General features: G+C 33.2%; 1 protein-coding gene across 3 annotated transcripts; it reads right to left on the reverse strand.

Moving 5' to 3' along the window:
- Window positions 1–9,338: 9,338 nt before the first annotated feature.
- Window positions 9,339–51,630, reverse strand: LOC134247153 (unconventional myosin-Id-like). Of its 3 annotated transcripts, XM_062729490.1 has the most exons (22): window positions 51,441–51,630; window positions 45,227–45,435; window positions 41,762–41,855; window positions 41,208–41,225; window positions 39,913–40,078; window positions 39,471–39,620; window positions 35,728–35,847; window positions 35,272–35,481; window positions 34,716–34,861; window positions 32,936–33,161; window positions 32,580–32,639; window positions 32,073–32,218; window positions 27,806–27,938; window positions 27,260–27,426; window positions 25,264–25,468; window positions 22,972–23,093; window positions 22,415–22,516; window positions 22,063–22,207; window positions 16,047–16,148; window positions 14,532–14,648; window positions 13,617–13,765; window positions 9,339–12,726 (listed from the first exon to the last, which is right to left on the reverse strand). In XM_062729490.1, exons 1-22 carry the CDS (start codon window positions 51,539–51,541, stop codon window positions 12,570–12,572), a joined length of 3,045 nt encoding a protein of 1,014 aa, XP_062585474.1. In that variant the 5' UTR covers window positions 51,542–51,630; the 3' UTR covers window positions 9,339–12,569. The 3 variants fall into 3 exon arrangements, with proteins under 3 accessions (XP_062585474.1, XP_062585475.1, XP_062585476.1); XM_062729491.1 differs by lacking the exon at window positions 41,208–41,225; XM_062729492.1 differs by lacking the exons at window positions 41,208–41,225; window positions 45,227–45,435; window positions 51,441–51,630 and having other exon boundaries at window positions 41,744–41,855.
- Between the last annotated feature and the right edge of the window lie 6,079 nt (window positions 51,631–57,709).

Raw genomic sequence — 57,709 nt, forward strand, 5'->3', positions numbered from 1 at the left:
GGGGTTAGGGTGGGGCCACAATGGGGAATCAAAGTTTTACATAGGAATATATAGGAAAAATAGGGGTAAAATTCTTGTCAAGAACCACTGGGGTAGGAACGTCGGGTGAAACTCATGTGGAAGCATAGGTAGTGTAGATTCAAGTTTGTTCAAATCATCCGGCGTTGTTGCCAAAATAGCAAAATTTTACATAGGAATATATAGGAAAAATCTTTAAAAATCTTCTTCTCAAGAACCACTTGAATGACTTGTGGATAATTATTGTTAAGCAAATAAAATTGAGAGTTAGTAAGAATATCTTATAATTCTAGAAAAAAATCTTTAAAAATTTTCTTTCACACTTTAGATGAAAGGTGTGACATGATTCAAATTTTTAAAATCAACTATGGGGCCAAAAACTAAAGTTTTACATAGGAATATCTAGAAAAAAATCTTTAAACTCAAGAACCACTGGGCCAGGAAAGATGAAACTCATGTGGAATCATCCTCAGGTAGTGTAGATTCAAGTTTGTTGAAATCATGACCCCCGGGGGTAAGATGGGGCCAAAATGGCTGATTAAAGTTTTACATAAATATATAAAAAATGTCAAGAACCATCGAGACAGGAAAGAGGAAATCCTTTTTTTCCCCATGGAGATTTTTTTCAATTCTGCTTTCAGGGGTATTTTTGCCAACTGAAGTACTAAAAGTTTTACATAGGAATATATAGGGAAACCTTTTAAAATCTTCTTTTAGTACTTCAAAGCCATGCTTAGTGATATTTATAGGGAATCATCCTCAGGTAGTGTAGATTCTATTTGTTCAAACATTTTTCAAGTGGGGGTAAAATTCACACCCCCCAAGTAAACTTTCAGTTCTGATCTGATATGTGCTTTTTTCTAGCCAATTGCTCAGGTGAGCGATGTGGCCCCTGGGCCTCTTGTCTTTCATTATTTTGCCCTGAAGTACTAGTAACTGGAGGAAATGTAAGGGCTATTTAAACATTTTCCTAGTTTCATTAATTAATTGCATGTATATTTATGTCCTGACAATTGATATAAAAGTTTTTACCCTTTCCTTAAGAGTTGAAAATGAAACTGAGATATCACTTTAAAATGCCAATACATGTAATTGATTAAACTTAAGTGACAGTGAGATTTGGTTTTTATTGTCGAGGGAATTATTTAAGCCTTTATTCTACTTCAACGTAAAACTTAATAAAAAATAACGCAAACTGGCACTGTAGGGCCGATCTGACAGTGATACCCCCTCGCCTCAATTATGATTATAATGGCAAAGCCCATTTCTTGTTCTTGAGGACCCGGAATAATAATAGAAGGTTCACAAGGGCAAATATGAAATAAAAAATCAATGAAAGAATCATTAAATTAAATAAATTTATACGGTGGTATAGGAGTTAAGGATAAAGAATGGATACCCTTCAATATTATAGATAGAATGGCGGTACCCATGATTTGCTATGGGAACCCCAAAATAATTTAAATTTGTAAAATCAAAGGTGCACAATGACAATATTTCAAAGATTCTGTGAAACTTGTGTTTTATTAGTTTCATTAAATTCCATTCAGTGGTATAATAGGAGTTGGAGATGAGAGATAGGTACCCAAAAGCCTAACTGACAGACGGACATCCCGATCACTATATACCCTCCCATTTTTCAGGCGGGTATTATTACAGGGAAAAGGACTAGTCTGAAATGAGACGAAAATAGACCATCTGTTTTTCAATGGTTCACGAAAATGAATTTTAAATCGTTCATAAAGAAAACAAACATTAATTTTATTGAATGACCTTACAATACCTTGTATAGATTGATTGTACATTGTTTTAACGTCCCTCGAGATTTTTCACTCATTTGGAGACGCCACCACTTGCCGGTGGAAAGCTGCAAATTTTGTCCCATACTCGGCACTTAGGGCCATTGAGCAGGGAGGGATCTTTTCGTGCCAACACCTATTGCGACACGGGACCTCGGTTTATACGGTCTCATCCGAAGGTCCAGTCTCCACGTCCTGAAGTAGGATTCGAAACCGAGAAATAAGGATCAATTACTTAGAGACTGTAACCACTGCACCTTATGTAGAAAATAATTTGAATTAAAAAATCAAAATGCTAATTTAAACAAAAAAATGTTTTCTGAGGTCTTCAATGAAGGAATTATTTAGATGGCAAAATTACAGATAAACTCTTTAAACATTTTTTTTTTTCTGAAATGTTTTCGCAACTGTTCTCCCTCCATAAAAACAAAGAAATATTGTTGATGTTCATATATTTTTGAAATTAACTTTATACTGTGATTTTTTTAGTGAACATAGACATTAATGGGTAACAAACAATGCACTGAGTACATGCATGCAGATATTTGAAGAAGTCATGATTTTGACTTCCATCTTTCTCTTGTCTCATTTGTGTAGCTCAAGAGTACATTCCACTTTTACCTCATCGTCGCAAACCACGGCCAAAATGTACGATCCTCTCCCATAGGAGAAAGCTATATGCGGACTCCGGACCGTGGCTTGAGACGATGCTTTTACCTGAACCTTCTTTTTTATCTTACTAATAAAGGATATGGAGATAACGAACAGTATTCAATATTAAGGACCATAAAACAATACAAAACAGGAGCAGAGCAAACACGGAACTCCAAAACATCGGAGGTGGGATCAGGTGTCATTTAATTAATTTTGATTTTGTATTGGCATGGACACGCTTAGAGGAATGACAAGTAAAGAGTAATATTTAAAAAAAACTGGAAAATGACTATCTTAAAATGCACACATATAGCTATTATGTGCACACAATGTTAAGGATCATTGCAATTTGTAAAGGTTTTTTGTTTGACAATGCATTTAACTTTTGCAACGAATGTCACACAAACGTATAGTTAATATGCATAGGGACAATTGCACTTTACCGGTACGTACTAATTACATGGAAATAGCACGTGCTATATGCTTTACTGTTTATATGTTATATATTATTATACAATTATTGACTCTTTTGGTGTTGAATATGGTATGTTATTCACCAGAAAAATATTCATATTGACCAAAAGAGTCCATAATTGTTTTATTATATAGTCCAAATTTGAATAAATAACACACTGAAGGCTGAATGACGACACCATTTTCATTAACGAACTTCCGTCGTTGAAAAAAAATAATGTGCAGATTACAGTTTGTCACCTCCGTGTTTTCCTTTCCGAGTTTCGCTGTGTAAGACGTCCAAATATTTTTAAAAAATCATCCTGCATTAGGTCTGTATAATATTTTTCCTACTCAGATACGAAGCTCGCTTCGGCCGTTGCAACCATTGTTTACAGCGTTGTTTGAGATGTTGATTGTGAAGTGACAATGCCGCTGCACGTGCATTTACCCTCCGGTGAATACGGCCTCAAATCCGGTGAATATGTAGTGTTATGAACTGTTTGCGCTTGAATTGCTTATATAGGGAATATAAATAAACCATATAATAATAATAAATTGAGCCCTCTTTGGTCTGTCCGTTACTCTCGATCTTGTATGTTTCACGCGCATTCAATCATTTTTTAAGTTACACTGTACTAATAATAGTTGGACGTTGGTTGTTGGAGACAAAATTTTCAAGATTTCAAGTCTAGTAAAAGAAGTTTCGAAAATTGTTTGTAATACATCTTATTCATTTATCAACAGTTCATATCATGTGCTAGTAATGACGTCAATTACATTAAAATATGAGGTCATGGTCCTTTTAGTTCTTTGGATTATATTTGTATACTGTAGAAGTACTTTTTTCCGCGTGGTATTAATTTACGCTATGTACGCGGTCACAAATTTTAATATAAAATTAATATTTTAATATTAAATGTAAGGCATATAGCGGATTTAGAAATCCATAAGAGATTTTCTTTCACGCGGATTAAAAGAAATTGAGATTTTTCGGAAAATATTTTTTGGAAAAAATACTTCACAGTATAACCATGCAACTGAAATGTAATTTAGGCAGCAATTGCAAAATGAGTTTAATAATATTAATTTCATGTTCTTAAAAAGTTATGAAATTGGCTTTTACAATAGTTGAGTAGATGAATATGATAAATCATAAAAGAATATGGCATGAAGGTGGACCATTCTGGAAATATGATGTCAATAATTTGGTACATTTATAAGTTTAATGCAGAAAAGCCTTAGAATGACTCATTTCTGTGCTTATTTTTCCTAAAAACATTGATTGATTTGATTGTTTGTTTGATATATTATGTAAACTGCTTTGAAAAAATCACAATTTTTATTCTGTAAATGGAGACGTGGCCACTTGCTGTTAAAAGGAAATTCGAGCTAAATGATAAACAATTTTTAGAAGCTATATAAATTATTCGTGCAGCTTTTTACGAAAAGTTGAGCAGTAAGGGATCTTTGCTTCAAAACTATTTATCAATTTTCAATTTTTAATAACATATTTAAATTCAACAATGTTAATGTTTTAACATTCAACGAAAAAAAACTGCTCAAAAAGCTACAAAGACGCAAGATTTATGAGGGATTATTTCTTGTGGTGGAAGGATATTTAGCAGATAATTCTGCAAATCTGCACATTTATTAAATTTAATGTCTTGTAACTTTAGCCTCACATACTTTTAATGTCATTATACAATTATAGCCTTTTGATGAGGGGATCCCTCGATATATCCATGGTACCTGATCCAACCTCTGATGCTTCGGAAGTCCGTGTTTGCTCTGCTCCTATTTTGTATTGTTTTATGGACTTTGATATTGAATACTGTTCGTTATCTCCATATCCTTCTAACGGATAAACTGGTTCCCGGCCCGCCACTGCGTTTTTCACTTCATTTTGGGGTCCCCTGGGCGAGGGTGGGAACAAAACTATCTAAGGTGATACAAGTGTACCAAAATCAGAGCCTGTCAAGTTCTCCATTTGTTTAGTGTTTATGTTGTTTGACCCTTGAGATTGTAACCTTGAAATAAAAACAAAAACATCTTCAAGGAGGGGGTGTACATGTTTAAATATCAATAGCTGTCAATATCTTAATATATATTCCTATGTCCAAATGGACTCTTGACCTTTGATCTCGTTATCTCAAAAAATTAATAGGGGTCATCTTATCCTTAAGGGTTATCTTGAACTTAGGCCGATGTCAGTCTAGAAAATGATTGTTAATTAAGATATTAGTCTGGCAAGATCTTTTTATGTCGTAATAGAAATAGTAGATTGACTGTGATCTTTTGACCAAAGATTTATTGGGATCTTCTTCAGAAAGTATCAGTGATCTAGTTTTGATGTTCGTCAGGCAATTGGTTCTCAAAATATTAAGCGGATAAAACTTGGTAAAGCAACATGCTTCTCTTTAAAGCTGAACACGATTCGTACATCGGCATGTGCCATTTTCGATATTACTGGTACTATATATGATATAAACACCGGGGTATACTCTTCTCATTCGTTACACTTGACTGATTTATTATCACGGGTATCGGAGCGTGGAATAGCGACCCGTGTTCGCACTGATTATCTTGCATTCCCTTTGATTCTAATCTATTGGAGTTACGTGTATTTGTGTTTGTTTGTATACAGTGGTGTACATGTACAGACCGGCCTATGCGACTGTTGTAAGACTCTTTGATATCTTTACTCTCTTGCATAAATAGAATAAGTAAACAATTATTTTTGTTGCTCCCAAGTGCTATTTATCACATGTCCGTCTACTCGTAACGATTGCTTATACTGAACACTGTCAAAGTGAGTAGCCCTATGCAGGGGTCCTAAGATATAGCTAGAGCCTAATCGAATATGGCAGATAAATATATTTTCTTAGTATGTAAAAAAGTAATTTAATTGAGTGTACATATACTTGCAAATCAAAAAAAAAAAAAAAACAACAAATTTATATGTTAGCCCAAGTAATATATTATTAGGTTTTAAGCACCCAGGAGGTAATTTGTTGCAGGAAAAATGTTGGAAAAAAATATCGATTCGTGAGGTGGCAGAAGCCATTTCAAACTTATTTTATAACTTTCTTAAAGCTCGATATATTTGATTTACCTTTGAGTCGCTACCAGTGATCATGGCTTTGTTATTGGCTACATCGTGAGAAATCAAATCTCCGCAAGAGATGCAAATGAAGTTAATTAACTCATCATCAATTAAGGTTCAGCAGGAAGAAAGCTGTGTGTTTCATAACAATTTGTTATAAATTAAATTATTATCTGCAAATAATTTTTTAAATATATATATATAATGTTTACTCTTGAGAACGATTCTAATTTGTCTCTTTTTTAATTGAATAATGATATACTACTATTTTGTCATCAATTACAAAACGTTAAAATCAAAAGACATTATCTTAAAAAAAAACAACAACATTATCTTCATTAATATAAGAATGGTGGATTCGTTGTCTCTTTTTGTTTGGTCTCCAAAGCGAAAAAGGTTTATTCCTTTAAGGTATCGCGGAGGGTTCCATATTTTGACCTACACTATGCAAATGGTCATTTAATAGTAAGTCATATTTCGTATTTCTTCAATATTTCAAACATATGACAAGGGGTCTAATTAGCCATACGTACAACAAAACGTAAATAAATTCATTACTGTATTTCATAATTTCATATAAAAAATATAAAGAAACAAGATATATTTGTGAAGCACTATGCGCCCAGGGGCAACAAAGTTCAAAAAAGCTATTTTTATCATATAGGTCTCAGACAAGGTCACAAGGTCATTGACCTTATTATGACGAAAGATCATAATAGCTATATTTAGCACATACACTGTAGGTCACAGTCAAGGCCATAAAGTCATTGACCTTGGTGCCCTTTGTAAGAGCTTAATTAGAGTACGCATAGGAAATTTGAAGTATCTAGTCTACCTCTCATGCTTCAAAAGTTAGGTGAAAGTTCGAAAAAGCTTTTTCTAGCATGTATAGGCCATAGACATTTGAAAGAGTTTAATTAGTGGAACCTTTATCTCTCATGGTTCAAAAGTTATGGCAAAGATCAAAGTTGACAACAGACAGACAAACGGTCAAGACAAAAACAATATACGCACCGGATCTATGAATCCAAGCGCATAAAAACTTAGTTCAATATTACTTGCAGGCTTAGGGGATCCAGACATCCTAATTATAATTAACATCTGCAGTTAATGAATAGAAACATAGTGGTATTCTAGAGGTTAAATTCTTCAATAAGAAAATTGACATTTAGATATTGATGTTATCTTTTTTATTAACAATAATTTCATTGATAAATGGATTTAATAAATTATATAAGAGTATGTCATAATAGAAAAATACATTTGGTTTTGGTATTACCTGGTGTCAGAGTATGGGGTCCTTTCCCTCTCTTAAATGAATATTTTTAAAATAAATTGTGCCGAAAGCCATGTATTTAACTTTTTTCAAGAAAAGTTTGATAGAGAGAAAGAGAGAGTACTGATAGCGCTATATACAAAACGGAAATGACGTAATGTTTGTATCGGGATATATAATTATGCTCTTTGAAAAATTTGTTCTCTTTCGGGATAAAAGAAACACCTTTTTATGTGTATTACTTTTAAAGATCGTTTTAAAAAGAAAACAACTGTATGAAATTGATTATTGAACACCCCCTTTATACACATAATATCAGTTCAGATTTTTGTACAACTTGATAGAGGAATGGTTAAGATTGATTGATTGTATGTTGTTTAACGTCCCTTTCCAATTTTTTTTTTACCCATATGGAGACGTCATCACTCGTCGGTGGAGAGCTGTAAATTTTGTCCTATACTCGACACTCAGGGCTTATTGAGCAGGGAGGGATATTTTTCGTGCCAGAACCTACTGCAAAAGCACTCGAAATGGTTTGGCACACTACTCTACAACACGGGTACTTTTAGTCTTTCTGTCTATTTACAACACATCGAAAAAGGCTTGTTCGCGAATATTAATCGTTGCCAACTAGTTTCCCCCTGGTAAATCGCAAAATAAAGTTGTCGCGAATAAAAGTTGGTTTACATATCTACAAATCAAGTTCAACTTTCATAACAAAAGACCTTTCCATTTGAGAGTTATTGTCCTTAGACTTAAATTTTTAAAATCAAATAATACACATGCACTGTATATTTTCCGGACTTCCTTAAAAACTAATTCAATATACTTGAAGATGAGCAGATGATTTTCGTTGAGTTCCCTTTTATTGATGACTAACAGATCAGGTTTAGATGCATGTTGATGGATTATTTCTCACTGCTAAGTTCTGACTTAATAACTTCGAAAGTTTCTATACCAAGATGTTCTCATATTTTTTCTGGTGTTTTTAGTAAAAGGACGTGGAGACATTCCTTCAGATGAGAACGTATAAACCGAGATCCCGTGTCCCACTAGGTGCTGGCACGAAAAAGATCCCTTGCTGCTCAATGGCCCCCGAGTGCTGAGCAAATGACAAAAATTTGCAGTTCTCCACCGCCGCAAGTGGTGGCGTATGTGAAAAATTCTCGAGAGGGACGTTAAACAACATAAAATCTATCAATCAATCACTTAGAAATTATAACATGTTTTTCAGTCTTGAGCAATATGATACATGTACATGTATTTTATTTCCGTTTCATGCGTTCTCATTGCCATTATCATTGGACATTCAAATACAAACATAAGAGCTTGAGTTTCTTCGAGGAGGCATTTGTGTTAATACTAATAAACGCACTTAATTTCACTTATAATTAGATACATTAGCATTAAAGATGTGGTTAATAATAACCAAATAAGGGAGGCTGTAGATATATTATGTAAACATCTAAGCAATGAAATAGCATGTATCCCTGCTTATATATCAAAAACAATTATCACATTGACATTTAATCGTATTTCTTGATTAACATTAAATTAGCAATAAGGTAACATATTTTTGATTTGTATTAATTTTCAGAAAATTCGGAATCACAAAACTTAAACAAAATCAAGGACATCAATATTTTTTAACGTCATAGACGACAGCTGCTTTTTCAATAAATATGAAACGTATAAAATATATTGACCTTGTCTTTCGTCATTTGCAAAATTATTTTGTTAAAAACATTCCGATGGTACACACAAGCACACAGGTGCATCATATTTATGTTTGTGACATTTTATTAAATATGAAGATAACAGACATTATTTAAGCTCAGACCGAGTAAATTTAAGCAAAACATATAGGAAGAAGAGCAAATACGAACACCACACAAAACCAGTCTGAAGTGGGATCAGGTGTCCTGGAGGAGTGAGCATCCCTGTCAATAAGCCAAACAAACCTTGTGTTCCTTCATGTATTCTATTCAATAACGTTTGGGCTATTCTTAAAAAAATATGAAAAATAAAAAAAGGAACTCTGATATTTTATTGTCATGTAATACAATGTACAATTACCAAGTAAAATCTGTCCAAGAGATAATAGATCATAATAAATAATTAATAAAAACCGTAAGCAGAACAGACCAATTTTTATGTATGATATATAGCAAAAAGAAATAGTATACTTACAAAGAAAAAGGCACATAGTAATTGATATGTGGTATTAAATATAATAAGTCATAGAAATATAATCAAATACACCATATTCATGTACATATTATAAACCCAGCTGTATAGCAACATATGAGTCATTTATATTGCAGAATATATTCTACCCGAGAATACTGAAAACAGAACCAAGTTTTTTTTTTACAATCAATAATTTCCTAACTGAAGATAACCTTGATTGATACATACACACAGATGTGTATCATCCAATATATTTTTTTTAGAACATATAAAGTATTTATCTATGAAAAATTATAAAAATAATATATTTTGCAAGGTTAATAAGGTATACTTCTTTTCTAATGGCATTTAAATAGGGAGAAAAAAAATAAATTCCTTGAAATATATCCCCTCTTTCCTTTTTCTAGTTTACTCTTTTCTACTGTGTTTGAACAGTTCTACTGTAGTACAATGCAATTCTGTTTTATTTTATTTTCCCTTCCATTCCTTGTAACATTTTGAATAAATATATCGTGGTTGAAAATAAAAAAAACACGTACACTACATATATCTAGCACTACTGTAACAATACAACAAATATTCAAACACAGGGGCATCTTATCCCTTCTGTTCTCTAAATGAGGAGTAGAGAACAGAGCGGATAAGCTGACCCCATGATTCATAGCTCAAAAGTTTATATGACACAATGGTTACACATATAGCAGTGGTTAAAGAAAACAGAATTCTATGCAGTGTCCTTCAATTAATTTTTCTTCAAACATGAACAAAAATAAACAAAAAAAAAAACAAAAAAAAAAAAACAATGAATAAATCTGAAAGCACAGTTTCTGATTTTCAGCATTTCCTTTTACTTTTTTTTTTTATCTCTGAGAAACAAAATATCTACAATTTTCATCTAAAAAAATAATTAAATCCCCATAAAATTACTTGGGAAACATTAAACTTCTGGAATTGAGGCAGATTAGGATATACTTCCACAATGCTGTAACACTATTGTTGAAGCAACAATTCTTTCTCTGGAATAATAATTTGAATCCTACACATGAAATCTCTTTTATGAATCAATGGTACATGTGCATGTGTATGCAAGTTTTTGTGATGGTAATTTTAGCAGTGCTAGTTACTAAAAATGTGTATCGATATATCATGTGGAATGTGCAATGTAACTGTATGCATAAATCTGAGACATTTTCCAAGCACTTTCTTGACAACACTTAGTAAAAGATACAGAAGTTATCTGCTAACAATTCAAGTGAAGGAAGGAGGGGGATGGTAAGATTTGAAAGACTTCCAAATACAATGAAAATATTACCTTAACTTTTTGCTCATAAAAGCTAGTTTACTACAAAAAGATATGGGAGAAAACAACTAAAAATATTGACTGAAGGACTTTAAAATGCAATTATGAAAAATCTTGTTACTTTTTTCAAACTCAAATGAACTGCATGTACATGTACTAATTCTATGCTTCTTGTGGGGGAGGGGGTGGGGTGGGGTGGTGGTTGAGGGGTGGGGGGAGGGGTTTTCTTATATGATTGATAGAGATTCCTAATATGATTTATAATCACAGTTAATCATGGAAATGAACAGGATGTAATCAATCTTCTCTCCCAAAAAGCTTGTTCAACAAGACAACAATGTAACAAAACAAATGCATCAAAAATGTCTGCATCAGCTGATCAAAGAGTGTATACATATATATAGACATATAATTGTATAATAGAATATATAAATATACATCAACAAGCAATAACAAATGTAAAGCCAAAAAAAAAACCATAGCAGCTGTACAATAAATGTATACAATATATAAGGATTTTCTACATTGGGCTTATCAATCTATACTGTTAGCACAGCACATAAAATATACAATAATTATGGAATAAATGGTTTTGTTTATTGTGATATCTAGCACCAGTTTTTTTTAAACCCAGTGCAAGTAAAATTCATAAGGTGCTTAGTACATGTATTAATCTATGAATCCTAGACTAAACCCACAAAATAATAAGCTTCAGGTTCATATGGAGACTCCATCCAAAAAAATAGTAAGGTGCATCTTCATTCTTTTCAATGTGAAATCTGTGATTTACAATGTAAAATGAGTAAATTAATTAAATTAATGATCAAATGTGAAACATCTTATATAGTTTATGGATTTCTTCTACCTGATTAAAATCTTATGTAAAATTACAAACAAAACAGATATTCAAGTAAATCAGTATGTAAGTGCCATATTTTTAATGACACAAAGCATTGAAAAAAAAAATCACTTGTATTTTTTTTGTTCAAAATAAAACAAAAGCCCATAGTCTCAATGCATTTTAGATATAAGTGAAAAAATACTGGTATGTATTGTTGGATATTCAGATTTTACAAAGTGACGAAGCCATGCATGATTATGACAAGTTTAAACAAAGGCCCTTTTCTTGCATGTGCAAGTTTATTACATTCCTTCATGCTCTTTTTGAATTTTCTATCACATGAATTAAGTGTAATTGTCCAGCTTTCATTCATTTCATAAATGCTGGAAAATTAAAGTTGGAAATGAATGAATGAATACATGCACAACTAATGAAGTATACAAACTACAAAATCACATTGCACATTTAATTTCACGATGAACATTACATTTAATATAGATTTATGGTAATATTTCTGGCATGCAAAAGAAATCCAAATTTTCTGTGGGCTAAATCTAAAACTTCACATAATTACGATCCAGTTTCTCTGATAACATAATCATTTTAGCTCTGAGATCATCAAGATACCACTATATTTATTCTCAGCACCTGAATGGTATATTATAAACCAAATACGAGATTTAAAGCAGTTCTTCCATGTAATTCAGACATAAATGCTCACGCAAAAAATGTAATTTATACACATTTTATTTAATTTTGCATGTCCATTATTAAAACCTATTAAAAAACTTTTTTTCCTTCTTCTCAAATATTTTTTAAAAAATCATTTTAATTTATAGTCTAAATTTGATCTTTTCCTCTTGTTCAATACAGGTTTTCTTTTAAAGTGAGTAAATGGTGATTTTAAAGGTATGTAAATGGTGATCTTCCTTTTAAGACTCTGGCCACATTAGAGCAATGTCTGTCCCTTCTTTCTTGAATGTGGCGCCACCATTCACAGCAGTGGGCCGGACCATGACGGTCCGCCGCTTACTTCCCAGCATGCAGTGCACCGGTTTATTGACTGTCACTTTTAATTCCTTGCCAACTCTATACACACACAAAGGAAAAAAAAAATACTGACTGTAAAACACAGAAGACAAAGCAGATTCAGATAATGACTTAATTTAATCACATAATCAATAGCTAGTTCCTTTTTTCAGCTTAACTACTGTAAAAATCAAATATTTTCTTGGAGTCAAAATTTTATGGTTTGAGGAAAAGCTTTTGGTTTCTGGGGATTTGATTTCGAAGAGGAAGAATTTTTGAGTAGTTATGTATCATTTTACATTTCGTGGTTGACGTAAACTTGTGGGCCTCAAAAACAGTGAAAATTAAATCCCCCCCAAAATTTTTGATTTCACAGTATTTTGAAATTGTGCGATCTGTCCAATACAGTGAAAACTGTCTAATCCAACTCCTGAATAAGCAGACAAACTGTGAATTCCAACGTTAAATTTCTTTCCCATTTAACTATTTTCCATGTTTTTGAAACTGTGCAATATTGCACACCCTGTCTATCACGACACAAAATTTGGCTCACAGTGCATGATGGAATAGACAGGTTCCACTGTATTACAAAGCTTTGCATTTGACTACACATGATGCCCATGAGTTCCCACATAATAACGTACCTTTGCAGTTGACTACACATGATGCCCACGAGTTCCCCCGTAATAACATACTTTTGCAGTTGATTACACATGAGGCCCATGAGTTCCCCTGTTATGACATACCTTTGCAGTTGACTAAACATGATGCCCACGAGTTCCCCCGTAATAATGTACCTTTGCAGTTGACTAAACATGATGCCCACGAGTTCCCCTGTAATAACGTACCTTTGCAGTTGACTACACATGATGCCCATGAGTTCCCCTGTAATAACGTACCTTTGCAGCTGACTGCACATGATGCCCATGAGTTCCCCTGTAATAACGTACCTTTGCAGTTGACTACACATGATGCCCACGAGTTCTCCAACTCTCTCTTCCTTAGTAAGGTTTTGGAGACAGAGGACCAGGTCATTTTCGTCAGGTAGATGTATGATGACCAGTTGATCGGAGCCAGGGGTCACAGACAAACCGGTCACCTGTAAAACACAACACAGACATTGTGGAATCTGAATATGCATGAGTTCGTAAGGAATCCCTTGGCTAGCAAAGAATTTGTTGATTTTGTAAACAATGAGATATATATACACTAAAACTGAGTAAAACTTGCATATAACAAAGTTACTGGGACCTATGAAATTACTTTACTATATCTGTAATTTGTTTAATCCATATAAGGCTTAGTTATTTTAACCTTCCATATAATCAAAATATATATATTCGTTTTTGTATAACAAAGTATAAAGAAGAGAATTTGCATGTTTTTTTTTTCAAATATGTAAACTATACAAAATATAAGCTTAGGTTTTGTTATGATTGAAATTTACATACAAAAGCTAAAAGAAAAGAAAATCAGTTCAATCTATCAAATTTTGATATTTGAAAGTTCGTTATGTAAATATATATATCAAAATAACTTTGTTATATCCGTAAATTCAGTTCGTTATAACCTGGGAAAAGGTACAGTGATAAATTTGCACTGTGTTTTAAACACATTTTACTGTATTGTCAAAATACTGATGATCAAATTAAAAGATAAATATTTAAATTTCCATTTCACATTGCTGCATTTTATTGAAACTGAATTCTTGAAAATTATGAAAGGCCTGTAAGTTCTAGCATATGTCCCTTTTTTGAGTGCTACTCCTTATTGACCAATCAAAAGTAACTTACTAAATTGATGAATAAGATCTTTTAATTTTAAATACTACCTAAAATATCTTTAAAAAAACCCCCAACATTTACCGTGTTGATGCCGATCCCTTTCTTCATTGGTTTATATTTCTTCTTTGGGTCCAACTTGTAGATGAATTTATCTGTGACGACAATTGCTCGGTCAGCTGGTTTGTTGTTTTTGTTAAACTAAAAGAAAAAATTTTAAATCCATTGAAAAATTTTCTTATTCCTAAAGATTAACACACTTTTCAAAAACCAAAGTGTATTTTTATTAAGTGCACTAGCTTGAACACTAAGAAAACAACCCATTAGGTCTTAAAATTAATATACTGGGTAAAACATTAAAATTAAGTACCTTTTCATTTACATTTTAACACATCAATGTACATGCTTTGTTTAAAAACATTTTATTTTGCAATTGATAACAAATGTACATGAATTTAAGCAATCTCAAAGCAATTACAGCATGGAAAAGTCACTGAATTCCATGTCTCTATATTTTGAAATAGTATGCAATAAAACATAAATGTCAGGGTAAAATATTATCCTTCTATTGAAATACCAATGCCTTATCAGCTTTATGACTTCACCTTCTCTGAAAGAATGGCAAAAAGTGTTTAGTAAGGATTAGCGAGACAAAATTTTCACGAATTGTGGTTATGTATATAATTAAGGAATACTATATTTACATTTTCCACTGAATAGTTTTTTTTTTACATGTACATTAATAGTTATCCAGGTTCAATCAAGGGTAAAGAAAACCCTTTGCGTTAATGACTGCATCAAATCTTGTGTTACATTAAGCATGTCGCACATTGCTCACCTGAGCAATTTAAGAAAAAGCACACATCTCAGAACTGAAAGTTTCAGTGGCTGTTCCATCAATGAAACATACAAAGACTTTCGCATCATTAATACAATAATTAAACTGTTTAATCCTTCTTTAAATGATTATTTAAACAGATATAAATATAAACAACAAATTGTCTTTCATTGTTTGTTATTACTGGAATTAACGGTCGCAGCTATTGCAGAAAAAATTTACATAACCCACTTACGCATTTTATTGTTTAAATATGGTACAAATGTACATGACTTTAAGCAATCCCAAAGCAATTACACATAGAAAAGTCACTGAATTGCATGATTGATTTTTCCTATATATTTTGTAAAATGGTTGGAAGTATGAACAAATTTGAATCTACAATAAAACATAACTGTCTTGAGAAGAAGATTTATAAAGTTTTTTCCTATATATTGCTATGTAAAAATATTATCATGATTTAAATAAACTTTCTACACTGAAATACCAATGTCTTGAGAAGAAGATTTTTAAAGATCAGCTTTATGTAAAAATTACACCTTCTCTGAAAGAATGAAATGGCAAAAAGACTTACATACATGTATATTAATAATTATCCCCTTGGAAAAGGGCCAAAGGTTACCCAAGGAACTTTGTAAAGTTTGGTTGAAATTGGCCCAGATTTTGAAAATGTGAAAATCACTCTGACGGCTGACTCCAACGACCAATTAAAACTTATGTTATAAGCTAAATAGGAAATAAAAGTTTATACATGTATATACCTTTTTAACATGGCAGGAGAACAAGATCTTGGAGAAATTGTCATGTGACTTCAGATGGTTCATCTTGGTGACAAAATCTGCTGTATTACTGTTGTCTTTTGACTGAAAATGAAGAAAAAAAATTGATGCTGATTAATTTGAACAATTCATGATACAATGCAGCTCAGTTATATCCATATTTCATAAAAGAAAAAAAATTAAGAAGCAATGGCAAGTAGAAAATTTGCCTTATTAATACAGCTCTTGATCCTTAAAGTATAATTAACACAAAGATAATAATTACGGAACTTATATAATTTTTCTCTCATGTATGTACATGAAATCAAACATGAATGCCTTATTAGATGGTATGTGCATGAAGCCTGGGATTTTCATTTTCAAGAACTTTATGATTCACCAGTCTTTTTTAAATGTCATGTTTGTTAAAATCAAAGAGCGGTCTAACCTCATGGACTTTCATAAATTTCATAAATAAGCTAGGTCAAATAAAACAGTTTTAAATTAAAGTTCATAAATATCATTAAATAAGGTCAAATAATAAACAATTTTAAAGAATTGTGGCAATAAACTCATTCTTAAAATTCTAGTCTGAAATTTGTAAAATGTGATGATAATTAACATTACTATAAACAAAGTAGCAATAAAAAAAAGAAATGTTAATAGGAAACTTTTCTAATTCAAAACACAAATTTTTGCCTACAATGGAGTCAATTTTAAGTCCCAGGCAATAAACTCAATTGCTTAAAATGGATCTGGAAGATTTGTAAAATGTGGTGATAATTAAGTGATAGATTTAAAAAAAAAAAAAACAAATTATGATAAGAGGGCATAAAACACAGACGCCTGGAAATCTCAGAGGTGGGATCAGGTGCCTTGGAGGAGAGTCATGTTATATACATGTCTTATATAGATTAGACAAGTTTTCTCTTTATCAAATAAAACATGTCTTACAAAATTTTTCTGCTAGTGACCTTGAACTTGACCTTATGGCCTTGGGTAAATGTATCAAGGTCAAAACTTAAGACCAGAGTCAATTTTTTGTGCTTCTAATGGTTTTATGTTAAACCTATACACTGTTTGAAGATGTGTAGAGATATAACCTAATTCCCATCTCATGGGTACATGTAAGATATCATTATATACATGATTGTATAGTTATATGGGTCCATAGCCTACTAATAAATACAGTAAAACACATTTATAGCTTACAAAATTACAAGAACTAATGCTTACAATGAAGTGATTTTCATTTCCCCAGACTTTAAAGTATATTGTGAACCTGACATACATTAACAATTTTGGATTTTAACTACCGGTGAGCAGTAAGCAAAACTCAAATGTTCCAGGCACTTTGTTATATAAGTGTGTTTTACTTTATAACTATAGATACCATGCATTGTTTTACATGTTCACTGTGTACTGAGACATTGACATCCTTCATATTGTAGATAACAATGAAGAAATCAATCAATATCTCGCAATAATACTATGATTTCTTATAAATGACTTGCCGATAAAAGCTGATTTACAAATATAATTGTGTCATAATTATACATTATATATATAAGCAAAGGAATTTTGTACCATATTATCTGCATGTACATACAATAATAACAGTTTCATATTTGTAAACAGCACTAGTTCTTAGCTTAGCAACTAAAATATATCTAAATTGACTAAATACAGCTGCTTATCCTGCTAAAAATTCTCAAAATAACATCCAGTTTTCCCAGATTTCTCATATCCATATCCAAACTGTTTGCTTTACATTGTATAAATAATGAGTCCATCCCAGTCAGTAATACATTGTCAAGTACTTAACATGTAGCTAGTTAGTTAAAACCTCTATCCATAGTCCCAACTACAAGAGTTGTTTTCAGTAACCAGTTATACATCTTTACAATTGATGACTTCTTGATGGTTTACTGTTTATTCATCAAATGCTTATCTATACATTGCATTCTCTGTGAAAGTTCTTACCCTGACATTGCTCCCACTCTCTTTTTGAGAAACTTTTTTTCCCATAATTTTTTTTTTTGTTCTTCATTTTAAAAGGGATGAAATGGATCTTTTTAAAATTTTTCTTCACTGTTACTTGCATTTATTACTGGAAAGAAACACGTGGCTTTGAAACTGCATGGTGTTTCTCAAAATAACACTGATTTTTACCAAGAGATTAAATATCTGTTTGTTTTATACTTATCATGTTTACAAAATTGTTTTAACTTTTACATTCATTTATCAACTTAATGCCACTTCATCACTTTGAAGACTTTCAAGGCCCCCATTAAATTATCATTAAAGGAGTACACAGTATCATTTCAAAATCAATTAAACTTAGTTGATATGAAAAACCAGTTGAGACAATATATAGTTTCAAAAAGAGAAATGGTCAATTTCAATAGTCTTTTAAAAATGCCCTATAGGCTTTATTAAAATGTACACCAATAATTATACCAGTTAAAAGGAAGTGAACATTTTAAATCTTTCTTTAAGGAACAGTGATTGCTTACATTACAATGACACATCACATGTGAATTAATTAGAAGTAGATCAAAATACTAGTCTGTGCAAAATGTTGAAAGAGAGTCATTAAAAGAAGACTTTTATAACTGTATCAAAATTTCTTTAATAAAAAGTTTCCAAGAAAATCTTCTATCAGAAGGTGATTGGTCACCATCATTGGGTGACCTAGATTCTCTACCTCAAAACATAGAAGAGTTCTTGCAGATTACTTGTAACATTGTAACATTTCACATTAACTTTATGTTTAAAGATGACTTCATTAAAGATGTTTCATGTGCTTGGAATTTCAAAGAAGAATGTTTCTATTAAAGGTTCAAGGTAAATCTAAAATATGGGTGTACACTTGAAATCTAACAACAACTGCCTTAACTCACCATAAACAACAATCTTAAGGACCATCACATCAAAATATTAAGGGCCCTCACATTTTAATTTTTCTAAATTTTACAGTGTGTAAACCTGAAACTGATGACTTTGTAAAAAGGGGGGCATAAATTTGTGCATCTTTTCATACCACAGAGAAAAAATCATGTTGTCATTTTGAAGTAAAAAATTTATGTCTGGGCCAAGATCTTATCTTTACCAATGCTCATTCTTGAAATTAAAAAAAAATTTAAATATGTTACTACCTAATTGTGGACAGCTGTTACTGCTTTATGCATATAACTCTTCATTATACTTCATTATATTCATGCATGATTAAGACTTATTTACATTGTATGAATAATCAAGGACTTAACCCTGAACCTTGCAGCAGCCCAGTTTGTATACATATTATTTCTTCATGTTATATATAGTGAAAACAGGCAGTTGTTGGGGCTTTTTTTGTGAGGTACACAGCACCCAGCCTCTAGCCATGCTCAGTCCGTGCCTACAATTTCTATACAGTACCTCAGATCTCTCCTAAAGAAAACAAACTTAATCATAAAGTTGGTAAACGCTTTTTTCATATTCCCTGAAATATCATACAATTATTGCTGTTTTTGATTGGTACAATATTCACAAGAACGAAAGGGCAAAGTAAATATGATAATTGTTCTTTGAGGGTAGCTAAATCATTGTTTTAATTGAAAAATAACCGTAATTAATAACATTTCATTCTATGATTAAATGATAAATTTTCAGTATACCAAAAAGCTTTGAATAATAGAATCATACAATAAAGACTAACAAATGATTTCAATATGCAGTCTAGCTGCAGATCTGTAGCATTATGGTTTTTTAAAATATATATATTTTTTTACCATAACGCTACAGTTCCTGTAATGCAAAAAAGGTGCAATTTACGGCACAATATTTTTTGCGCACTTATGGGGAGAATTTCTCCACTTTCCAGCATCCGTCAATTAACTACCTTTTACTCCCTAATTCTAGGCACATTATTTAACTAATCTGTATAATTTTACCCATCTCCCAACCCTTTATAGTCGTCTCTACAAGTGAAAAACTCGCTTGATTAAAATTATTTGTTAGATTTTCCTAAAAATTCACTTGAAGTGAGTGTACTGCCTGTAGAGACAACTATAAATGGTTGGGAGGTGGATAAAATACACATATTGGCTACAGAATGTGAGAAATTTTCCCCAAAAGTGCGCAAAAAATATTGCACCGTAAATTGCACCTTTTTTGCATTACGGGATCTGTAGCGATATAGTCAAAGACAAATATATAAAACCATAATGCTACAGATCTGCCGCTATATGCAGTCAAACCTCAATGTCTTGAACTCAATAGGACCAAGAAAAAACTTTGAAATATTTAGATTAAAATGCATCCAAATTTTTAAAAGAGAAGTTTGAACTTCCATCTCACTTCAACATATCAAATGGCAGGACCTTTCATGTATCAGTGTTTGTGATACTGAATTTCAACTGTGTAAATATAGTTTCTATCTTTGAAAAGTGATGGATGATTATATACATGAAAATAATAGTGTTAACTGAAGTTTGAACAATAATACAAACATTTTAAAGTGCTCATCATAAAAAAAAATTTTATCTAAATTTTTCAACTAAACATCTGGCAATCTCATGAAAATGAATCATTTCAACATATTATTGCACATAACGAATGCACTTGCAGTTTAATAAAATATAGTTCTATGAAAACTAATTGGCACTGCATTTATTAAGTAGACACTTAAAAATGTTAAAACTACATTCAAGCAGAAAGAAAAGATTGTGAATTTTGATTAGTACTTAATTATTTATATGTACTATTATACAACATGCATAAAGTTTCTTTCAAAATACACTATATTATTAAATTAAATTTATTGAGTAGATTTCTTATTCTTAATTCTAATGGAAAAAAGTTCTTATCATTAAAGACTGTTCAAGAACAAGATGTTTTATGGTGGAATGGGAAGGGTTTGATGTTTGAGGAATGTGTCACTGGGCATATAGAGTTGCCTGTGTAGCACAATGGTAGAGCGTCTGCTTCTATAGTCACAGAGAAAGAAGTTGATTCTTATGTCGCAGGTTGAAATCCCAATGAGGGACGTGGAGACCGGCCCTTCTGATGAGACAGTATAAACTGAGGTCCCGTGTCGCAGCAGATGCTTGCACAAAAAAGATCCCTCACTGCTCAATGACCCTGAGTGTCGAATATAGGACAAAATTTGCTGCTGTCCACCAGTAAGTGGTGGCGTCTCTATAGGAGTGAACATAAAATTCTCGAGTGGGACGTTAAACAAAAAACATTAAGGATTCAAAATTTTTCAACTATTTTTTGCTGTTTGAAATGCTTATTTATAAATTATCTTCAGTTTAAGCAGGGCGTTGTTATAAGGAATTGTTTATGACAGTTCAGGGATGGATTTAACAAACTGTTGACTTCCCTAGTACATATTTATATAATTTTGAAACAGTCCTTGCAGGGGGAAATTTTTTTATATTACTTAAACAATTTAGGCTAAATAACTTTTGATTGGGAGAAAAATATAACCAATTAAAAATAATTTTGCAATGCTTTATTGATTTTATTTCATAAGGAAGAGCCCTGTGATAATTGTTTTTCTTGGAAAAAAAATATTTTGGAATCAGATGCATGTCAATTTTTATGTAAACATACTTTAATTGGACCCTAATTGGAAAAAAAAAAATTCTTAAATGTAATTAATCTTGATCATCTATTGGCAATAACAGTTTTAATTACCAAGTACATGTAAATGGGGGGGGGGGGGGGAATAAGATCACAGACACATCAATTAAACATTGTCAAATTGTATTTATCAATTTACGTAGGAATTGAACTACAAATTAAATCTACTATAGATATGAAACCTTTATCATGTTAATTGTCTTGTTTTTAAGCTTCAGAAAAATAAAGATTTTAAAATTTACCATTGAACTACATGTACTAACTTAAACTAATGAATCTCTGATGATATACATTTGAAAGTTTGCACTCCAGCTCTTTTTTTTAATTAAACTAAACCTTTACATATATGCAGAAATTGTTCAGTATATATGAATTCCCAGTCACTCACCATTGCTAAGTAGTTTCCTTCCCATTTCCTGCGAGATCCCCAGTCTGACCTTCGACCTCCCAGGGCATAGGCAGCACAAACCTTTATCCTTAACATAGGCCATTCAGGTTTGGGAACGTCCTTCAAAATCATGTTTGCTCTCCACCTGTAAGTATGTATACACTGTAGAGTGACATATTATCTCTTCTCTCCCCCACCCTTTTTTTTCAAAATTTTTATAAGCCATTTTGAAGAAAACCAACAAATGGAACCTTTTGGCTTTGCTACATAATATACACTACTTTGTGCAATATTGAAAAATATTTTTTTAAAAGAGCATTTAAACAAGATCATGACTACAGTACATGTCTACCTTCCATGTACTCTTTTTAACAGATCCACCAGACTCTGTAGCTTAGCAGGTGGTTGTGACCACTCCACACTTTTCCCATAATCCTTCATCCTCTTAACATTCCTGAAAAATATATCAAAAGAACATGTATAGGTTTACAACAGGCCAATAAGAGATAGTTTTACAATTTCCATTTTGGACTTGCGGAGAGGGGTGGAGCAAAAATTACAAATTTCTCAACAATTGAAGAAAAGGTTGCATTTTTAATAATGAAAATGCATAAATATATTAGCTTTCTTTTCTTTTTTAGTTTAGTTTATATTTGCATGTACAGTATTATAAGTATTGATTGTATATTAAATGTATTTCATTACACGCTCATCATTAATTTCAATTAATTCCCATTTTACACATAAAACTTCAATAATATCCATATTGCAGTGGAAAAGAACCTTTTCCCAGTAAAGCAACCACCAGCTAATTATCTCCCTTCAGCAAGGAAACTCAAACATTAGTTACTCCCAACAAATCTCTTAAACTACATGCACACAACATGTTCTGGGGATAAGTAGACTTACTTGAATTTTTCTACCAAGTTCTTCATATACTGCCTCATTTTGTACTTCTTGAAGCGGTCCATGATAAGGTATATTGCCCTCATCTTCTTGGCTTTTCTCCTGGCATTCCCTCCTCTCCACATCTACAATAATAAATGATAAATTTACAGAAAAATTTTAAATACCTGCATGTAATTAATGTGGAAAATTTTAGCGAGACGCAAATTCAGCTATTTGTCCTTAAAAACTGGTATTTTATTTTTAGCGAGATGTATTTTAGCAATTTAAAAATGCTCACTTAAGAAGCTACAAATAAAATTCAATCAATTTTTAGCAATATTCAATTTTAGCAATCTAAGCACCCTTGCTAATAATGCCAAAATTAAATCTTCGCTAAATATTCTGCTTTAGATCAAAGTAAACATTTCCTAGATTTAAATCATATTTTTAAATGATCCGATATAACATATAACTGTTGACATACAAGTTTCCCTGTGGAATTACCGTATTTGGCTGATGATGCATTGATGTAAAATACGCACCCCCCTTTTTGAGTCTGAAACTGAGGGAAAAAACGCAGTTCAGATGTATTATACGCAACCGAAAAATTTACCAAGTGATGTTCTGAACTTTGAAAATCGCGGTAATTTGTTACGAAAATCGGTGCGAGGATAAAGTGTCAAAAATTCACTGAACACATCTTTTTTAAAATAAACACTTTATAACTTTCTCTTGATCCTGACATTCCATATCGCAGCAATCTTGAGAAAATTATTTATTCATTTATTTCAACAAAGCACAAGATAATGTTGCGTAAAAGTATTAGCAGAATTTTTTTTAAGCATAGTTACGGTGATATTGAAATTATGCGTCGCCATATTCTTAGATGAAATAATTTTATTTCAACAAAGCATGAGATATTGTTGAAAGTTTTAACATTAATCATAATATTTAATTTTGATTCTAGGTAATCATGCTGAAAATTATGTTACAATTTTTTAACAGTACACGAAATTGAATCATCAAAGTATTTAAAAAGACTACGATTTTTCTCTTCTGAATTTTCGCGGATATCTTATTTTCTAAAGAGCACCAATAAATGATAACACTTAAGTTTAGCATAATTCATATTTCATTTGTCAACTCTCAATCATTTAAAAAAGAGGCCGATAAGTATAAGATTAGGTAAAATTACATTTAACAAGTGTTTAATTGTTTAATGTGTCGTAATCAACACATGCTCACACATACTAAAGGTCATAAACGGACCCCCCAATTTTTAACAAAGAAAATAATCAAAGCAATTAACAGGACAGTAAATAAACATTGCTCTAACTGTAAAAACATTGCTTTGGAGTCGGTAGACAATTAATTGCCTGGAGGGGTGTTGATAGGTAATTATCATTTGAACAGCGCACGTGTGTCACAACATTGGCTTCCTTTCATTGGGACGTATGGAGGGGTGTTTATGTTGCAGCAGATTTTCATTGAGTTATTTAAAACCTTATATAAATTTTTATTTTATTGTATTTCATTAAAAAATGACTTATTACTAATTGTCTGGCAGATAAGGTGCATGTGCACTAGATCATTACGGAAGCACGTAACATAGGCATGAGTGAACGTCTAAAAATAACTTCGGTAATGGCGGCCTACTCGGAGACGATCAACATGCAGCTCAAATTACTTTTAACTTGCTTTTTCATGTTATTTTAGTATCAAAAGATTATGAAAGTGAAATTTTTAACAAGCATACCTTCCAACAATAACTTTCCGAAGTTTAAAATATGGCGATAAACAAAAGAAATTGCATATGTCTCTAGGTAATACTACAGTATGTATGTATGATAGCCGTGTTTCACCTGAAAGAAAAACTTATCAAAATTCCATTGTGATGTACAATACGCATCCCTTTCTCACAGAAATTTATTTTAGGAAAAAAAATGCGTATTATATTCCCCCAAATACCGTAACCTTTGCTATGTACAAGATCAAATATTTTGTAACTAACTGCTAAATCCATCAAGTCTTACTTTAACTGCATTCAACATGTTCAATGCACACAAGCTTCTGCCTAATTTTCTATCCCAACCCCCACCCCCATACCCAATGCTGGACAGAAATTTTTATTCTGAAAAATTTGAATCCCATTTAAAAAGTTTTATAGCATGTAAATAACAAATCAAAATTGAACAAATTTGGCACTTTGCTTTCAATGTGTATTTCCCAAGTGGGAATTTTTAAAGGAAGTGGAAAAGGATTTTTTTTCAACTTTCAGGTCAAAGGATCTGACCATAAAACATAAACACCCACCTTCTGTAGGAAGATCACAATGGTTGGGATTTTCTGGGAGCGGGTTTCCTCGATGGAGAACAGGGTTTGGGGGGAGCGGATGAAGATCTTGGATTTCCCGTACTTGACGTCCCCCTCGTGACCCAGGGTCTGCAGAATCTTCTTACACCCCTCGCTATCATTACCTGAAAAAGTGGGCCAGGTGTATGGGGTGGTGCACTTGTACCTGTTAGAAAGATAAGTCGTATAATTAATTAATTCTTTATTTTGATAATGTCAATACATACCACTTGTATGCATGATGGAAAAAATAGAAAATGCTTCAATGCAATCCCTTACTTCACAAACACTTTTTAAAATGATAATTTCCGGTACTTTTCAATTTAAGATCATTGTTTAGATACATGTACATTGAAAAAAATGAAATTTATACTACATTATAATTTGGATAAAGGTTATTTTTGTTTTGACAAACTTTTTTTCAAAATCTATACATAGCATGAAAATTTCATTTAAAATGAAAGAAAAAGTGAGCTAGCTCACATACCCCACGCTCCCCCAAAACTTGATGGTGAAACACAGAATGAAAGGCACAGCTGGTGCACTTTAATACATAGTATAGATCAAAAAGGGCAATAATTGCAAAAAAATCTTCACATCAAAATGTCTTGCATATGAGGACATTTAAATGTGGAATGAAGTTTCTAGATAAATAATGGAATCAAAATTTCTTGGCATTATACAAATCCAAACATTAATTTGAAGTGGTTGGGTGGGGGGTGGGGGGTGAGAAATTTTCTTGAATAATAGGCAAAATTCTTTGGGATAAAATAATGGAATATGTCCTAAATATCTGAATAGGTTGACGAAACCATGTACAACAGTTTAAGAGGAGTGGTGCTGACAAACTGTTCATTTGTATATTCAAAATATGGCCAAAAAGTCTAAGTTGGAAAGTGTGGAAATTCCCGGAAAAATAAAGGAATCGGAATTTCCTGGTAATATGCACATCTACATATTGTGTCCTAAATATCTGCAAAGTTTAACGAAATTCTGTGCAGTGGTTTATGAGGAGTTGTGCTGACAAACTGTTCATCTCTATATAAAAGGTATGGCCAAAAACCTAAGTTTTTAGTGCGGGAAGTCCCGTAAAAAATAAAGGAATCGGAATTTCCTGGTAATATGCACATCTACATATTGTGTCCTAAATATCTGCAAAGTTTAACGAAATTCTGTGCAGTGGTTTATATGACGAGTTGCGCTGACAAACTGTTCATCTCTATGTAAAAGGTATGGCCAAAAACCTAAGTTTTTAGTGCAAAAAGTCCTGGAAGAAATAAAGGAATCGGAATTTCCTGGGAATATGCACATCTACATATTGTGTCCCAAATATCTGCAAATTTGACTAAATTCTGTGCAGCTGTTTATGAAGAGTTGCGCTGACAAACTGTTCATCTCTATATTCAAGGTATGGCCAAATGCCTAAGTTAAAAAGTGCGGAAATTCTCGGAAAAAATAACGGAATCGGAATTTCCTGGTAATATGCACATCTACACATTGTGTCCTAAATATCCGCAAAGTTTGACGAAATTCTGTGCAGCGGTTTATGAGGAGTTGCGCTGACAACCTGTTCATCTCTATATTCAAGGTATGGCCAAATGCCTAAGTTAAAAAGTGGGGAAATTCCCGGAAAAAATAATGGAATCGGAATTTCCTGGTAATATGCACATCTACACATTGTGTCCTAAATACCTGCAAAGTTTGACGAAATTCTGTGCAGCGGCTTATGAGGAGTTGCGCTGACAAAAAAAAGAGGACTGACTGACTGACGGACTGACTGACTGACGGACGGGTCAAAAACATTATACCTCCCGCAACTAGTTGCGTGGGGTATAATAACTCTGAGACATTCTTTCACAGTCTTTTCCTTGTTAAGCTACCTTTCTTCAAATAAACAAATGGATTTTGACTAGAAGGGGAGATACTGAGATTCCTAGTAATAAATCTTGTCCCTTACCTCTGTAGGAATCTGACATAAGTGATACGGAACGCGAAACCTGCTCTTCTGACCCGGACATTTTCCATCAGACCGAGATACATCACTTGATGGCGGACCCGCTCATCATTAAATGCACTTGCTGACTTGATTTCGTTGGGTTTGATACAACGGACATAGTGGGGCTCCTGTCAAATGTAAAGGTTATCACAGGTACTATGAACAAAATATGCATCAATTCAAAGAGAGAAAGAGGTTTAAACAAATGTTTATGCAAAGGAAAAAAACCCTCTGTATTCAAAAGATATATCAGTGCATTTCTGTTAACAGAGTATTGTTTCTCTTAAAGCTTGAAATCACACCCATTGATTTTAATTCAAATTTAAGGTTATCATAATGTACTGAATAAAATACATAATATACATGAATCTAAAATGAAAGAAACTATTAGATTAGCTGCAATTGATTTATCTCACTGCAGATGAAGTCAAAAGTGAAAAGAATAAAATGAGGACAAAAATGTCGCTACATGCAAAATTTCATGTTCAAGTTTTGAAGACGACCAACCTTCGTAGCTAGATTGTCTACTAGAGCTATGATGGAGTTTTTGAAGTTGGTACCAGCTGTGATGGGTCTCTTGGTGGTCTCCGTTATATTCTGTGCTCCCTCCGGCCACATCAGCTTAAAGATATCCTCCTCACTGGAAATATTTAGTATAAATATTTAAATTTTAACATTATATCTTAATATTAAAAAATATTTAAAATACAAGAGGCCCACGGGCCTTATAGGTCACCTGAGTATCATGCAACAACTTTCCAGTGATTGTATTTGGTTCGTGTTTTAATCCAAAAGCCATGAAATTCACAAATTTGTAAAGAGGCACCATTGCTTATCAAAGGGCAGATTTCAAAGCATTAATTTATTTTTAGTCAAAGTACCCCCCTGGTACCCCTGACCCAGCAGCCCTGAAATTATCTATTTTGAAAGAGGCCCCTTTCTTCATTACAAGGCCAGCATTTTTTTTATGTTTAGGTTTAGTTATGAACATGAGAATAAAAATGTCCCGAATGAGAAGAAAATAATTTTTTTTTTTTTTTTGATAAATCAATTATTAACATTTGTACATTCTTTTTTTATGCCATTCTAATAGGCTCCTTACCACTGGACACATAATGCTTACAAATACGAAAGTAGAACATTGCTTATTTCATCATCTGCCAGTTTGGGCCAGTTATATAAATTTTGTGATGTTGGTCAATATGTATGTAAAAAAAATCAATTCTTTAAATGTCTTTCAATATATCTTCATTTTTTTTTATATGTGTTCGGTGAATGTGTAGGCATTGTTCTAAAATTTACTTGATGCCTAAAATTATATAATTCCTATCATAAAACAGACAGGGAGTATTAGAGAGTAGGGTGAACATTTTTTCAATTAAGTGTAAATTTTTTTACTGGCTGATACAAATGATACTTCATGCCTGTATATATTTGTATATTTTTGCCTTTTAATAGTTGAATTTTTTCTTTATTTCTTCAGGTTATTGTTTATTTCTTCCTCAAATGGACTAAACTTCTCCCATAGTTTTATTCATTACATCTGATGCATAAGCAACCCTTTTCTGAAGAATGATGCTTAGACTGTAAGCTATAACAGAGATCTAAACAATGTCGCTGACAATATGCAATAGCTACCACTGGCAGTTTAAAACCTGGGGGAGGAAAATAATTTACAGACAGATACTTTTGAAACTAACACATAATTATCTCACCAGCATGTCATTGTGCAACAAAGTCGTCAGCATTTTATTTGTCCTTTGAACGGGTGAAACGTTTTGAATGGCACTCGAATCGATGAATTTTACACTAAACCAAGGGGTGCGTTCACAGTTCTACCATTAGTACCAACTTTCTATATACCATTGGTGCAATAATTTGACATTGGTACCAACTGTACCAATAAACCCTGAACGGATATTGGCATAAAAATGTAACTATTTTACCAATGTTACCAATGGGAGTCCAATGGAAACGTTGGTAATACTGAATTACAGATTTCTTTGTCTTCTTAGTTATTGGCACAAGCCAGATTCTCAAGAAAATCATAGCAGACTCAGAGTCGAGAAACAAACCACGTCAGGAACACACTTCTTTAGTTGCCACATCTATGACTTTTATATAATCCATTTAATGGATCATGTCTAAATCATACTTCAAAGTCATGAATTTAAGTGTTTGATATGATTTTTATGTGATTTTGGCATGATTTGTTAAAAAGGCTTAGAGGAAAAATCGTTTATTTCATTGTGAATCCGGGATCCAAGTCTTTCTAGCTTGTTGCCATGTCGATAACTAGCTGTGACGTCATTTACCAACATTAACCACACTCTAGACTGTCTGCAGAAAAATATACCATTGGCAAAAAACATTGGTACCACTGGCATGCCAATGGTAATTAATTTTACCAACGGCAACTTTTGTCTACCAACGGCAGAACTGTGAACGCACCCAAGCTATCTTCTCAGATAGATCTAGCATTATTTACCCGCCGTTTCATCTTAAAACCGGAAGTGCGACTTTGTAAATTTGAAATCTCGATCCCGACTCAAATTTGACATCGGAAAGAAAAAATTGTTTTATTTTTTCTGAAAATTCTAAACCTTGAGCGGAGGGTTTATAAAACTGAAAATAAAATAAATCCTGGCCTTAAATATGTAATTAGATCATTAGCATATTAACCAGGAGCAAAGGATAAGATGTTCAAAGAATTCATGCATTTCACTATATAACCATTAGAGCCCCACCCTAAAACAAGAACCCTTGACCCTGGGGCCATAAAATTCATAATTTTGGTAGAGGCAATCTTGCTCATCATAACTATGTACTTAGTTAGTTTATTTAATACCCAGGAGCAGAGAAGAAGATTTTCAAAGAAATAATGTATTTTCACTATATAATCAATAGAGCCCCGCCCTAACACCAGAACCCTTGACCCTGGGGCCATAAAATTCACAATTATGGTAGAGGCACTCTTGCTCATCATAACTATGTACTTAGTTGGTTTATTTAATACCCATGAGCAGAGAAGAAGATTTTCAAAGAAATAATGCATTTTCACTACCTACTTATTTTGCCCTGCCCTAGCACTAGAACCCCTAACCCAAGGGCCATGAATTTCACAATTTTGGTAGAGGACTCATTGCTGATTACAATCATGCAAACAGATTGACTGCTTGATGTCCAGGAGTAAAGAAGAAGATTTTTAAAGATTGCATTAATTTGAGTGGTTTTGGCCCCACCCCTCAGGCCCCAGGGGGGCAGGGACCATAAAATTCACAATTTTGTTCCCCTTCACCAATAGAAGCTATATTCAAAAATATGGTTAAAATTGGTTCAGTGGTTTCAGAGAAGAAGCTGAAAATGTTCAAATGTTAACACACGACACACGACGGACGACGACGGACGAAAACAGATAGCAATAGGTCACCTGAGTTTACTCAGGTGACCTAAAAATATAATGAAAGGGAGACAACTCTTTTTTTTCTTTAAAACATTACATTAGATGAACCGCAAAATTAAAGCTTTCAACAACCAGAGTTTACATATATAAAACTGACTTCTTTATACTTTTTTATTATGAAAAAACATTGCTAACTATGTAGAGCGATAAGTACTACCCATTTAACTCTAAACTATATACTAACCGTATAGCTGAGGGGGTAATCCATTTGTTGTGTACATGTATTCCAAATTTTTTTTTGCTTTAGCAATGTTGTCTGACTTATTACTCAGTTTAAATACAGTTGACATTTTCATCAGAAATTCAAATTTGGCCAAAAGTTATTACTGTAAAACGAGAAAATTTGGCGCATACGTATTTTAGTGCAAACGCATGTGGGAACGCATTGGCGCAAATAAATTTTAGCGCTTACACTTGTCATTTAAATATATAAATATGATATTTTGGTTTTTTTTTTTATCCATATTGCGTTTGACTTTTTGGTTAATCAAGCACAGAAACATAATAGCACTCCCGTATATAAGTAAACATTCGTCAACTTTACCTTGGTGTTGCAATCACATGGACGTGGCACATTGTTAAAATTTATTTTATCTTTATTTTAAATAAAAGAAATTGAGGCTTTACACATTTACTTCTCATTAAAACAATGCATGCATCGAAAGAAAGTTACTTGGATAAACGGTAATTATAATTAGTCTGCAAGCTCAATCGCCATGCTTGATTGCACTGTTTACCTCGAGGCGATAAATGATTGACACGCAGAGAAGCCAAACTTTGAAGGTGCTAATGACAAGAATCGGGTAACAACTACCGGGGTAACAATAGTTTAATTAAATTATAATATGGCAGAACTTTCTGTCTTCCTACCATGTGCAGTGCTAGTGTGTATATAAAATCCAACAACCCTCGACATTTCGTAATCGCGCTTTCCAGTTTACATGTACTGTAAAAGTCCATGTGTAAAAGCTTTGAAATATTTAGAATTCGAAATCCGTTAGCGCACAATAAATTTTTGCGTTCAGGGTCTCTTGCGCCAAAGGCGCTAAAATTAATAGTGCGCCAAATATTCTCGTTTTACAGTATTTATTGGGGACTGTTTTAGGGACAAAGTTATTCTTTCTGTGTTAGATTCTTAACAAAATTTCAGCTGCCTCCCAAAGGCAGCCATCTTTCATTTACGTGACAACCAAATCATTTTAGCAGCATCACTAAAGCTTGTAATGTTGAATAAAAGCATTATGACAAGGACTGACTTGCCTATTATACAGAAGTCGAATAAAAGATGAATGCCTTATGACTAGGACTAACCTGTTATACAGAAGTCTTTTGAAATCCTGGAATAGACTGTCTCTGTTTTTATCAATGAATCCTGGCACCTGGTACGTCACCTGACCCGCGTAATGTTTTATTCGGAAGTCGCGGGAATGTTCAAGTGTCTTGTCTGCAGGGTTCAGCTAAAACAGAATAATACATCAAGCCATGTAAACAGCTTTAATGACAAACATTGGATAGATTTTATATGAAGTGAAGAAAAATTGACAATTTGATTAAAACACCTTTATACACATGCAATCTTTTCCATGGAATTTTACAGTGTATATAGCTTACATTTTGCTTCTATGACACTTTCTTACACAAAATATATTTATAAACACTGTGATAAACAATCATAGAGTTTTACATAATATTTTGAAGTGTTTTTCCCCCTATTTTCATACATGCCTTTTAAGACTATTCTTATCATATTTATGCTCAAAAATGTATTCAATGACATATTTTTTTCAACCCAGCACACACGATATAAGCACTACTTACAGATCTACAGGTAAAGTGGTCATGCTTCCCCAGTTTCTGAGCCATGGCTGTTAAAAACATCTACAAAGAGAAAAACAATCCAATTAAAACTGTTCACAGTACGATAGATTCCTTATTTATTTCTTTTTATATTGCAATAATTTAGATTTGCAAGAAAACTGTTACTTTAATAATTAGTATTTTCAAGTAATAAACTGCTGCAAAATTATGAGAAAATCAATTCTTTCATTTTTTTTTTTTTGAATCAACATTATTCATAAAAAAAAAAAATGAAATCATCTCTCTTTTAAATTCTGAAAGTCAATTAATTTTTATAAATTTTCCTTTATTCTGATTGGACTAGAAGCATATCTGACCTCGTCCGTGACCTTTCCTACGCTGAGACAGGCTTCGTCGAGTATGGCCAGTATCCCTTTATGTGGGGCCTCTATCAGGTCCACGATGATCTTGTTGTTGAAGTACTCTATGTGCTGCCATTCTATTCCCTCCCGCTGGTACTCCTCCTGCTCCTGTTTTAGAACTAGTTCTATAAATAGCTGCTGCAGCTTCTCGTTGCAGTAGTTGATACACAGCTGTTCAAAACTGTGGAGAATAAAAAAAAAATCATAACATAAAAATATTTGATTTTTTAACTGAAAATAAAAGAAAAACATAGGTAATCAGAGACTACAGAGCTCACCTCAACGAATGTTGTCTTTAAGTAAGGCAAAGTCACACAATTACCCAAAAAGAAGTGTACATCCAAAAATGCAAAATTTATGCAATTTTGATCTGATACTTTGGAATATACCTATATAAAAACTTCAAACTAGTTCTTCATCACGAAAATGTGATCAAAATCCAGCATCTGAAGCAAGTTTAAGAGTTTTCATCCCTTGATGCATCATTTGGGCAAGTTTGGTTAATTTAAGCCTTATAGTTTCTTGGTGATAGACCTGCACCCATAACTTTTACCTGGTCCATTATCTGGAAAATGTATGTCGAATTCAGCATCCGTAGCAAGTCCATTAGTATGCATCCTAAGATGTATCATCCATGCGAGTTTGCACAAAATAGGGTAATAGTTACTTAGAAATGAAACCTGCATAAAAATTTCATCTCTTCACTCATCCAGAAAAAAATGTAGGTCAGATTCAGCATCTGAAGCCAGCCTGGTAGAATGCAACCTTAGATGTATCATCCATGCAAGTTTGGCCATTAAAGAGCTCATAGTTACTTGGAAATGAATCCTGCATCAAAAACTTTAACCTCTTCACTCATCCAGAAAATGTAGGTCAGATTCAGCATCCAAAGCAAGTCTGGTAGTATGCATCCTAAGATGTATCATCAATGCAAGATTGGTCAACATAGGACTTACAGTTCCTTGGAAATGAGACCTGCACCAAAAAAAATTAACCTGTTCATTCAACCGGAAGATGTAGGTCAGATTCAGCATTGTCTGGTAGTGTACATCCTTAGATGTACCATTCATGCAAGTTTGGTCAACATAGGGCTTATATTTCCTTGGAAATGAGACCTACACCAAAAACTGCACCAAAAATGTTAACCTGCTCCAAAAACATTTTAAAACCTGTCATTCCTTTGCTGAAATTGCAGCATCTGAAACTTTGACTTGTACAATGAAACACATTAGATGCATCTTCCATGCATGTCTCATCAATATAGGACATAGAAGTACTTAAAAAGAAAACTGCTCCAAAAAACTTAACTTTAACCTGGGACGCCGACGCCGATGGTATTACATAAGCTCCCCCAACTTTGTTGAGGTGAGCTAAAAATTAAACATTAAATATATCTAATATTTTTACGCTTTGATTATTTTTTCTACGAAGGTTTAACTTCTATATATCCATGACTGAGAATTTATTTTAACTTTGCCAAATGCCATTGCAGAGAATGCCAGCAAACGTGTTTTACAATGCCATGATGGTGATGGTTTTCATCATATTCATTCACTATCTTTTTTTTATTTAATTCAATAAATGCTTGTCAGCTTTGTTTGATTGCTTCCTAATTTAGAGTACTAAATCTTAAGTCCTTTTCCTTTACCAATTTCGAAAATATAATAAACACTCTATAAGACTGTAATGATCTTAGTGATATATATATAATCAATTTCAAAATCAGGACAAGCACCTGTTGTTGTCAAAAATTTCAAATCCGTAGATGTCCAACACTCCTATGACTGTGTTTTTTCCCACATAAGAAATCCCACTGGCCTTAGGATCGATAGCCTCATTAATTTTACTGACGATCCACGTAAACATTCTGTCATACATAGCCTGTAAAATAAAAAAAAAAATTTGACAAGAATGCTTGAAGATTTGTTATACATCTCTCATATTCACATTTGCATAACTTTCCCTTTAAGGAATGAAGCTTTATATTTTAACTTATGTTATATGATAAAAAAAAATAACTTGGGGCAGATTACGCTTTATAAACTGCAAAGCGAAATATCATATAAATTAAATCTTTTATCCAATCATATGACGTTTTACAACTAAAATTAAATTATTATAGATATAATATAACACTAGTAGAACTAGGGGTATTTAAGTCTGCATAAAAACAGTTTCATCATACGACCATAAACTATTTTCGTCATTAATCATAAATCAATAAAAATTTTTTGTTCAGAATCTCTGTTTTTTTAAGACCTGCATGCAGCATTTTTTTTGCCTGGTTATACCTTGGCAAAAGCATCCCTAGCATAAACGGCATCAGACGTGGACAGCTGTTTTTCAACCACTTGACCCCCAGCTGCGATGACCCGGAAACAGAGGGCTTTCCTAAGATTTTCTGTGGTTACCGATAACAACCCAGCTATGTTGCCAAGCAACGTTTCATCAGACACACCTGCATGATCATGGTCATCGACCGAGACATAATCTAGATTTCCCTGTGTAAAAATGAAAATATATGTAGTTACTGTACATTTTTTCTGACTTTTCTTTTAACAAAAGGATTTTTGTGGCTTACTTGGTTGAAATGCTGAATTTTGAAAAAATTGAAGTTGAAATTATGAAAGGGAAACAGATTATTCATAACAGATGAAACATCGAAGACTTTTCATCAAAGTAACTTGCTTGTGCTTATAGGGATCGGGTAAGCTAAAAACTCTTGAAAGTAAACACAGTTAATTTACCAGGTGGAGAATGGCAGCCACGATTTTCCACAGTGCCTCGGCGTGGGCGTAAGAGAACCCCATGACCTTCAGGGCGTTCATTACTGACCTATAATCATCCCTGTCATGCACCGTCGCACACTGAAATAAAGCAACAACAATCAAATGTTACACATTAATTAGTACTCATATGTTCTTCAATTTTTCATTTTTTTTGGTTGACAATATAAAATAACAATGAGTTGTAAATTAAAGAAATCAGCATTTATTTTACTTACATACTGGTTACGATTGTACAAATTATATAAGATCATGGATATATAAATATTACTGATTTTTCATATATTTTTCATATTTTTTGGCAGACCAACAATACAGCATGTACTCATGCAACAAACACAAAGCACTTAAATTTTATTTTTATAAACAGTTACTGTAGAAAAAACTCTGCAAATCTGACAGCACCATTTACACAAAACAGCAAACAATGCTGTTAGTATATGTATTTGTTTCACAAACAAAATTCTCTATTTTTTTTTTTTAATAAACAACTCTAGCATCTGTCTATTTTTTTTTTTATTTGTCCACTGACTCCACTCTGTAAATTCATGACAAACATTTATGTAGGGACATTTTCTTTCCTAATTTAATTTGGAGATAAAATATTTGTATATCATATACAATGTGTAAAGGGAATAGTTATGATATGGTTGATTTTCAACTTTTTATGGAGACAATTATTGTAGATTCCTAAATATACGCGTGGAATTAATTATCGCGTAATTTCGCGAGAAGCACTACACGCGAAATAAAATTACTCGCCTTTATTTTTATGGTGCTGAAATCTATGTTAAATCTCTTGACCAACCATCCATTCGCGAATTATTATTCTCGCGATTTGACGTTGAAGAGCTCATTCGCAATAATAAGTACTCGCGAAAAATAAGGAATCTCTTGTATCCATTTATCTCCTACTAGAAATATAATACAGTGGAGCCTCATTTATCCGGACGCTTTGGTTCCTAGTCAATTTGTCCGGAAATGTGAAGCGTCCGTATACCTGAATCACCAGTTAAACAAAACAATATAACATTTAAAAATTCCGTCCCGATGAAAAAACATTCGGATACTGAAGCATCCAGATATCTGAGGTCCGGATATCTGAAGGTCCACTGTATTGGATTAGAGATACAGGGTGAAAGTAAAGTAAGGAGAGTGATAACTTGACATTTCACTTCACCTGTATCACTCAAACAGTATGTAAATTTATGTAAATGTATGTAAAAATTAAATACATTATTTTTTGTATACATGAATATTCATTAAAATATTTTTGATAATCATACCATTTTCTGTATAAACATGATACATGAATATATTTATTACAATATTTTCCTTTGTATCTTAATACATACTTGTATCTATACTCTTAAACTTGCATGCTTACACACATATGTATAGTATTTGTTCAACACTAGAGGTTATAGTTTCTCTAAGATTATAAACAGCTGTCAACACATACATATTATAAATGACACAATACCATAAGTACATGACTGTATGATTATTATGTATATTGCATCAAACATTATTGTGCCTCTACATGTATGTTTTTTAAATCATGTTTCCCACATAGTGATACTTACTTTTTCAATCTAAATAATGTGTGAAAAAACAACATAAATGAAAATAATCAAATTTTAAACTAATTAATACACAAAATATAATTGAAAACTCATAATAAGAAAACTTATGAGCTGAATTTGTCCTGCCTTACGTGTACCAGTGAATGTATGAGAATTTATTTTAAAAATTGACCACCATGGATATGTATATGTTATGCTTATACATGTAAAAAGGAATTCTTTGATTCATTACATAATTATTATTTATTATATTATTTTGTTTAACTCAATTAGCAGTTTTTGAACTATTCAAATGTACTAATGTTCACAGTGATGTCAATAGAATATGACAGCAGTCTTATTTAATATTCAAACAATCCTTTCTGCAATTTTGTAATGCACACGTTTCAATTAATAACTTTTGTTTTGTAATTGTTTTGGATTGACAGAATAAAATTAAGAAGGAACGATCGATTATAACATCTTCAAACAGGGAAATTTACAGTAAGAGGAAATAACAGAAGAAAACAATAGAGGAAAAAGAAAGGGCCACCCAAATCCACGCTGTCTGGGAAATTGTACAAAGCACATCAAATTCATACAACACTTTTTTTTTCAGGCATGTTTTTTTTAAGGAAATTGGATGTTTATCACGTATTGTAATACATTTCTAGGAAAATAAAATATGTATAAATAGTACACTTGAACTAGAGCAAAGCTCGTTGCAGAGCAACGAGTAGGTCTTCCGTCCTGTTTTGACCGGAAGTGACGTCAACAAAAGAAAGCAATGAGCTAAGTCGTGTCCAGTCACTTTATAATTTCAATTTTGCATCAAAACCTTTAAAAATAAGCTTTTTTGGCTACTTCCGGTTTGACCGGAAGTGATGTCGACGGACAGAAAATTACGTTTTATGCTTCCAGTGACATATGTTATCATAAAACTTGTCAAGAACGGTAAAAAAATGCATTTTCTGACGACTTCCGATTTGACCGGAAGTGACGTCGCCGGACGCATTTTGACGACTTCAATAGATTTAGCTTGACATTTTGAACAACTTTGCTTCTTAGACGTATTACAAATTCTCAATACTTTTTGAGATATTTGGAAAAAATTTTTGGACCCTCTAGATCCCTTAATTTAGGGGTCAGCCCTTTTTCCAAGATATCATTTGAAAGATCTTCCAATTCTGCACAAATTTTGTTCTATACGTCTTAACAAAATATTTTTAGTTTAGAAGATAAAAAGCAAAATATGAGTAATTTTTAGCTCTTTTAAGCGTTCTATATAGCGCCATTTTGAATAGAGAAATCGAAAAACAAAAACCGATGTGCACAACTTCAATCCTTCTATTATCTAAAATCAGTAGAATTTCTGCTCCAGCTTTAGCCGTCTCTGAGCCTTTGTCTGGAAACGAAAGCCTATAAATTTTCATTTAAAGGGAAATAACTCAAAACCGGAAGTGACTTTTTGAAATTTTCGACAGCATTCTGATAGAGTTTAGTAACTTCTAGAACCTCTGAAAATTTGAGTGAAATCAATTTAGAAATGAGTGAGATATGAGGCTTCAAAGTTGGCGTCTAGGAAGTAGAAGAAAAAAAAAAAGAATAATAATCTTTACCAACAGAATCAGTAGAAGGTCTTCCGTTGGAGACGGAAGACCTTAATTAACATAAGAAAGAAGAAAAAATGTTAATTTTACAAACTGATCGACCCAAAATAATTGAAATGTATAAAACATAAACATCCAATTCCTTTAATCGGTAATTTCATTTTACACAAGTGAGGAAAATGGGGCATGTTTACCTCTTCGGTCAATTTAACTCCCTATTAAAATGAATGCTTCTTAAAATTTTATCAATAAATTAAGACAACATATATATTACTTTAAATTAAAGAACAATCTCTGTTTGTGTCAAAAAAATGAAAATGCCAATAAAAAAAAAACCATAAATAAATTTTCTACAAATTATAAAATTTTTCAATATTAAAGGATAACAATTTTACTTTTTCTTAAAAGTGTAAGTCCTTTTTGATAATACATGTATTACAAAAATAACACCCCAAATTTCCACTTAAAATCTTTAAAAAATTTCTAAATGTAAGATCTCATATTTCACTTATTTGAAATCTTTACGCACCTTTGGATCCCCTCCTTGGTTGACATAGAAGTATTTCTGAGGTTCCCGGGCTAGCTTGTACTCCTTTAATTTCTCGTCCTTGGCTCCGTACAGTAGCTGGTAAAATGAGTGGAAATTTCTCTCTCCTGCCTGCTGATGGACTACGCGTGACTGAAAAAAAAAACCGAAAATGTCTTCTAGAGAAAATACTATCTAATTATGCAATAATGTACCCCACTCTCTCTTTTTTTTTCTTGGAGATGAAATATTAGGCCAGGGGGCCAAAAATAAAACCTTCGACCAGCTCACTTTTGACCTCAGTTTTACTTTTTCAAAATCATTATGGATTAATAGCAGAAAAGTAAGACTATATGATAGCTCAGTGAGCTCATCTCCATTTTATGGCCCCAGAGTCAGATTGAAAAAAGTCAAAGAGAGCTATAATATTGCTGGTAATACTTACCTTTTCTAATAAGTAGTTATTGATATGCCCCCCTATGGGATCCCCTTTGAAGTCAAAGTTGATGTCCATGTACTTCCCAAAGCGACTGGAGTTATCGTTCCTGTTTGTCTTGGCATTCCCAAAAGCCTCCAAGATGACATTTGACTTTACCAAGACGTCTTTAACCCTGTTAAGGTAGCATTATTTATATTATTCACACATTCAAACTGATAAAATATTTAACATATATTTTTCTACTAAAATTAAAGACGTTTTGATACCATAGGATGTAACTTCTAAATCTCATAGGAGCATTAATTATACATGTCCAATACAGAAAATATAAATCAATTTTATTGCATTTTACATAATATATACAAAGTGTTAAATTCTAAGCATCAAGAAAAGCATTAGACAATAACTAGTAATAGCAAATCATAAGAATTTTCCTATTATTTTTCAATTATGCAGGGAATTTCAGGGGGGGGGGGGGCATTTCTGGGTATGCATCAAAATATGAGTTCTAAAGTTTGAACATTAATGTACATGTAAAAAATATATGATAAATGCAATGCAAAATTTTTATTTATTATTAATAAGCATAAAAATGGCACACAAATATTGACATGAACTGACATGAAACGGATTTTTTCTCTCAAGTAATTATTAATCATGTTGTTATTTATCTTTATTTATTCATAATTAAAATACAAATTTTAAGTTAGGAAGAAAACAGCTGCTGTATTTTAAGTAGACAACTGATACATAATAACCAATGTAGATTAGGTGGACAACGCATGCTGATCATGAATAACATTGATATACAGGTGACATCTTTATTGTGTTTTTTGTTCTGCAAGCAAGATTACAAGTCAAGAGAAGTAAAAAGCAAACTGGTCAATATGTACATATATAGATCTATACTGTAGATAACTTAATTTCTGAATCAACATGTGCAAGAAGATATCAACCCCCAATCCCCACCCTAAAATCTATGCATTGATAAAATCAGATATTAAAATGAAAGGAAGCTGCTTTCTTTATGCAAAGTGCATGCAATTTTGGTTAATTAAAAGATTAATAATTTTTTCCTAAAATAAGAAGTGAATTTGAATTGCCTGCTTTAGGCCATCATTATAAATATTCTGCTGAGGAAATACTTGAGACAAGATGACAGAGTCTGAAATAAAGTTCAATTTAAAATTTACAGAAGAAAGTTACATAATTTAGAGAACTGCAGCGTTAGGTCCCTGCAGTGCAAGAGAATTGTTTAATCATTGACATGCAGAGTTCTACAGCAATGTTCTGTACTCAACCTCTCTATCTCATTTCGACTGTAAAATCACCCATTACTCATTAAAATCATGTAAACAAATTCAATACTTTACAATTAACATGATTAATTAGTTAATATATACTTATTATGCAAAAAGTTCTTCAGCGCATCCTACATTTAACAGCAGGAAATTTACTTCTGAATCAATAAAAATTATGAAGAAGTTCATGAATTGGCTGTTTATAATGTTGATTGAAAATATTTTCAAAATATTACAGGATATATCCATTTTTTTTTTAATTCAAACCATTATTCAATGACTGTATTTATTGGTTAGCTAGCATTCCTCTACTTAAAAAAATACACATTCTATTAGCATGATTAGCACTAAAAATCCAGATTATCATAAAATATGAAAAATCATTCATTTTACTATGCTGGTAATTTAAAAGCAAATAATACAAAAATTTAACAGCAAACACACTCTCTGCATAGAGTCTATAAAGTCTAATGTCTATAAAGGCTACTCATTCAGACAAGGTCATGAAGACTGACAATTTGCTAGGTCATGATGACTGACAATTTGCCGTTTACCTTTCCACTTCCTTCTGGCCCCCCACGTTGGTTACGGCAGCGATGTACCTCATGATGATTTTGGAGGCTTCTGTCTTGCCTGCTCCAGATTCACCTAAAACAGAGAGAAAACGATTAAAATTTAGAATACAGTAAATCCTCAATATGTGGAATTCAATGGGATCAAGAAATAACTTATGAGGATTCCAGATTTCCAGGGTAAAATACTAAGAGAATAAAGAGACATTAAGACTTGCAAATCACTTCAACATATATGTAGCATGATGTAGTGATGATATTCAAGACTTTGGTATTTGAAATGTATCTAAGTTCAACATGTTCAATGCAAATACATGTACCATATTGTTTTTTCTAATTTTTAGATTTGGATATCTGTAGGTGACTTAATCATGTTAATTAAAGAGGATTAATAGAGCAGCAGATAATAAAAATATCGAACAGAGAATTTAAACTAACTGAATCAACAAACTGTTAAGAAGGTAAAATCATACATTTTTGTTTGGTCAAATTTTCATGTGAGAGAAAACATAATATTGGGTTCTTTGGGATTAAATTTTATAGATGTATCGTTGAGTATTATTTTTCATTTGAATATAATTTGATATTTAAAACAATATTTAACATGTTTATACATTTTACAAAGTCAAACTACAGAGGAAGATGTACATGTATCAATTATATTGCAAAAATTTAATGTTTGAATATGCTAGACATGGTAGACATTTCTATGCTGTCTTTAAAAATGCTACTTTTGAAGCTGTGCCTTGTTACATCGAAAGATTCACCAATCAGAGATAGCTTTACAATATCTTTCCTTCAGCTGATCAGCAAATTCAGTGCTGGCAACTCCAAGGTAATGTTATATTTAGTGCATTTAACACATTGAATCACAAGGAAATAAGAGAATGCTTGAACAATGAGTCCATACATAACACTTATGTATATCATATAACCTTTGAGAGCAAACAGGAATTTAAAAAGGCAATGAAGAGGAAGGTATTGATTATGATCAATATCCTCTGTTTAAAATATATGTAAAAATATAATATATGAGGGTTGATCCAAAAGTTCATGGAATTTCTGCATATTTTATTTATAAGTGAAATTGGTTGAAAATTACAAATAAGAATATAGACACTTGTTGAATATTTTAAAATAGAAAATAATTTTAAATTACATATTTGTGATATTAACTCTATGACAGTTACCATAGAAACGAATGTTTGGAAATGCAGGGGAGACAACATCGCATTTATTATCATTTTAATTCATTATACTTGAAATGAGAATAAAACCACCCTATGTGTTTTAGAAAACAAAAATTATGTCATTATTATAATTGCTTGATCTTTTATAAACTTTTGTGTGAGAGTTTTACCGATTATACTGGACATGCTGGATATCTAGTTTATTAGTTGATAATTTATTGTTCATCTTAGGTTGTTAGACGACGCCAAATTTCCGTCAAGTCATAAGTTTTGTGAAAATCCCTGGATCATTTTATCTTGAATGCGTATATCATTGACATAGACTGGGGAAAATGCATTAAGTTACTGGTTTTCCAGTGTTGTAAGAAATTGAAGAAAAATAGAACTTCCATGGACACTGATTAGAGGTGTGGCCGCCTTTTTGAGGCTCTGTTTTAAGTGTTTATCCCCCTAGACAAATTAAAAGTGTTAATAGACATTGTCGGCTGATGTACTGTTCTTGACATTGCTACTGAAATCGGAACATCATATAGAAAGATGGGGAGTATTTTGATATATGAGTGAAAAATGAGGATAAGTTGGTGTGACAGGATACCAAGGCTTTTCTTGAGAAAAAAAATGGAGAAAAGGGCAGCATTTTGTAGAATTACGTGTTCGAATTGGACATTAGCATGAGATGCTTCTATAACGTAACATGACATACCTAGCTTGACGTTACGTCGAAGTCTCCCCCGGGTTTCATAACTATCCATTTTCAGAAAGCCCGTGTGACTTTATTGGTAATTGGAACGGGGTGAAATTTTCCAGCATTGTTGCATTACGACTCTATATTATAAATATGCCTATTATTTGCTTTTATCAAATCACGATAAAATTTTAGAAAGAAGTTCCACGAACTTTTGGATCAACCCTCGTATATAGATGTACCTTCCAAAATAAATGCACCCAATACAGCCAATAGCATAACCCAGATTGATATTACAGTGAAAACTGTCTAATCCGACACCTGTGTAACATGTCACACTGTGAATTCCGACATAAAATTGTTTTCCCATTTAACATGTTTTACTAATTTTAATGTTATTTTAAATTTTGAAATCCAACACAAAATTTGTCTCCCAGTGCTTGTCGGATTCGACAGGTTTCATTGTACTTTCTTGAGAAAAAGAAAAACTTCTCTTATGTAAAAACGAATGCTAACAGGGAATTATTGGTGTTTAATGTCATCATGCCTCAGTCTTTAGCATACAGATGATACTACATGTACATCTTTTTTAGGGATCATAAACATCCATGATGTACATGGGAAAAAATCTTCAAGATCTTCACAAAATAAACCCAGTCTGGTTACAAAGCAACATTAATTTAATCAGTCTTTGCCCCTCACTGATCATGCAGATGTTTAATTAAAAAAAAAAAGTCATGGTAATAAACTTCCAATGTTCATCAATTAGAAAGTTATAGATAGAATACAACTTTAACACTTTTCTCTCAGTGGCCTTGAAGTTTCCAAAAATGACCTTGTGGGTATGTATTGACCTATGATCAATCCAGCAAGTCATTGGCAAAAAGTATCTTTTGTTTCATGTCTGTAACTCTTCGTTGGAAGCTATCTGGCAGCTGATTCTTCACATAAGAATGATTATGACATAAGGGTGCATCTTGATCTAAGCCAAGGTCATCTTGGAAACTTCAAGGTCACTAAGAGAAAAAGTGTTTAAGTTGTGTTTTGTGGCTTATGACCTGAGGGTGTGTCATGATCTTGACTCAAGGTTTTCTGGGAAGGTCAAGGTTGCTGGCAGAAAAAGTCTTAAATTTTTGTCTGGTTTGGAACTTCCTTCAGGAAAAACATTGAAATTTCCTACTTGAAACAAACCTGAAGGGTCCTGATCGGCCAATTTTGGGACTAGTATAAACCATAATGTTCTCCATTTAAAGATATGACAAGAACAGCTATAGGAATAAAAAAAATTTTTATGTGGCCTTGAACTTCAAAAATGATCTTGTGTCAAGGTCATGAAATTATCCTTCAGGTCATATACAATCTTTGTTTGAAGAAGGATATTCTCTCCTTTCAACTTATTGATAAATGTACATCCAGACTTCAAAGGGAAAATTGATCAGAGAAGGGCAGATTTGACAGATTGACTGGAGTGCATCAAAAAAATCATTTTTTTAGTGTTGGCCCTACAGCATCTGCTGTAGTAAAACTTTTAAGATCTGGAGCACCTATAACATTAACTCAGCAATACTGCACCTGATATGACTATACACGTGTCTCGGCTCTGTCTCTTCATGGTTTTGTACGCAGAGTCTGCCAAGGCAAAAATGTGGGGCGGCCTCTCGTAAATTTCCCTCCCTTTGTATTCGTCGACATAATTGGGGTTGTATATGTCCACAGTCTTGTATGGGTTCACTGACACCACCACTTCCCCTATGTATGTGTAGATTTTATTCTTACTGTATCTGAAAGAGAAAATGAAAACATGAACATGATGAAGGTGTACATCTGTACTACAAAAAAACAAGAGGCCCATGGGCCACATCGCTCACCTGAGAAGCTTTGACCATTCTGTTCTTTACCAGATTTCCCCCTTGTTACACATAATGCATCCCCACTCTACCCCACTGATCATAATTTAGACATTTTGAAATCTACACTACCCCATGATCCTTCCATGGGCACATATGTTTCAGCTTTTTTGGCCCAGTGGTTCCTGAGAAGAAGATTTTCAAAGATTTTTTCTATATATTTCTATGTAAAACTTTGATTCCCCTATAATGGCTCCGTCCTTCCCCCGGGGGTCATGATTCCTACAATTTAGAATTTACACTACCCCAGAATGCTTCCACATAAGCTTCACTTTTTCTGGCCCAGTGGTTCTTGAGAAGAAGATTTTCAAAGATTTTTTCTATATATTTCTATATAAAACTTTGATTCCCCATTGTGGCCCCGCCCTTCCCCCGGGGGTCATTATTTGAACAATTTAGAATCTACATTATACCAGGATGCTTCCACATAAGTTTCAGCTTTTCTGGCCCAGTGGTTCTTGAGAAGATTTTCAAAGATTTTTCCTATATATTTCTATGTAAAACTTTGATTCCCCATTGTGGCCCCGCCCTTCCCCCGGGTGTCATGATTCCTACAATTTAGAATTTACACTACCCCAGAATGCTTCCACATAAGCTTCACTTTTTCTGGCCCAGTGGTTCTTGAGAAGAAGATTTTCAAAGATTTTTCCTATATATTTCTATATAAAACTTTGATTCCCCATTGTGACCCCGCCCTTCCCCCGGGGGTCACTATTTGAACAATTTAGAATCTACATTATACCAGGATGCTTCCACATAAGTTTCAGCTTTTCTGGCCCAGTGGTTCTTGAGAAGAAGATTTTCAAAGATTTTTCCTATATATTTCTATATAAAACTTTGATTCCCCATTGTGGCCCCACCCTTCCCCCGGGGGTCATGATTTGAACAATTTAGAATCTACATTATACCAGGATGCTTCCACATAAGTTTCAGCTTTTCTGGCCCAGTGGTTCTTGAGAAGAAGATTTTCAAAGATTTTTCCTATATATTTCTATGTAAAACTTTGATACCCCATTGTGGCCCCGCCCTTCCCCCGGGGGTCATGATTTGAAAACAATTTAGATTCTACACTACACCAGGATGCTTCCACATAAGTTTCAGCTTTTCTGGCCTAGTGGTTCTTGAGAAGAAGATTTTCAAAGATTTTTCCTATATATTTCTATGTAAAACTTTGATTCCCCATTGTGGCCCCACCCTTCCCCCGGGGGTCATGATTTGAACAATTTAGAATCTACATTATACCAGGACGCTTCCACATAAGTTTCAGCTTTTCTGGCCTAGTGGTTCTTGAGAAGATATTTTTCAAAGATTTTTCCTATATATTTCTATGTAAAACTTTGATTCCCCATTGTGGCCCCACCCTTCCCCCGGGGGTCATGATTTGAACAATTTAGAATCTACACTACCCCAGGATGCTTCCACATAAGTTTAAGCTTTACTGGCCCAGTGGTTCTTGAGAAGAAGATTTTTTAATGACCCAACCCTATTTTTCTCTTTTCTTGATTATCTCCCCTTGCGAGGGGATATGTCCCTTCATTTTAACAATTTAAATTCCCCTTCACCCAAGGATGCTTTGTACCAAGTTTGGTCAAAATTGGCCCAGTGGTTCTTGAGAAGAAGTCGAAAATGTGAAAAGTTTACAGACGGACAGACGGACGGACGGACGACAGACAAAATGTGATCAGAAAAGCTCACTTGAGCCTTCGGCTCAGGTGAGCTAAAAAGGAACCGAAGACTGATAAAATTAGGAATTTTCATTTTTTGACACCTGTCCCCCTGGGAATGGTACACTAATGACTATAAATGCATGCTGAATTTTGAACTATATAAGCATATAAGCACATCTGACAGTTCTACATGTACATGATTTATTATTTCTTGAAAAATTATCGGTGTGTAAGATGCATCCTTATATATGTTGCATATGATCTTAAATCATGCTTTCGACACAATTTCATTTTAAAAAAACAAATACCAGATAGTTGACATGGTTGAATATGGTCAAATACATTTTTCACATATTTCAAGTTCACTCCAAAAAATGCAAAAAGGATGGTAATTTTAGGGTTTTAAATTTACTTCAGTATAATTAACTACAAGATCACATGAATTTCTGAATCAAGGCTAAATTGACAAACTCGTAAAGTTCCTTTAACCATGTTAACAATATACATGGGGCAGACAGATAAAAGCCAGGATTTTATTTGAGAAGGGGGAGGAAATTTGCGTTCACATACTTAAGACGTCAATAAACATTGTAACCCCCACCTCAATGTGAGTCAGGCCCTCAGGGCCTCGATTCTTTGTCACATAAACTCTTTACTTTGTAGACTTTATCTACAAACATGTGCTTGTAGTTTGCTACCTAGCTTAGAATTGTAACAATCTTTCTATAAATTTCTGGTTTTACGTACTAGGTATACCTATACTTCCTGCTTTTGATAGCAACCAATGCTGTGTTTTTTCTTTATTTGCAATAGATCCCATTAGCCTACACTAATGAAAAAGATGGACATTTTGTCCTTCTTCATGTTAACTTAAGCCCGCTTTTCTTCCTTAATTAACATATCTATTTAAATGAAAATTTTTTTGTGATCATTACTATTTATAAACGATAAAAGGTTTTTGCCTCCCTTCCTTTCTATTTGCTGTCAAAAAATTGGATGATGTTGACGTAGAAGCATTAGTTCCCTATTACATTTCTTGTAGCTTTTGAGTTTCATCAGTGCAGATACCTGCATTTACAGGTATATTTACAATGTCACCTATACGTGCTATATGTATGTTCAAGATTATATTTTTTAAACAACATTCTGAAAAGCCATAGGGTTCAATTTTTTCTTATACATGTTAATGAAGTCTATGATATAAATGTAAGCATCGTGAACCCTTTGAGAGAGAGAGAGAGAGCATTTCTAGAGATTCCCAGAAAAAAAAACATTGAATCTCATATTGATTAATCCACAAAGCTGCATGCCTTCAGGAATGATCAAATCAGGTGTACAAAGGTGTGATCAGCCGTAGACTATATTTATGTTAAGGTAGATAAAATCAGGTAAAAATAACAGAGACCACAAACAGTTACTGGCCGGGCCAGAAATAGGTTGGTCCAATACACATCTCGTTACTGGTGGGCCCCAGGTGTATCGTAAAGACAGCGATAGACAGGCATTATTGATCTATCTGATAGGTAATGTGTCGGAAAACAATTAGGAAATGGGGGCTACCAAATGGGCAATATCAACTCTTGAATGAACAAATGGCTTATTATAGGTGTAATGGTCGTATAAAGATGTATGTTTTTGCATGTTTTATGGTGTTTCAATGTTGCTTACGCATTTTCATGCTGGTAACAATTGCAGCTGCTTGTGCGGATGATGTTTTCTGTGTTTTAAAGGGCTGATGTTGAAACATATACATACATTCTATGCAACAAATGTATACATATATCATGTATATATACATGTTCACACACTGTCAGCATGGTCAGTGATATTTCTACTGCATAATCATTAATGCATACACATAAAAAAATGGTGGTTGCAAGTATTTTTTTGAGAGCATAAATTTTCTTCAGAAGTTAAAATACTTCCAATGCACACCAGGGCAAATAAGAGTCACTGTATATGCTTTAAGTTTAAACATGTTAAAAACATACACAAGGCAATGAATGTCCTTCATCAACATAATATGAGTGCTACGTACAGTTGTGTTTTTCTTTTCAACATGTGAACTCTGATGTAGGTAATGCTGTAAATTTCCCGGTTCCTGGCTATTTATATCTACTAAAACACTCAGGAAAAGCATGGCTGCACAGTGTACAACATAGAGAGGTTTTTTTTACATTCCTCTAAACATGTATCTTTAATCATGTTTACAAACAATTGTACAAAATGTCTTGTGTATTGCTACTAAATATATTACATGTACTCTTATCAGTCACCATGCATGAGTGCAACATTCCTGCAACTCTTAAGTATAAATATAAATTTCATAATTTCTGAAATCACTGTAAATGCAAATTACCAAAAAATTAATGCATTTCAGAATCATGATAATTAACATCAAACATTTTACAATTTCAAGAAACTCTTCCCCCCTCAAACGAGTCAAAAGTTTATCAAGGCAAAAGGGTAATAGGATGTAAGTCCCCATTGTTATGTTGGATTACGTACATTAAGTGCACTTGACTTTTCTCTAGAACTTCCCGTTAGTAATAGATATTAAGTATACGCACTTCGGAGAGGCTTATACATGAATGTGTAAACTCTTAAGATGAATAAGCATGCAGAGAGTTGCAGCAATTTTCATATGTAGACATGTAATATAAAGCACTGTTGCTCATCACTAACACATTTATAGAAATTCAAAAAAAAAGTTCATTGATTGAAATTTCAAAACATGTTTAAGTTAATCCAGTTCCTTTATCAACATGACCAGGGAAGTTAAGTACCATAGTATATCTTTTTGGATCAGCATTTCTAGTTTAACTAGTTTGTGCCTATACTTCCAAATTACTGGCATTATTTTTCAACGGTGAACTTACAAATGTAATATGAAAATATCGAACTTAACACATTTTGAACCCCTGTATGGTGACAAGCATGTGTAATTTTGACAAGTTCTTGAAATTAAGAACAATACTAGTCTTCATGGTCTTATACTCATCGTCATGGTCTTGAAACAGAAATTTTGCAGATGAGAATAATGTATGTATGATATCTTAATATTATAACCAATGAAATATTTTTTTTCAAATAGGGTACTCTTGCAAGTGTTTCTCAGAATCATATATATTTTCGTGGGGTCAACTTTTCATGGTTTCAGGAAGAAAATATGGGTTTGTTTTTTGGATCTAGTATATGCGGTGTAAAATAAATTTAATTGACATATAGAAAGACATGCACATATCATAATTTTTTCATTGCTCATTCTATATTTCATACAGGACTATGAAGCATGGTAGAATTATTGTCTATTAAGTAGAGTATAGATACTCAGTTACTCAGGTAAACATGGTAAACCAGGCATTCCACCTGATCATCAATCAATGATAGAAAATAAATGTCTGTTACACACCATGATGACCTCAATAAAGTCACACTTTGTCAATGTGTACATGTACACGAAAGCATACAGTATTGGCGTGGTACTTATTCCTATGTTATTCATGTTTATTTAGAGCGGAAGTTGTGGGTTTAAGAACGAAGTGGGTATAATTAAATCAGTGTTTTTACGGGAAATATGTTAAAGGAAACATCGGAAAAATCATGTTGATTAGTCTTTATTCATTAGTAATAACACATGAGTAATATATAATCATTTTTCTTCATTTTTACATGTTTAAAGTAAATAATGTAATGTGTAATTGGAAAAAAGAAGATATGATATGAATTAAGTTTTTTTTTAATCCATGCACTTGCTTTGACATGAAAATATGGAATTTTAATTTTATTTTTTATTTTTAATTGTTTGACGGATCAAAACAAAAAAAAGACATTTTATACACGTATACACAACCTTACTTTTTCGAAAAAAGGGGGAAATGAAATTTTTTTTCATTGGAACACTGTGTTTAGTTCAATTTAATTAAAACAAAACACATATGTAAGAACATGAAGAATGCAGGTTCACAATGGGTACCGGTTCATCATGTTCGCAAGATCTTTACAATGATCTGTTAGTGTAACCCGATACAAGGCCACTAGGCGTGGTTAAATACCTTCAACTTCTGTCAACAGATTTGTTCTCATGAATGAAATGCCGTAAAACACATGTGTTCCTTGAGCCGGCACATGTATATTTGCAAATAAAATGAAATTTCTGCACCTCGTCGGCGAAAATGAAAATGAATATTCGGTGTTTACGAAAATACTTACCGCAGTTTTAAATTTTCCATAAACGCATCAAGCGTTAAATCATGCAGCAAAACAAAGTCCCCGACCCCAAACTCGGGGCCTTCGTGAATACTCCCAGCCATTTCTACACAGATTTCTTGTGATTTCACATATTATTAATTCAAATAAGAAATAATCAGAAACTCATACTGATTAACGGAGATAAGCAAATCATTAAGTAAGTCGTACGGGTGTTACGCTTAAGAAATTAGTTAACTCGTACTTCTTTCTGTCGAAAGCATTAACGGCGCGACTGTCAAATGGGGCATTTAGCTATCGGCATAATGATATCAAAATTTGATAGCCTATAAATAATCACAATTAGGAAAAATTCTACTGATAAACTTCTCAAATCAGTCTCCGACTCGTTTTTCCGATGTTTAAAACCTCAGTGCAGTAGACCTACAGATATCACAAGTTTGCAAAATTACTAGATTTAGACAGACACACACCCCTCTCTTATATGTCTCTGATTTAGTTCTAGACCGATTCATAAAATAACAAGTTCTGATTCTCCCGTATGGAGCTAATATATATTCATGGCGAAGTTTAAAAGTTTCTCAAATGCAAATCTAAATTCAAGGTGAAGATTTTGAGATAACAAGCAAATTCAAGGAATTGTGGTCCCCCGCTTTCGGTATCTTTGTGGGTGAGATGACATTTTATAATGACATATTGTGTGTAATATAAACACCCTATCATATGATATGTCATTTATTTAGAAATCATCACTGAACTCCAAGGTCAAGGTCAAAGGGTTAAAGTTCTTGGTATCCAATGAAAAATCTTCTCAGAAGGATTACATATGTGAAGTATGAAAGCCCTGGCCCTTGCCATTCAAAAGTTATGGTCAAGGTTAAAGTTTTTTCATAAGTACCAAAAATCTCCAAGGTCAAGGTCAAAAAGGTCAAGGTTGTTGATATCAAATGAAGGTCTTGCCACAAAGAAACGTTTATGAAATTTGGAAGTCCTAATATCTACTGTCAAGGTCATGCAATAGATCAAAATTGTTGGTATCCAAAATAATGTTCTTAATCCTCTTAACACTTATAATTAACTTGATCTATAAAAATCTTGATACCATGCTCCAAGAACATAAACTGAGAACAGTTTTTTAAAATTCAAATAATACTTAACACGATCCCCCCCCCCCCCAAAAAAAAAAAAAAATTAACCTATAGAATTTTTGATTTAAAACTGTTTTCATTAGTTTATGTCCTTGTGGTCTATATGTAGTAAAATAGAAAATATGAGACTTTACTAAGTTGGGTTATTAACTGCAGACAATTCCAGAGAGGGACACTTGTAGTCCCAATTGAAATACACGATCGAAATTTTCATGTTTAAAAACAGGAGTTCATTACATCACATTTACATGTATATTGTACGGTTACATATGTGAGCACACTCTTAATTACTATAAACTCTTCATTCTATGGGAGGTTAAATTCGAGGTACTGGGAGCACTAAGCTCACAAAATTATAGCCTCGCCTCCCATATGACTATAATGGCCAAGTCCATCGTTTGCTATGGGACATCCGAAATAAGTGTCAGATCAGATGAAATTTAATTAAATAGGAGGTGCAATACATGCGTTGATCTAGAGGGGTAGGGGGTCCAGACTCCCTTGAATTTGAAGAGTTATTAAATGTAAAACCAAGTAAAAGTGATTTTGGACCCCCTAGGAAACGCCAAACTTTTCTAGAAAACACAGATCTGCATGTGTTATGTTGGTATGAAAAGTCCTAAGTATGAAGCTTTAAATAAAAGTCAACGACTAACCAACCCCCTCCCCCCCGAAATAGGATTTTACGTCTGGGAAAGGAGGGGGGGGGGGGTACTTGTCAGAAATTTTCTGGGTCGGAAATTTTTTTTAACTAGGGTGATCTCTCATAGCTTGAAAAAAAAATCCTGGATCCGTGCCTGCAATATTAAATAAAGAATCTGTAAAAGTATCATTAAATTTTTTCAGTGATATAGGACCTAGAGTTCTGAAGGAAAGATGGATACATGTACGTCTCATTATTATAGAAAGAATGACAAAGTTTTACGCATAATGTTAAAACACCCACACTGAAATAAAAAATCTACCTTTCTATCCGTGAAAAGAATAAGTAAGGGGTGCCCTATATAAGAAACCAGCGCCCATGAATAGAATTCCCAGTTCCACCGTGTATAAGGGGCACATGTGGGGTTTCGGTTAAGTAACATATGGGGGTTTCAACTCCGAAGCGGTGATTTTTTGCATTGGAAAATATATTTGTAAAAATCCTTTGCTAATGAATTCTTCGGGGCCAAATGACATGTGCACGGGTTGTAAGAATGTATTACCTTCAAATTTAGTGCAATAGGCTGGTTGAAAGCGTTACGGATTCTGCAAACACTTCTGGACAGTTCAGTCGACTGGGAAAAGTTGTGGTGTCGCTGACATTCTTTGTTCTATGATTTTCAAAAGCGGACCTTTAAAGCTCATTTTAAGAATGATAGATAAAGATTGATATAAAAACAATCCATGAAAACTTTTTTCACCTTTAACAGTCTCTATTTCTGTTAGAAATATAAACTTTTGTGGCCAAATTCTACTGTGCCTAACGGGGTTTCAAGGTTTGTTAAAATAGGGTGTTTCAACTCAAAGGCTTTTTCTATGTTTAAATCTTTGCTTTCTTTCAAAAATATGGATTTCGTCCATTTACCACGAAATAAAAATGAATAGTCATATGTTAGGCAAAAAGTTAGGTTGTCACAAAGATGAACAGATGTGAAAGCTCACTGAAGAGACAGGTTGCGTCTCATACACAAAGAAAAATTTTCTGTAGTAAATATGGGAAGAAATTTGCACGTAGCATTGGAAGCACTTCTCCCAAGCATAACATTTTACTACTGAAATTCTTCTTTGAAAACTCCCGCTTTTGTTGCGGTACCGTCAAATAATGGTATCGAAGAGTAGTGCATGAATAAAATTTGGTACTGAAAAGTGAAACTTAACCCCCCCCCCCCCGCCTCCTTCACAAAATAGTAAAAAATCTTTTTGTTTGTGCAGAGTTTTTTTTTGGTTAGTATTTTTTCTCTGACCCCTATTAAAAATTTGAGAAGGATGCTATGTCCCTGTATTGCCATAGAAATATGCTTTGTTCCTCTCGTGCGTCTTTACCAGATTCAAAATTAAACCTCCTTCCCACATATTAAAGGAAACACAGTGTTTATGAGACGCAATGTGCCTCTCTGTGAAACTGATTTATTTGATTAAACGCCTTCTTTTACATAAATGTATTCAATGGCGTTGTACACGCAGTAACATTGTTTACAAATATTTCCATTTCTAATTTCTTTCTCTGTGATAACTCTTTGAAAGTTAGCGGAGTTGATTTCTTGATAATTCTACTGGAATGTAAACTAGGCAGGTCAATAGCACAGGAGCTAAGAAGGCCTAATATGCATGCAAGTCCTGTGCGCATCTGTCTCTGTATCTAGTGCTAAGGAGGCCAAATATGCATGTAAATCTCGTGCGGCTGCCTTTGTGTTTAAGGTCACTGGGCGAGGACTATTGAAATCGGCATGGGAGTCCTCATGTAATTAAAATCTATGTCTACATTTTAAAGTATAAATCTACAATTCATTTCACAATGAAATGGAAATATAAGGAATCACTATCTACTTACATGTAGTTTAATATGCCATGTTTCACACTATCGTTGATGCCCTGGCATACTATACTAACTAGACAGTGATTCCTTAAATATACATGGAGAGCAATGATTAAAATAAGTCCCTAAAGAAGTGATTTTTTTGAAGTTGTTGTTGAAAACATCAATAGATTTTGATTGATTAATATGCAAAGGTAGTTCGTTTCATAATTTTAGGTACATGTACAATGTTACTAAAATTCCGGTCGCTGAACTCTTTTCTTACATTCAATGGGACTGTATAACAGTCTTCGGAAAATCGGGAAAACCCAATTATTTATTTGAATTTTATTTGCGCCAGTGTTTTATGTACGACTTGCTTAATGTAGTAGTGTGTATAATATGCGTATATAATAAATAAGTGTTTTAAATTTAATGTAAATAAATTAAACTACCATAATAGATAAAAGTATAAAAAGCTTGATCCGCTCCTTTATATCCTTAGCCCTTTACCTGTACACCTGTATATAGATAATTAGTTACCTTAGGGCAGTTCAAAGGTTTTGGAGTGTTATTGGTTCTTATTGGTAGTTTGGTTGTCAAGTTGATTTTCATTGGTTTTATTCTTATGGTCATTGGTTTTACCGCCAAAATATTCATTCTTTGTCTTGTTGAGTTAATGACCAAGACTGTATTTTATGGACTCCATGACTTTGACTTTTGGAGACTGACAAATTCCATTTTCTGGTAAGTACTAACTTTCCTTATTACTAATTGTCAAGTAATATGTCTATTCCATAGATTTGCATTTATTAAAGATCTCAATTTCACTTCATATTAATTGAATGTATGACCATGAGAGAAAGATGTTATTTTTATGATTGGAATTATTGATTGTAAAGATCAGTAATGTATTATATTATAAGTGTAAATTGTTATATTCAAGTTACACCTTATATTTTTAAGATCCAGATATTTGGTTACTTTGTTCAAAGTGAACAGATGATTTTATTTTAAAGGAATATATATTTTAATGTATACTGTATTAAATTACAGAGTCCATATACATGTTGTGTAAAAAGCTGTAAACATCACACATTCTTGTGGAAGCCTTTTCCCACAGAATGGTGAGGAATTATTTGTTTTAATTAGTACTATTTTTTATGCCTTTATATGGGAGAAAATATGTAATGTCCATATATTGACTATAAGAGTTATCTCCCTTAATTGAGAGTAAATGTACATATATGTATATCATCTATAATATATCATTATGAATATGTTACTATGAGAGCTACATGTATAGATGATTAATAGGATTGATTTGATGTGCTATTATATTGTTGTTTTATTATATTTCAGGGCTGTTAACATTAACATTTGTTATGCTCACTGTGTCGAATAAATATATGACCTGAACCCTGACAGAGGAGTACGTGTTGTTCTTCATCACAACCCCCTGTTAACTATGAGGAACTCTTGTTTAAGGAGATCTTTTTTGCTTACTATTGCTTTATGTTTTTGGAGCCAAAACTTGTTGTATAAAAACTCTCATCCTGTTTAACAGTTTTCCTTTATCATTGGCGTGGTGGCAGAGACAAGGATTATACTCGAACCAAACAGTCAAGGTAAAGGAATTCCCGGCAAACGACGCATAACAGGGACAGTTTTCACGATAGCTGTTTATAGTTTATGAGTTTACACTTACGGTCAAACACATTATGGCCGGCAATCGCGCTCCAAAACAATGGTCCCTGACCAAAAATGAAACAATCACAACATTTGAGGCGTGGAAGCAAAACCTACAGTACACACTTTCTCTCGATCCCAACTTCACAATTTTCTTAGTGGACGGGGCAACATGGGCTAAGAAAACCCCAGCAAATCCTAGACGTGGCCTTGCCAACGACGGACAAAACGTCCCCGAAGAAGCACGGCGGACAGCTGCACAAAAGGTAGCCCACTTGGAACTTATGCTCGGACAAATCGCTAATTATTGCCCAATCATCTCAAGGAACACAATTGTCAAGAATTCCACATCTGTAAAGTCGATATGGCAAGCTATTCGAACACATTTTGGATTCCAATCTACAGGGGCACATTTTTTAGACTTTGTTAACATTCGCCTGGAACCAGGGGAACGACCGAAAGACCTGTTCCAGAAATTAACCAGCTTCATCGAAGACAATCTACTCCAACGTGGAGGAGGCATAACTCACCGTGGTGAGCCCCCTGAGGCTGATGAGGAGTTGTCACCATCCCTCGAGAACCTCATCACATTGACCTGGCTTCGTCTACTGCACAAGGATCTACCAGCCCTGGTTAAACAACGGTATGGCCCAGAGTTAAGATCCAAGACATTAGCTAGCCTTAAACCTAAAATATCTCAAGCCTTAGACAGCCTACTTGATGAAATTCGTATGAACAATGATGCCAAAGTCCTTCGCACAGCCTTTAAAAGCTACAATCCACCACCGTCCACAATGCAACGGACTCCAAGTATTCGCACGAAGACAAACAAGGTATGCCCATTATGCAAACAAGCAGGGAGACCTCGCTTTGATCATTTTCTAAGCACCTGCAAATTCTTACCTCAAGATGACAAGACATTTATGAGTCGAGCCAGA

This window comes from Saccostrea cucullata, unplaced genomic scaffold, assembly GCF_032062105.1.
Source record: "Saccostrea cucullata isolate Sc308-1 unplaced genomic scaffold, CSIRO_AGI_Scuc_v1 ctg103, whole genome shotgun sequence".
Classification (NCBI taxonomy): Eukaryota; Metazoa; Mollusca; class Bivalvia; order Ostreida; family Ostreidae; genus Saccostrea; species Saccostrea cuccullata.

Excerpts from the sequence above, each read along its gene's own strand:
- LOC134247153 (XM_062729490.1), bottom strand. The coding sequence starts at position 51,541 with ATGGCTGGGAGTATTCACGAAGGCCCCGAGTTTGGGGTCGGGGACTTT. Across the intron at positions 32,640-32,935 it reads TAGGAAAGGTCACGGACGAG|ATGTTTTTAACAGCCATGGC; the intron begins GTCAGATATGCT and ends TTCTCTTTGTAG. Across the intron at positions 32,219-32,579 it reads ACCACTTTACCTGTAGATCT|CTGAACCCTGCAGACAAGAC; the intron begins GTAAGTAGTGCT and ends ATTCTGTTTTAG.